General features: G+C 36.0%; 1 protein-coding gene and 1 pseudogene across 1 annotated transcript; both read left to right on the top strand.

The window, feature by feature from the left end:
* The first annotated feature begins 5,596 nt into the window (after positions 1 to 5,596).
* On the top strand, positions 5,597 to 30,263 carry LOC145586474 (histone-lysine N-methyltransferase ASHH2-like). Its single transcript, XM_081643316.1, has 19 exons — positions 5,597 to 5,902; positions 6,067 to 6,109; positions 6,336 to 8,549; positions 8,683 to 8,890; positions 11,455 to 11,612; positions 11,709 to 11,788; positions 12,179 to 12,310; positions 12,405 to 12,521; positions 12,722 to 12,814; positions 13,535 to 13,612; positions 14,156 to 14,212; positions 17,029 to 17,815; positions 17,913 to 17,968; positions 18,132 to 18,211; positions 19,024 to 19,106; positions 19,185 to 19,264; positions 21,745 to 21,824; positions 28,073 to 28,118; positions 28,810 to 30,263. The coding sequence occupies exons 3-19, from the start codon at positions 6,362 to 6,364 to the stop codon at positions 29,902 to 29,904; spliced, it is 5,418 nt and encodes a 1,805-aa protein (XP_081499442.1). The 5' UTR covers positions 5,597 to 5,902; positions 6,067 to 6,109; positions 6,336 to 6,361; the 3' UTR covers positions 29,905 to 30,263.
* A 1,544-nt stretch (positions 30,264 to 31,807) lies between these two features.
* On the top strand, positions 31,808 to 39,362 carry LOC145584234 (wax ester synthase/diacylglycerol acyltransferase 4-like; annotated as a pseudogene).
* The last annotated feature ends 26,575 nt before the right edge of the window (positions 39,363 to 65,937 follow it).

The raw sequence follows: 65,937 nt of genomic DNA, 5'->3' as shown, positions 1-65,937 counted from the left end.
CGCTCTAGCCTTTTGGCAGCAAAAACGCTAGCCTTGAGCGGAAGAGGGGCTTGTGAGCACAAAGCAACACAAGCGGACAATTAAATATCAGGAGCACTCACGTCTATTTGGGCGACAGAGTGCGGGTGGTCGGGACTTGTGACGGTCGATACTTCGAGGCGGGCACAAACGGGTCTGAACCACAAGCTCTTAGTGCATCAAGTTGGTTTGGAGGGGAACTATTATACAAGTAAGTCTAAGACACAATATCTATAAAGGTCTAACAACAAACAAGCATAAAAGCAAGATAACACTTGATAGAAGGCTTAAGATTTCATTAATCATTAGTATAGATACTAGATGAAGCCCGTGCGATGCACGGTTTGTTAGTATTTTTTAAAAAAATATTTTTCATATTTATGCGATTAAAATTGTTATTATATTAGTTTTAAAATATTAGATAAAATTCTTAATCTCAAAAGATAATATTTTGTATTTAATTAATTTAAACTTTAAAATCTCATTCGTCAATTTTGCTTACGTGTCATTTGAATTATTTAATTGTAAAAGAAATTAATAATCTCTTATTTAATTGGTTACAACTTAAATTTATAATCCTACATGGCGCACTATGAAAATTAAATCTTACGTGGCTCTCTAAAAACTCGGGGAAAAACTCCCCTTTATATATATATGCTAGATGAAAGCCCGTGCGATGCACGGTTTTTTCATACATTTTTTTTACCGGTGTTTTTTTCATATATAAATCTCAAGAAAAGTTATCTTTCTTAGTTAAACAATACGGAGTATAATTTAATTACTATTGTCTATCAAATAGGATAATTTTTATTATTTTTATGTAAAAATGTGGCTTTATCTGTTGATGTATCTCAAGAAAAGATAATTTTCTTACTTAAACCATATAATATTTTAATGATAGTAATTTATAATGTGACCTTATCGGTTTACGTTAGTTAAGTGGCAATATTAAATCTTATAATACTAAAATAAAATATAATGAATCACTGATTGTGTCCGTTAATGAGTTCTAAACCAAGAATTTTATGTTGTTTTAACTTCTGAAATACGCTTCTTTGCATATAAATATTGTTGGTACTTGGGATTCCCATAAAATTTTATGTTTTTTCTAAATTTAAAGTACTGATAAATTATTAGCATTGAATATGATAAATTTTGTTAATATAATATATTTTATTTGTTAATAGAATAAATGATAAATGATAAGCGCATACTTTTTCTTATTTGCAAGATAAAAAGAAAGGATTATTTTTTATTTTAATGATTTATTAGTTTTTTTAGCTAATCCAAAATTGAATTTTTATTTTATTTTTATTTTTTTACTATTTTTTTTATAGAACGTAGTTTATATTTTTTTATTAGATTATTTTTAATTTATATTTTTTATATCACTTTTTTTTAAAAAAAGAATATCACTTTTCTTATTACATTATTATTTTATCTAATCTAAAATTGAAAATTTTTTATAGTAATTGAACATGATTTTTATTACAATTTTACTTTTTTAACTTGAAATTATCTTTCTTATATAAATTTAATTCTATTACCATCATTATTGTATTTTATAACTTTTCAAATATGATAATTGAACATTTTATTTCTCACAATTTTTAACTTGAATGTAGTTTATGTTTATTATCTTTCAATCTTTCTTTTTTTTTTTTTTTTTGATAAAACTTAAATTTTTTTGTTATAAGTATATACGAAGTATTATTTAATTGATAATTTAAATTCTAATATCAAAATATAACTTATTCATGAGTTCTTTTTAAATTATTTAATCCTATGTTTTAAAAAAAAAATTTATTTAAATCCTTATATCTAAAGTTGATTTTTAGTTTTCTCCAAAAAAAAAAATAACAAAAGATGATTTTAATTTTTTTTTAAAAAAGATAGTTTTCAAAAATAAATCACTATTCATTTATTTATACCAACGTGGCAAAATTCTTAAATCTCATTCGTCAGTTTTACTTAGATGGCAAGTGAATTTTAAAATCTAAAATAAAATAGAAATCTAATTTTTAATTGGTCGAAATAAGACCTTTGCTTATGTGGCACGCCAAATGCTCCCAAAAAATGTCTGCTTTATTTATATATATTTGATATTAGATTAATCGAATACTTAGATAAAACCATTAATTTTATAAGATAATTTTTATATCCTATGATTTTATATATAAAAAATCACACAAAAAATAATTTTTGTAATTACACATTTAATTATTAAGTATTCCAAATAAACACAATGTAAACAATAATCACAAATATACATTTAAACATGAATTTTAAAAATTAAGCTAAAAAATAACCCATTCATTAATGACCTAATAAAACTGACACAAAATTCATTTGATGTTGTTTTGTATTGATATCAAATTTTGTTGATGGAGTATGATGCGTCAATTTATAGTGATAAATATCACAAATTTTTATTTAATTATAATTAAAGAATAATTTTTATTTACTATCACAAACACCATCAAAATTTATCTTATAATGGTAGATATAAATCCTATATCTAAAGATGATATTTTTTTTAAAGATAATAGTTAGTTTATTAAATAAATTAAATCCTAAAAAATCATTATTCGTTGTTTACCTACGTGACAAAATTCTTAAATCTCATTCGTCACTTTTGTTTAGGTGGCAAGTGAATTTTTTAATTCAAAAATAAAATAGAAATCTAATTTTTAATTGGTCAAAAAGATACCTTTGCTTATGTGGCGCTCCGAATGCTCTCCAAAAATGCCTACTTTATTTATATATATTAGATTCTAATGTAAAAGATAATATAATAGATGATTATTGTTTTTTTTTCATTATTTAAATCTTAAATTACTATTTTTTGTTTTCAATTCTCAAATTTCATTTGTTAATTTTTTCTTAAATGGCGACTGAAAATTTAAATTCTAAATTAATATATAAATCTAATTTTTCATTGGTCGAAATATTACTTTTGCTTATGTGGCGTGCGATGCACGAATTTTTATATACATTTTGTATATAAATATTTTTTTGGTGATATCTTAATTGTTTTCTTGCATTATAAGTTTTAAAAATTTTGTATGAAAATATCATATCATCAGACATTTACATAAAACCATTAACATCAAATGATAATTTATATTTTTTAAATATCAAAATATAATTTTTAGTTTTTAAAATAATATAAATCCTAATATCTAAAGATAATTTTTAGTTTTGTAACAAATATAAATGATAGAATTTAGTGTTCTTAAATAATTAAAATCCTAATAAATTACTATTCGTCATTTTTACCTACGTGGCAAAAATTTAAAATTTCATTCGTCACTTTTGTTTAGGTGGCGAGTGATTTTTTTAATTCTAAAATAAAATAGAAATCTAATTTTTAATTGGTCGAAAATATACCTTTTCTTATGTGGCGCTCCCAATGCTCTCCAAAAATGCCTACTTTATTTATATATATTAGATTAGATTGCATCAGATGAAAATTGGGCCTTCCATCTGATAAACTAGCCCTTACATGTACGTGCTAGTTTGAAACAATTATTTAGTTTAACCATTTTTTTTACAATTTTGTCATATATAATGGGAAATAGTGTTAAAAATAAAATGATATATATGAAAGATAAATATATTAATTTGTGAATATGAAATAATGAAGGTAGACAATCGGTGACACCAAAGCCTCTCTCCTTCACTATATGCTAAAGATCTAATTTTATTATTTTTGTAAGATAAATTAAAGTTGGTGTTCCGAGTGAGGTCCAGTAACTTGAGTCTTGGGATCCTTAAATGTTTATCTGCCAATTAAGTACCTGCATAGTCAATGCAAATTAGCTAATCTGGGGGATTATTCGGGGAAAACCGCTCCGATGAGAGGGTATTTAAGAGAGAGAGAGAGAGAGAGTTTTAGAGAGATAAAGATCCTACCTTAATAATGTTGAGAATTTATAGGAAAACAACCAAGCTAATGCCACCTATCAACATAGGTGGCAAGTAGACTTCGTGGGCAAAAGGTGCTTACGTGGTTGAAAGCAGCTCTCCACGTGGCCATGATGAAGGCCGTTATGAAGAGTAAGCCGATACGCGTAATAAGGGAAAAATAACAACGTAACGTATTTTAATGATCGAAACCTTAACAGTGTTGGCACTATCCCATACAGTTGGCAAGTGGAAGGTTCATAGTAAGATAAGTAATTCGTAGTTAAGGTGGATTGCGAGAGCTAATAAGAGACTAAGAGAGTCCCTGACCAATAAGGCAAGTACAACAATTGATGATTTAGATGACCAATTACAATATTTATATGTTCGAGTATAGTAAAAGTGAGTAAAACATGCATCATCATAATAATGCTATCAGGTGCCTGTAAAAAAAAAAAATGCTACCAGGTGAAACTCATATCAACTTACCAATTACAATATCTTCGGTAATTGGTGTATCCAACATGATTTTGCTATCCACACGTGTAAGTCAAATATGAAAATTCAATATACTATGTTTCAACAAGGTAATATAATCTAATGAATTTTAACATAACTAAATTAACGAATTTTAACACCTCTTATCCGTCAATTTCAGCAAATCCCTATATCATCCAATTTGTAACCCCCTTTTTTGTTGGGTAAATCAAAGTAGGCAAGTAGAAGTTTCATATGGAATGAAATATCTCAGCTTTTTAGTTAGACAAATATTTCGTAGTTAAAGAAGATTATGAGAGCCGATACGAGTGTCACCATCCAATAAGGTAAGAACAACAACTGATAATTTAATTACCAATTACAATATTTAAAAGTGAGTAAAACATACATTACCTTAAACCTAACAGGTGAAACTCATATCAACTTACCAATTGTAATATCTTCGGCAATTGTTTTATTCAACATGACATATTGACATTGCTGTTAACACTCGTGTGCAAGTATAAAATAAATATTCAATATATTACTGTATGTTTCAACAAGGTAATATCATTTTCACAAAAAAAAAAAGGGTAACATCATTCAACAAATTTAACGAACTTTAACATAACTAATTTAACGAATCTTAACACCTCTGATCCGCCAGCTTCAGTAAATCCCTAAATCATCAAATTTATGATTACAAATGTCTTTAAATTTGCACACGGGTGTTAATAGCAAAGTCATGTTGAATACAACAATAACTGAATGCATTATAATTGGTAAGTTGATATGAATTTAAAATAAATATTCAATATATTACTATATGTTTCAACAAGGTAATATCATTCAACGAATTTAATGAAATTTAACATAAATGATTTAACGAATTTTAACACCTCAAATCAGCCACCGTCAGTAAACCCTTAAAATCATCCAATTTACAGGAATTAACAATGTCAAAACCATCAAACTCAACCAATATCAAATCTAATCCAATTGACCCATCCATCTTAATATATTGAATCTCACCGATAAAGATAACTTACAAAAACAAACGGAGAAAGTAAAACAATCGTGAAACACTTGGAAGAATTCCCCTAAAGTACCCAATTATTCCACCTCCACACCCACATTCATCTTCATACAACAAAGAATACGAGTTAGATAAATAAAAAAAAGGTCGTCTTGTTCTTGTTACAAGCAAAGTCTCCCTCTTTCTCTCTCCTCTCCTTCAGTGCCCTTCTTCTTAAGGACACTTTTTTTCTTCTGTTTTTTTGGGGATTTTTTTGGATTTTTTTTTTTCATCATATAAACCGTTTTATTCACTTGACACACACCTTTGCTCGTATTCTCTCTCCTCCCTTCTTCTTAATTAAGGTCACCTCCAAAAAAAATAAAAAATTTAATTCAAGAAATAATGTCATAGCAAAAAAGAATTAGAAAAACCAACAAAATTTCTTCAACGACTTAATTCATCTTTCTCTTTCTTCAAAACCAGGTGCCCAGATTTTTATTTTTTGTTTTGTTTTTGTTATTTTTAATTTAATTTTTGTGGGGTTTTATTTTATTTATTTATTTTTTTAATTTAATTTATTTTTTATGTATGTGTAAATTTTTCTGGGAATTTTTGAACGTAGCCTTACTTGTTCTTCTCTCTTTCAGTTCTCCATTGACATTTCTATCCTCCATTGATGCAGCTTACGAGGTTAGTTGGTTGTTTCTTTTTGTAATAATCATGTTAATTTCACAATCTAGGGTTAATTGTTTATCTAATTTAATTTAATTTAATTTAATTGTCAGTATATAGTTAATTTAGGGTTAAAATACTTGAACCTATTGATTCTAATTTGATTATTGAATTTCCTAAAATTATGTGATTTTTCGAGCCTGTTTTAATAATGGAATCAAAATTTGTTGCTAATGTGTTGCAGAACCTTTTGAATGTTAGTATTGAACTATGAAATTGGACGTCTTGGCGGCCGCCCCTCCTGCCCTGGCTCAGGGACGGGCCTGTCAGCAGCATTGTATCTCGGACTCGGGTGTTGGGTTAGGTGAATTGGGAATGGAAGATAGACATACAATATTTGATAGTCGTGTGCCTGCTGATAAGAATTCTGAGGCTTTTATTGGGAATGCTGGTTTAGAATGTACTGATGGCTCTGAGGAGCTCGTGTGTGATGCTTTAGGTGAGAGGCTGGATGAGTTGATTCTTATGCCCCTTTCAGTTTCGGGGTTGGACATTAGTTTACAGGAACCTAGAGGTCAAAAGGACACTGCTTTGGTATCCTCTTCTGAGGAGGATTTGTCTGAGTTGGATCATAGAGACGAAAATGCAGGAGACTTTTTTCCCGATACAGATTTTGAACCGATTACTGAGAGGAAGTGTGAGCACGATGATAACGACTCTGAATTGGGAAATGCATCAGACATCAAATGCTGCTTGAACAACTTATGTCTTGATGGGGGACCATGTGAGCGTGAGATGAACTCATTTCTGAGTGGTTTTGCAGAGGAGCATATGTCAGATACTAAAGCAGATTGTGTCAATTCCACTGATGGAGGCTCTGTGGAGGCTGTTTCTTCTGGAACTATGGTTAATGGATCTTCAAAGAGCTTGGTGATGCCAATTACATTTAGATTGAAGGGTTGTGATGCTGCTCCTAATTTTACCTGTGCAGTTGATAGTTTTAACCAAGGCGGTTACACAGAAAAGGATAATGCTGGAACAGATGGTGATACGTGTGAGTTGAAATCTCTTGACACTTCCTCTTTGCCTTTGCGAAGGAGTTCTAGGAGTAGAAAATCAGTGCAGAAAGTTCAAAAGGCAAAAAATGCAACTAAATGCACAAAGAAGGCCTCTAAAGTGTCACTCTGTCGAAACATTGATTTTCTTGCAGAGGCTACAAGAAAAAAACGTAGTACCTTGAGTAGATCAAACTGTTCATCTGGTTGGGGGATGTCAGACACATTGTCAAAGTACTTTCAACAGAGCAATGAGATTTCTGTAAACTTAATGATAGATCAAAGATCAAGAAAAAAGAAGGCAGGCCAAAAGAACAGGAAGAAAAATAAGCTTAAGATGGTTGCAAGCTCAAATTTTTCAGAGGACAGACAAGAAGTTCCTATTCGTCCAATTCGCATTAAGGTTACTTTTGGGAAAAAGGAAGAGTCTCGTAAGGTGGATGGCATGCCTCCAGTAGTATTTGACGCTTTACCTGGCTTTCAGCCTTCTAATGAAGGCAAAGGACTGAATTTATGTCCCTATATTGATAGTGCTGGAGGAAATGTGATGGATAGTTCAGTTCCCAAAGAGATGCCTGGATTAATGCCATGCAGCAATTCTACATCAAATGTCCAGTTTTCAGGTTCAAACCTAGAGATTTGTTCTGAGCCAGGCAAGTGTAGTCTTGAAAATGCTTCTCAACTTGAATTTGAAAAGCGGGACAGCTCCGTGGCTGATAAGTTTTCAGACCCTGGTACATCACCTGATTCAGAGGTCATTGACCAGGCACTTGACTCTATTATTGGGCCCAGGGCCTCCTGTGGCAATGCCTGTCCCAAGAGTCACAGCTTCCCCGATTCTTCTGTAAAGAGTAAGAGCAGAAGATACAAGAAAGACAAGCTCTGTCTAGCAGGCAATCCTGTTTTAGAGTACCAACATAGTGCTGATAGAGATAAGTTGCCTACTAAGGGTGGACAATTGCAGAATTCAGTTAATGATGTTTGTTCTACTGATAATGTAAATGGGGATAGTGAAAATCCTCCAAGTAACAACTCTGGCAGTGAGCTAGCTATAACAGAGTTGTTGCCAGTTGTTGATGAAGGTTGTCACAGGGCTTCAAGTCTGGACAATGGTTCTGATATCAATACTTGTCCTAGTATGAACATTGGGATTGAATCTGCAAATTCTGGGAATTCATGTCAGTTGGTTCCTTCCAATAATAAAACTCAAAAAACGAAAAATTCCAAAGGTTCAAGAGCTAAAGGGAAACCCAAGAATAAGTCTAAGAACATGGATGTCATTGGTCATCAAAAGGAACCTTCTAGCCTACCGAAAGGTAAAAGTAAGCTGAAGAGTAAGCACAAAGTGAGGGATTCTGGCATTTTAAGTGAGGCATACACAATAAGGGCCGAACCAGGGACAGGTATCCAAAATTTATTGGTTATGTTTCTCTCTGGCTCTTTCTACTTGGTGCCTAATATATGTTTTCTCCTATTTTTGAATCTTTTGATTATAGCTTTGCTATTCGGGCTAAAAGATATTGCTAACTGTTTCAGGGAATCATGATGTGGTTGATGTGGGAAGAACAGATTCTAGCAATGAAGTGCAACTGGAGAATGCATGTTGCCCGGATCCTGTACCAACTGGAGCTGCGACCCAGACATTGGCTCCCCGTCTTGCATGGGTTTGTTGCGATGAGTGTCTAAAGTGGCGTTGCATACCTGCTAACCTAGCAGATAGCATTGAAGAAACAGACTGCAGATGGTATTGTCATATTGCTGAATATGCTGATACTTTATTTACAAACAAACCTAGGTTGCATTTAGTGATAATATGCTGTTGGGTTTATGCTAGCCGTACATAGCTGGATTTTTATGTGTAATGGACCATTTCTTGCTATCGGTCAGTCAAAGATTGTATGGTAATGCCTTAAATTCTTTTATGTTGCAAATGCACATTGTCCATTTGTAATTATTGATTTATCTATGGAAGTTATCACCACCTAGTAAGGAGGTGTGTGTGTGAGTGTGCGTGCGTGTGTGGGGCTGGCCGGGGGTGGGGGGATCTGTGAAGGGTAGGATATGGACTGCCTTGACCTTTCTGCTCTCTAAACCTTAAAAGAAAGAGAGAACTTACATAAGGTAATAAAAGGCATAAGAGGGGTAAGTGATAACAATTATAATGACAATAACTAATAAAAACAAAATAATAACATTGTTGATGGTAATAAAATTGGCATTATGAAGTGAGAGGAGTAGCCTGGAGTTGAGCTTGAAATAAGGCTGGAGGAAAGGATTTATCTGTGACTATGTGTGCTTGATTTTTTCCTTCTCTGTCATTCCTCTTTGAATGCTCTTTGCTTCTATGTTGGTGATGCGAAAAATTATGCAATTTTGTTTGTTATTCATCATTATGACGATTGAAAAACAATCAGTTTATACCATTTAGGAGGGAGATGGTGTTTGTATGCGGAATATGATATTAATTTGGTTGTGCTCTCTTTGGCCTCAATTGAATTGCTTATATGTGTACTTTTTAGGATTGTAAAGTATCTGTCTCAGCTAACCAAAAGAGTTGTAGGCTTTTGATACCATATCTTTCATTATTTAGAAGGCCCCATGAAGTGTAGAATATAGTCTACTTGACCTCTGTGTTCTTTAAACCTCAAAAGAAAGAGCAAACGTATATAAGGTAATACAAAGCATAATAGGAGTAATAATAATTGTAAAGATATTAACTAATAAAAAATGAAATACTAATACACTATTGCCGATGGCAACAAAATTGGCATTATGAAGTAGTTCTTGCCTTCTTGGAGGAGTAGCCTGGATTTGAGCTTGAAATTAGGCTGGAGAAAAGGATTCTTAGCTATTACTATGTGTGCTGGATGGTTGCCTTTTCTTTCATTCCTCTTCGAATGCTCTTTGCGTGTATGTTGGTGATGCTAAAATTTTTACAAATTTGTTCGTTATTCCTCAGTTTGACAAGGGATTGAAAAACAATCTGTTTATATTATTTAGGAGGGGGTAGTGTTGTATGCGGAGTATAAGAGAAGTTTTTTTTTTGTGTTCTCCATTTGGCCTAAATTGAATTGCTTAAATTTTCATGCTTTTTTGAATGGTAAAGTATTTGTTTGGGCGAATCAAAAAAGTTGTAAGCTCGTAGCACCATATCTTTTACTACCTCCGTTCTTTTTTAGTTGACATGTATTACTTTATGGGAAGTTTCTTCTTAGTGGGCATGTTTCTATTTTGGATAATATTGAGATGTTAAATTGTCATTTTACCCTCAAAATTTTAAGGGTCCTCTTTTTACTCCATTTTCTTTCTCCTCTCCCCTCCCTTCACCATACCTGAACTCTCACACCCCCGTCATCATCTTCCCTAACCCAGAGGCAAAGATCACCACCCATCTTCCATTATCACCACCACTACAACCACCACCACCAATCACCACCAATCACCACCACCACCACCACCACCACCACCTACCCCTCGTCACTTTTCCGCAAGAAACAGAGTTGTTTGGGGGTTGGAAGGAAGTGCCGCCTTTAGAAGTTGAAGGTGGCGTTGAGAGATCCTAGGATTTCAAGGGCTTTGCCGGTGGTTTGTAGTAAAGTAGTGACTAGGGCTTTGATGAGTTGGATTCGCCGAAGATCTGAGAAAGTGAGTCAAAATGGGTCACAAGATATGGGCTTTGACACATTATTAATTTTCCATTTTACACTCCTCTTGTCTCAATAGAAATCACACAATGTTTTCTTTGAAACAAATGTTTATTTATTTATTTTATTTTAAATATATATATATATATTTTTTTTTAAATTGTTGAATATTTGGGGGGTTGATTCAAAGGAAAGAGAAATTTAAAGTAGAGAAAAGTGCAAAGGATTCTAAGGAGAGAGAAATTCAAAGGGAGAAGAGTTACCTGATGGTGTTTGGTGGTTGTGAAGAATCTAAAGATGAACATATGGTGGTGGGGTTGAAGAGTTGAGGAAGGTAAGGATGTTGGTGGTTCTGTAAAATTTTTGCAGTCAAGAAGGGTGGGTGGGTTAATGGATATGGGCACCTATGTTTTTTGTCATTTTCACTCATCTCCCTCCTTTATTTGTGTGCCAAAACCAAATATGTCAACTAAAAAAAAAAGGGAGCAAGTATTATTTAGAAACTTATTTTTTGGTTATCCTTGGTAGGTTGTGAGTTTGGGTGAAGGCTAATGTCTGGTAATTGGTACTCATGCATTATATTTATAGCTTTTCAGTTGATAAAAGTTTAGTTTGTGGTTTTGCCTTATACTCTATATTTTATTGATTAAAATGTTGCTCATAGGACTTGCAAGGATAACCAAGATCAAGCTTTTGCTGATTGTTCCATTCCTCAAGAGAAGTCCAATGCTGAGATCAATGCTGAGTTGCAAATATCTGATGAAGAAGATGCTCGTGGTGGGCACTTAGGTTCTAAGGGTGGTGGTCTTGGGCAATCAGCAGGTTGTTGTTTGGCTTTGCTAGTGGAATATAATTGTTCCAAAAGTTATTGTAGTTTATATAGTTTTTAGGATTTACTCTTTTATTTTTGTCTTTCAGCTTTGCAGCCGTCAACTTGGATGCTAATAAAGTCTAACTTGTTTCTACACCGCAATCGCAAGGCCCAATCTATGGACGAGGTTTGATGATTCTCCTGAACTTATTAAATTTTAGTGATCTTGTAATGTCATACTAGGCTGCTACTCTTTAATGTGACAATTTCGATTTTAATAATTGGAAGCCGATGAATTTAGATGCTTCTTGACTTCTATATAAGCAAATAACAGTTTGATTGTGATTTCTGCTGGGGAAATATATATCCCATAAACTGCTCTTCTTCTTGATGCCTTTTCCGGTGTAATTTGATTTGAAATAAAATTTTGATGTGATGTCCTGGAAATTTTTAAATGAAGCTTACACCTACAGTCCTACACACGTGTATGCACTTTTTTATTCAGTAAAGCTACCTTACCCTTTTGTGCTATAAATTACCTCTCTTATTTGTTCTGACAGTTGTTCTTTTTAATCAGATAATGGTTTGCCATTGCAAACCTCCTGTAGATGGTCGGCTGGGCTGTGGTAGTCAGTGTTTGAATAGAATGTTGAACATCGAGTGTGTTCAAGGAACTTGCCCATGTGGAGATCTTTGTTCTAATCAGCTGGTAGGTGCTTGTTTGTGAACAGCGCTACATGCTAATATTTACGGTAAAATTCTATCTTTTGGGGACATGTTGTGAAGATTCTGTTTTCCTGCAGTTTCAAAAGCAGCAATATGCTATGCTGAGTTGGTTTCGTTGTGGGAAAAAGGGTTATGGATTGCAAGTCTTGGAAAATATCTCTGAAGGGAAGTTTCTCATTGAATATGTTGGCGAGGTACATATCTGAACTATTTGATTATTCTTTTGGTAACATTATATTTAGTGATATAAAGTATAATACTTCAAAAAAAAAAAAAAAAAAACAAAAAAAAAAAAAACCAAACAACAAAAAACGCTGTCATTAAGGGTCAGAGTATTTGCTCGGTTTTATGTATTGAGGTTGTTTGAAACAAGTCTCACATCATTTTTGTCTAGGTGCTGGATTTGCAATCTTATGAGGCACGGCAAAAAGATTATGCTGCAAAGGGCCACAAGCATTTCTACTTTATGACCCTGAATGGGAACGAGGTTTGTACTGCTCTTTTCGTGAATTTCTTTATGGGCCCCATGCTTTCGGTGTACAACAACTAATGCAGTTGCTGTAGGCACTTAAGTACCCTATGGTACTTTTATTATACAGTCATTCTCATCGTTTATATCTAATTATTAAAGTCTTAGCAACACTTGTTGGAAGCTTATAAAGTAGAGGAAAATATACGGGGATTCGAATTACTATCTAGCTTTCAAAACCCTCTCACCAAAGTCTTAAAAGTCATTCCTAGATCTGCTTAAAGGAGTTTGAAGTAAAAGATGGGAAAGCTCTTGATGACACCCCTAAACACTAAGATATCCTGTGATTATCATATGACTTGAAAGAAACTTAAATATGAAAAAGAGCATTTTTATTTTAATTAGGTTGTATGACAAGAAAATAGCAGTATTATCAGCAAACTTCGAGTAAATGTAATTTTTTGAAGAAGTTTGTGGGGCATTGCACGTTGCTTTGTTGAAATGATGGAGCATCTTTTCTTCTATGTTGTTGGACGGTATTCTTCTTGATTAATACCCTGCCCATGTAAGCTGGTGGAGGCAGGGGTTTGGAACCATGGGACTGGAAATAGTTTGATTATTTTTCTAGGTCTCTGTTAAGTGTTAAAACTTTTTGTAGTTTATGTGTTGCATGTTCTTGACGGATATGTAATATTTCTGTCACGTGTTTGATGTGCTTCATTTTGTCCTGAATCACAGGTTATAGATGCAAGTGCCAAAGGAAACTTAGGTCGCTTTGTCAACCATAGTTGTGATCCTAATTGTCGTACTGAGAAGGTGAATTTACTTTCGACTAACTTGTTCTTTTTACTTGTGGTGTGAACTGTCTAATTTCTTTCACTTTTTTTTTTATTTATTTTAACTTATGGGGGTAAGTACTCTTACTGGCTACCTAAGGTATTTTGTATAATATTAAATGTCTGGCGAAAATTCTAGCACCTTCTAAACTATTTGAAAATTGTAATTTGTCTGAAGTTATACGTGTTTTTTCTTGATGGACTCTCAAAATTTGGCAAGTCATTAATATATTAAAAAGATGACTTGCCCTTTTTATTTATTTATTCTTTTTGGTGTGTGTGTGTGAAATTTTGGTTGAATGGTACATATTATAGTTATTAGTTAAGCCATTGGAAGTGTTCCATTTTCCTTTTTTTTTTTTTGGCTTAGATTTATCCCCCATTGAATTCTTGTATTAAAGTTTGCAGTCTGCTTATACTTGGAAGTTTAAGTATAGCTTACCTTAATTTATTTCTATCAATGAAAATGTGTTTTTATATCCTTTTCCTTCTGTTGAGCTACATTTTTTTTTTTTTGAAACAGTGGGTAGTGAATGGAGAAATATGTGTTGGCCTCTTTGCGTTGAGGAATATCAAGAAGGTACTGATCTCCTTTTCTTCTGCTATTACATGAACCCATTAATGCTCTAATCCATTAGTATGAAGTGTTCATTAAGTAGAAACATAGTATACCACAGTTACCGTGTTTGTCTGTAGAATGTCACCTCTTTATGTTATCTTACTTTCTATTCTGTACTGGTGCTTTTAGTGAATTGCCAGAGGGGAAGTGCTTTGTTATATTCTTTGAATCTTTGTATGATGGAAGGAAGGAATTTTTTTTTTTTTTTTTCTTCTTCCAAATCTCTGTTGACACTCATTATAGTTATGTTATGCTATAATTGAGTCAACGGATTTGATGTTAGGTCATAGTTACCCACCCTACTTTTAACAATTAAGCCAGTTGGCATCAAGTGCTTCTATTGTCTAAGCAATGTGCTTTATGACCATCCCACTTTGTATGGAAAATGGAATATATTAATGACTTGCCACATTTTGAGAGTCCATCAAGAAATAAAGTTCTTAAATGTTACTTGTTTGTGCGAGGGAAAAGGGAAAAGGGGTAAAATAGGGATATAAAGGGAAAGGAAAATTCTCTAATGTTACTTATTTGTGTGGACATAGAGGGAGAAAGGGAATGAAATCCATACCATTGCCACCACTACCACCACCATGACGATAACACCACCACCACCACTGTCCCACCCTACACCCCTTCTCTCTGGGCAACGTGGCGGCAACAATAGAGGGTGGCCATCTTTCTCTCTCTCTCTCCCTCTTTCGTGGGGGTCTGGTAGTCCTGGCAAACAAGTCGTTTGGTTGGGTTAATTAGGGTTGGTCGTTTTCGGGTCGCTAGTATTCGGATCGGGTTCGGGTCGAGTTAGCTTTTAGGTCAAATTTGGGTTGACCTTCGGGTCGGGTTAGTTCGGGTCGAGTCAATTTTCAAGACTAATTTTTGAGTCAAGTTCGGGCCGGGTTAGTTCGGGTCGGGTTAGTTCGAGTCAGGTCGAGTCGCCAAAAATAAATTCACTTAAAAATTCTGTTGGAGAATTCCCTCTTATTTCAGTAATAATAGTAACTTTTTTTTTTTTTTTTAATAATAATTAGAATCTAAAATAAGTTTCTTTAAAAAAAAATGTGAGTACTTTTCGGGTCGCTTCGTGATGGGTCATTTCGAGTCTAGTCATTTCAAGTCGGGTCACATCGGGTGGTGTCGGTTTGGGTCAATCAATTCGGGTCACTTCGGGTCGGGTCAACTTTGGGTTTCGGGTCAATTTTAGGTCGGGTCATTTCAGGCATCAGGTCGCATTCGGGTCAACTCCATTTCGGGTTGTGTTCGGGTTAAATTCGGTTTGGGTCATTTTCAGGTCAATGATTTCGGGTCAATTTTTGGTTGCTGGTTGGATCATTTGAGTCGGGTCAGAATTACCAGGTCTTGGGTTTGGTGGATTTTGTGATAATTGGGTGAATGGTGGGTGGGGTAGGGTAGTTGTGGTGGTTGCCTGGTTGGGATTATTTTAGGGGTGGTTCCGGGGTGGTTGTGTGGGTTTTTGTGGTAGTAGGGGTTGTTTTGGGGAGGGTGGGGTGGAATTCACCTTTTCGAGGTGTTAGGGTGGGTATTCAGGTTGGTAGATTGGGTATTTGGTTGGGTGATTTGGGTTATGGTGTGGTGTGATGGGGTGGTGATGTTGTTCAAGGTGATTTGATGGTAAATGTTGGTCAAGGTGATTGGGTGTACAGGAGTTTGGGGATTGGTATAATTCCATTAGAGGGATTGAGGTAGGGGAGTCATGGGAGAGGAATGTGGGGGAAACATAGTGTTAAAGGGAAAGATTAAATGAGCTTTATAATAAAAAGGGAATCATCTGTGTTTTTTAACTTTCCCCCCTTTTTTTTCTTTCCTCCTAAACATGTGCCCCCAAAATGTTAATTCTCCGTCATCCGCAATTGGTATAGTAAATGCTCTGTTTATTTCTCATTCCAAGATAGAGAATGGGCTGGTAATTGTGGTGATGTAAACGTCATCTGCATTGGCTTGCCTGGGATATGATTTTAGCTGCCGTAGACTGTATATTTGGCGTTGCCAATGTTTAAAAGATCATTTTGTGGCCCCTTAGCTATCTCTTTTACCTCTATTTTACTTCTATTGTTTTGCCAGAAAGTGGTGCATACATATTGCAATTGCGATTGGAAAACATGTTACCCTGTGAGGGGAACTTTGTTTCCCATGTTTTTCGTCAGTCATTTTCTTTTCCAAATCGTTTATGCATTTGAAATGTTATTGAACCAACTATTCAGGGGCTGTGTAGTGTGTAATAATTCCATGCATCAGATATGCCCTATGACCAATAAGTTTCAAACCTTGTGGCAAACCATATGATTCAGAGTTTCAATCGCTGCTGTCTCTATACATCCTACTGCTCCTCAGCTTCAGTGAAAAACCTGTTTGCCTTCCCCTTTCACACTCCTGCTTGATATCTTCAACCGCCTGACCTAGATGGCTACATTGATCTTGATTGGTGTAACTGATGAATTTTGACAGACTATGGGAAACAGTTGGACAACAAATAGATTCCACTTTTGGTGGGTTTAGACCTCTTAGGAGGCTGTTTACAATCAATTTATTAGAGAGAGTAGATAAATATATATGTTTTAATAAAAGATGCCTAGCGTCTTCCCCTGTTTACAAGAGGAGGTGAGGGTTAAAAAGACACCCTGAACCTCAAAGAGGCACTGCATAGACTCTGTAGACTGAAGAGTATGATCTTGTTTACTTAATTATTTCCGGTTAACTATATCATTGATGTACTAGTTGATCTGCTATGATGAATATTCACAAGGTTGTAATTTGACATGCAGGGTGAAGAGTTGACTTTTGACTACAACTATGTACGGGTATTTGGTGCTGCTGCTAAGAAATGTCACTGTGGTTCTCGTAAGTGCCGGGGTTATATTGGAGGTGATCCACTCAATACACAAGTAATTGTTCAAGGAGACTCAGATGAGGAATTTCCAGAACCTGTCGTCGTTGATGAAAATGGTAAAATTGACCGTACCCTAGAGGATATGAAGGCTAAATCAAGTTATCAGGATGCTGAACAGGTTCTGAGTGAAGATAACTTGATTCTCAAGAATTCAGAAATTATAGTTGAAGGACAAATGGTGAATAAAGTAGACTCTCTGATTGATGATGTTGGGCAATCACAGATCGTGCTAGTAAAGGACTCCGTTCATGAAGTTCATGAATCTACAGATAGTTCATTAGACTTGCGACCTGAGAATTTGAGAAATGAACATATATCTGCTGTAGAAAATCATACTTCAAAAACAGCACATACGAGCAAACTAACATCTTCCCCAGAATCGGATTTACTTCATGTGGATAATGCAATAAAAAAGTCTCTATCCGGTTCAATTGATTCTAATGGTAGGGTGTCTGAAGTTGTCATTGAGTGTGAACCACCTATTGCCGGACCTCGTTCTCGCATGAAAATTTCTCGTCCGTCTAAATCTGTTAAGAACCGCAAGGTTAGTGGCAATTCAGCCAATGTTGGGAAGGCTCCTCTATTAGCCCAGAGATCAAAGATTTTGTCCTGCAAGCCAAAGAAATTACTGGAGGGTTCTGTCAATGGTCATCTTGAAGCAGGTAGGTTTATTTATTTTTTATTTATATATTTAGTTATTTATATTATGATTAACCATATGGATAATACCTTTTAACTAATAATTCATGTAACTCACAGTTGAAGAGAAGCTCAACGAATTACTTGATGCTGATGGTGGTATCTGCAAAAAGAAGGTATGGTTAACTGACTGTTGTTTTGAGATATGGTTTGAACACTTTCTGTCCTTGACAATGATAGTCCCCTCCCTTAAATGACCAAAGAAAAAAGACAAATAGATAAGAAAACTGTTGGGATTCAGGTGCTGAATGTTTGTTTTTTGCTTTTCTTTCCTTGTAGGATGCCTCTAAAGGCTACTTGAAACTTTTGCTTCTAACTGCAGCTTCTGGTGATAGTGGCAATGGGGGATCAATTCAGAGGTGAGTTATGGTTTAACTGTTGAATTGGTTTTCTTGTTTTAATTTCTCATCTGTCTCAGTGTAACACTGTTTTCTTTCAATTTCCATTATGTCATGTTTAATTGTATTGGTCACTTTAGTTATTCTTCCAATATCAGGCAATGAGGTCTAATCTCCTTTACTGAGAAATCAAAATAATTTTGATTGAGTTTGGTTCTTTGGAGAGGGAAACTTTATGTACTCTACTAATGGTTTATTAGAGTTGGCAAAATGGAATTTGATCTCATATCGATTCGAAGAAGGGGATTTTTGTAACTATCTCCCTATGTTCTTATATTATTGCAACACTTACCATTTTAAAAAGTTTCAAAATAAGTGCAACATTATATGATTTGGCTGATGGGCTCTCTATCTCTGTCCTGTTCACATTGATCCCTCTTTATATCCCTCTCTATCTCTCTTTATATCACATAAGCTCCTTCTAGATCATAGCAAGTAATATTGTTATTAGGGGGTTTAGCTAGTAACATTGTGGCTAATATTCTGGAGTTAAATGAAATGGACAGTCTTGGAATTTTTGGTGTCAATTGTATTGAATTGGCTGAAATTGATCTCAGCTTGAAACTTACTAGATGTTGATTTTTGCTTCTTTTGTACATGATTGTACGACTCTGTAGGCCGGTTGACACTGTATTAAGATTAGATTTTGGAGATCTCTCGGTTGAATATTGCTATTCTAACTGAATGTTTGAATTGAATTGTGCTTGTGATTCTGCTCTCTTTGTTTGTTCTGGGTTTGTGACCCACTGTATTTTTTCTTTCGTTTGCTGCAGCAATAGAGATCTTTCAATGATACTTGACGCGATATTGAAAACAACATCCCGCGGGGTGCTTTTGGACATAATCAACAAAAATGGTATCTTGTTTGTATTGATGTAGCATCTGCCCTGTATTTGTTGCATTCCTTGATGCGTGAAACTTCTTTGTTTTCCAGGTTTGCAGATGCTACATAATATGATGAAGCTTTACAGAAGCGATTTTCAGAAGATTCCTATCTTACGGAAGCTTCTTAAGGTATGCATGAACCTCTTGGTCTTTGATAAAGTAAGGTGAATCTGTTGTTTTTGACAAATTTGGATTCTATCAAAATTTTTTTGATAAAATATCTTGGTCTTACTTGTATTTGATTAATTTTGTAGTAAATCACATGACTGACATGGCTATTAATCTAGAATAGCTTTGATGTGGTTTATTGACGCTTTTGTGATCCTTATTAATAGGCTCTGATAGCCTGATAATTCAGCCATAGCTGGAGTAAACCTTTAGAAAAAAAAAAAATCTTATTGCATAATGATTAAATTTTTGTTATGATGTGTTGTCCAGACCTTCAAGTTTATAATATATATATATATATATATATATATATATATATATATATATATATATATATATATATATATATATATATATATATATATATTGTATCCTTTGATCTTTGCGAGCAAAAAGTGATGTATTTACTTCATGGATATTGAATATTTGGGTATTATCTACAAATGTTTATCCAGTAATAAATACTTGTTTGTTTTCATTTGGAATAGGAGGATTTTATAAGTTTCATCATGGAAATCAGCTAATGGATTCTTTAGCCTTTATTCTATCAGGCACAGCAGGATAACATGACAGTATTTTGTTTTTTGTTTTTTGAGATTAGAGGTGATTCAAGTAAAGAAGGCTATAGAAAATTAGAGTAGAGGGGATACACGCTGTCTTTTAAGTTGGAAGCAAAAATTTGAATTTCTTTCTAATTATTACTATTTTCTCTAAAGAATCAAAATACTTCTTTTGTTTATGTCTGATTTATGTTTATAAAATCCTCTTGAGTTAGGTGCGTAACAGAAAAGAAGCCATTACTAGTCAAATAAAACTTCCTTCTATCAACCTGTCCAAGGTTCTAACCTAATGACCATATAATAGAAAAGTAGCCTTTACTTAAGAGGATTTTTACTTATTTATTTTTTTCCCCCTTCCTCTCAGTGGACAATTTTTTTCAACATACATACCAATAATTCACCCATAATGCCAAGGAGTTTTCTTTACTATTTTCAGCAATCTTTCATGGATGATTAAGATATATTGTTTCATACATTTCCTTGCTTTTGAACATATATCTGATTATTTTAGATGCCTTGCTGCTTAGATATATTGTTGATATGGTCTTTTAATCGGAATGTGTTAAATCTATGTTACTCAATAAAAGAAAGTTTTTGCATGGTTGTGGTCTAAATGAAGTGCTATGTATCCATTCTCTTGTCCTAGTAACACATTACCAACAGATGTGGGAGTCCTACAGCTGAAGATTGTTGTCCCATTCTTTAATTTATCACATATGTTTAAATTTATCCTATATTAATTGCGAGGGATTCCGGTTCATTGTGTGTCGGTGACAGTAGATTGGAGTATAATTCAATTGTGTAATCCAAACAGTAGAATTCCGATATACCTGGTTTCTGTTTGCTGAAATTCTTGCTGTATACTTCATTGAACACTATCGCATTTTGAAGGTTGACTCTGACCTCTGCCAAAATTTTGAATCTTTGTCACCCCTTGATATATGTCTACTCTTGATTCGAAGTTTACAAATTTTGACTGCTGATGTTTAATTTATGCTGAATTTCGGCATTACAGTGTTATATGCTCTAGTACTGTCATGAGAGTATACTTCCATATTTGTGACAAATTCATTGGTTAATTTTTGGTTTCAAAGACCATGAAGAGTCCAAGTGGACCTGTATAGGGGACACTGGGTATTTTTAATTTTCCAAGCAGACAACAGTTTCTATTAGATCAAGCACTGTATCTGGTCTAAAAAAAAAAGCACAGTATCTATTCGCCTATACCGCTGCTGTATGTCACAGCTGGATCTAAGTGTAGATTTGTTAGAGACTAATGAGCATATTAGCATATATGTATGAGGAACGTAATATTGTGTTGACAGTGGGCTTATTTAGGTAAAAGTAGCAAATGAGAAGTCATCCAATCCTGCATATGCTATACCCGTTGTATCCTAAAATTATTGTTTTCCTTAACTAAAGGTAATTGCACATCTGAAACTTCTAGCCTTAAACTGCTCTCATTTTGTTAGTTTTTGTGATCTGCGGTAAATGAAGTTAAAATGATTTGTTCATATCCTTGAGCATTGTTGAATATTTAAGAGCTTAGCTGGTTATGGATAAGGCTGCTTCTGTGTACTCTTTGAGATTATCCCTCCTCCTGCTTCTACTTGCTTTTTTTTAAAAAGGTTTTAATTGAGATGCATGCTTCTTAGTTATGTCTAAAGCAAGTGGATGATGCATATCTTGAACTATGTTTGGAGTAGGACATTTACTGGTTAATTAAGGTTGCTTCCATGTACCTGCATCCCTTGCCAAGCAGCGAGTTCTATTCTGTTGTCTACTTGCTTATAGCTCCTTGTGATGCTGTATTGCTTCTTAGTTATGTCTAAATGTGTGCGGATAATGCATCTGTTGAACAATGTGGGATGTGTTTTGCAGGCTTTGGAATTTCTGGCTAAGAAGGAGATTTTGACTGTGGATCGCATTAATGAAGATTCTGTACATCCTGGAGTTGAGAGGTTAGAGAAAATAATTTAATTAGCTTGTTTTTCAATTTCTTTTCTGGCATTTGATGAATGGTTTAGAAACTTTGCAAGTGAAAGAAGTCTACTGGAAGCTCTCTGATCAATTGTACTGAATCACTGATAGCTTCAATGAGTTCGCATTTTTTTTTCTTCCTGGGATTGGTCTGTTCTTTTTGGCCTCTACTTTTAGGCTGTTGTGACTTATCTACGATAAATAAATATAATAAGAGGCTGTAAAGAGGAGGTATGAAGTCTGCTAGGAACTGGAATCAAAACAGAAGCTCACACAATCAACACAGAAGAAATAGATAGCAGCAATGATATGAAGTATTGATAATCAGTGTAATTAATCAATACAACTCTCCTTCTTTCGGGAGGAAGGAATCTCTCCCACAACTTCACACTAATCAATTTTCTGCATAAACTCTCCTATTACAAAATTGCCTATATATAATCAGTTATTGGCATCTTCACAGCTCAGAAGAAAAACAAACTTATTTCCCAAAATTACCACATTACCCTAAACCCACATAACAACCCATAACAGAATTTCCAACTCAGCATCAAGTTGCTGGAGGATTCTTTTTGGCCTTCCTTCGAGCATATGTGATTATGGGCCTAGGCTGACCCCTTGCAATACCCCCTTCCCAAACTTGCACCTTGTCCTCAAGGTGGGAAGAGGGAAATCTGCAATCTATCTCAGCAAATTGCTCCCAAGTAGACTCAAACTCTTGCAGCCCTTTCCACTTGATTAAAACCTGTGTAGCTTGCTGAGAGGTCCTCACTCTAAGCACTTCCTCTGGTTCAACATCAAGAACCAAGTCAGAAGTGAGCTGAGAAGGAAGCTGTGTGGGTAAGTGTCCTGTTCCTATGGCTTTCTTCAGCTGGGAGATGTGGAAAACAGGATGGATTCTGGCAGAATCAGGTAATTGCAGCTTGTAAGCCACTTTTCCAATCCTTTGCAGCACTGTGTAAGGCCCATAGAACCTTGGAGACAGCTTCTCATTCTTCCTTCTTGCCAGAGACTGCTGCCTGTATGGTTGTAGTTTCAAATACACCATATCCCCAACCTGAAACTCACCCTCTCTTCTACTCTTATCCTCATACTGCTGCATATAGCATTGAGCTTGAACCAAGTGTTATTTCATTCTATGGATGAGACAGTTGTGCTACCAGGGGTGAAGCGCACTAAATGAGGGGGATCCCTGCCATACAAGGCCTTGAAAGGTGTACAATTTGTGGCGGTGTGAAATGCCGTATTGTACCAATATTCAGCCCATGGCAGCCATGATGCCCAGCTCTTAGGCTTACCATTCACAAAGCAACGAAGGTAAGATTCCACTCCCTTGTTAAGAACCTCAGTTTGACCATCCGTCTCGGGGTGATAAGCCGTGCTTCTTCGCAAGTGTGTTCCCTGAAGTTTGAATAATTCAGACCGAGAAAAACTTTGTCTCGATCTGAGACAATGGATGAAGGTATACCATGGAGTCTCACTATCTCCTTCATGAAGCAATGAGCTACACCTTGAGCTGTGTAAGGGTGCTTTAAGGGTATGAAGTGTCCATACTTTGTGAGGTGGTCAACCACCACCAAGATTGAATCCCACCCCCCGGACTTAGGTAAACCTTCCACAAAATCCATGGAAATGTCCTCCCACACCTTATCCGGAATAGGCAACGGTTGAAGCAACCCCAAGGGAGAGAGAGTTGAAGCCTTATTTTGCTGACAAATGTGACATTGCTTGACATAACTTGCTACGTCTTTTCTCATGCCTAACAGTACCACTCTGCTGCTAAGCGTTGATAAGTTTTCAAGTTACCGGCATGACCCCCTACCGGAGAATCGTGGTATTCCTTAAGCAACCGAGCTGTGAGCTCAGATTTGTTAGGAATAACTATCCTGCGCTTGTACTTTAACACCCCATTTTCAAGAGAAAACCACTTAGGAGCTGAGTCCCCCTTGCTCAACCGAGAAATCAGATTTTGTAACCCCTTATCCTTATCAATATAAGACCTGACAAGGTCCCAACTTACTCCACAAGCTGTTACCAAGGTAGCACATTCCACTTCCGGGGCCTGTTGCCTCGACAAGGCATCGGCCACCTTGTTGGTAGGGCCCGGCTTATAGTGTATATCAAAAGTATAGCCAAGTAGCTTGCTCACCCATTTCTGGTATGCGTGTCCAATTTCTCGTTGTTCCAGCAAGAACCTCAAGCTTTTTTGGTCAGTGCGCACTACAAATTGCCTACCCAATAAATAATGCCTCCACTTTTCTATAGCGAATACGATTGCCATCAACTCCTTCTCATAGATTGGCTTTGCTGTGGCGCGGACCCCCAAGACCTTGCTGAAATAAGCTATAGGGTGAATCCCTTGTAACAAGACTACCCATAGCTCGTAACCTGAGTCGTCAGTCTCAATAACAAAGGGCAGTGAGAAATTAGGCATGGCCAAAATTGGTGCTCTGGTCATGGCTATTTTTAGAGCTTCAAAAGCTTGAGTAGCTTCGGCAGTCCACCCCGAGCACTCTGATGAGTCAGGGGCCTTGCTATTTCAGCATAGCCTTGGATAAATTTTTTGTAATAGCCCGTAAGGTCTAAGAACCCTTGAAGCTCCTTGAGCTTCATAGGGACAGGCCAATTGATCATAGTCTGAATTTTCGAGGCATCAACCTCCACTCCCAAGGCTGAAATGACATGGCTGAGATATGCCACTTTTTCCTTCCCGATTTCACACTTCTTCATATTAGCATATATTGGTGTGATGCTAATGTTTGCAAAACTTGCTGCAAATGGAGGTAATGCTCATCCATGGATCGGCTATAAACGAGTATATCGTCAAAGAAAACCAAAACGAACTTTCGGAGAAAAGGTCTGAACACCTCGTTCATTAAGGACTGAAATGTTGCGGGAGCATTTGTAAGGCCGAAGGGCATTACAAGGAACTCGTAATGACCCTCGTGAGTGCGGAACACAGTCTTGGGCACATCCTCCTTCTTGACCCGAATTTGATGGTAACCGGACTTGAGGTCCAATTTGGTGAATACCCTTGCTCCATGGAGTTCATCAAGCAATTCATCGATCACCGGAATAGGAAATTTGTTGGGAACCGTCTCCTTGTTAAGTGCCCTATAATTGACACAAAACCTCCATGAGCCGCCCTTCTTAACTAAGAGAACTAGGCTGGAATAGGCACTTGAAGAGGGTTGAATGATTCCTGCCTGTAACATGTCATGCATCAGCTTTTCAATTTCATCCTTCTGGTACTATGCCTGTATGGGCGCACACTAATAGGATTAGCCCCACTCCTCAAGGTTATGGCATGCTTTGTGGGGTGGCAGCCCATCTAGGCATATGAAACACTTGCTGTAACTTATCAGTGAGAGGCTTGAGTGGATCTGGAACTTGAGTCTCGTACTCTTGCCGACCCTGCTGATTGAACTCTAATAGAACACCGTGCCCTTCTCTTTGCAAGGTTTTAACCATTGCCTTGAGAGAGATGCAAGTTCTCTCCAGCTGCGGGTCCCCCTTTAGGGTCACCATCTCACCACCAACCTGAAATTTCAAGGTCTGGTTCTTCCAGTTTGAAGCAATAGTGCCTAATTTCTCAGGCCACTGTATGCCTAAAATCACATCAGAATTATCCAAGGGTAAGATAAGGAAGTCTTCAATAATGGAGACCCCTTGAAGCTCCAATAGCACACCTCTACTCATCCCCCTCTCCTTGAACAATCTCTCCGGTCCTTAAGGTAACCCCAAATTTCTTTGAATCGGTGATCTGCACCTGCAATTGGCGCGCCGCAATGGCCGAGCTAAAATTATGCGTCGCTCCTGGGTCCATCGTCACTACCACCTTGCCCCCATTGATGGTGCCCACTAACCGCATAGTTTTAGGGCCGGTAATACCCATTACCGAACACAGGGAGACACCCAGGTTTGGGTTAAGAGGAAGAGAAGATTGAGGTAAGGGTGGTGCGGAAATTTCAACGGCAGCGAACTTACCTGACTCGCCACCATCATCCTCGTCGTCGTCGACGGTGAGGAGCTCACTCAGTTCCCGACGGCAGCAACGGTGGTTAATGGTCCATTTCTCATCGCATCGGAAGCATAACCCTTGCTCACGCTTCTGCTGGACCTCCCTCTCCGACCATCGTCTTGTATTGCTGATGGTGTTGTGGTTGTTGTAGGTGAGTCGATTTGAGTGAGGTTGGGTAGAAGTGTTTAGGTTTGGGGTTGTATTTGGGTTCGGAAATGTGTTTAGGTTTGGGTTCGTGTTTTGGGTGGTGGAATGTGGGTTGGAACGGTAGGTTGGGTAATGGGTTTTCCAATTGGGTAGGCCTCCTCCTGATTTGGGCCTTGGCTGAGCCGCAACTTCTCCTCAACCCGCATGGATAATTCCATGGCCTGATCCAAGGTAACCGGATCCAGGATCTGCACCTCAACCCGGATCTTCTCCTCCAACCCATTTATATACTGTCCCTTCGCAATTTCTTCAGGCACCCCTTCAAGTGGAGCCAGCAACTTAATGAAACGACGCCGGTAATTAGCTACCGTTCCGGTCTGCTGGTGAGCTAGCCACTGCTCATGCGGCGTGCCAGTTGCGCTGGTTCGGAATCGCCGGAGAATCAATTTCTTCGGGGATTCCAGGTAAGCAATGGGTGGCGACGATGCTCCCATTGATACCAGAGCAAGGCGTCTCCATCAAGAGCCACCACCGCCGCCTCCAGTTGGTCCTTCGCCGAGCCGATAAAAATGGAAAAATCTCTCTGAGAATCCAACCATCTGGGTTATTACCATCAAAAATAGGTAAGTCGAGTTTCCTTACCTTCCAATTCGAGTGACAACCATGGAAGCCACCATCACCCAGTTCCAACTGCGGTTGCGAGCCGGCAAATGGGTTGTCCCATTGATATGATGACCCATTCACCCTTGACGCGCGATTCTCTGAGCGGTTTTTCTCTTGGCAGCAGCGAGCTGAGCCGTAAGGTCCGTCTTGAACGCCGCCAGAGCTGTAGCGATCTCTTGAGCAACACGACTAGGTACACCCGCAATCTCTTGCTCCAGCAGGTCCAAGCGTTGGCCATGGGTAAGTCGAGCCATCTTCAACTCCGGCGAAGATCGTGGTTGCTCTGATACCAATTGCTAGGAACTGGAATCAAAACAGAAGCTCACACAATCAACACAGAAGAAATAGATAGCAGCAATGATATGAAGTATTGATAATCAGTGTAATTAATCAATACAACTCTCCTTCTTTCGAGAGGAAGGAATCTCTCCCACAACTTCACACTAATCAATTTTCTGCATAAACTCTCCTATTACAAAATTGCCTATATATAATCAGTTACTAGCATCTTCTACAGCTCAGAAGAATAACAAACTTATTTCCCAAAATTACCACATTACCCTAAACCCACATAACAACCCATAACAGAATTTCCAACTCAGCATCAAGTTGCTAGAGGATTCTTTTTGGCTTCCTTCGAGCATATGTGATTATGGGCCTAGGCTGACCCCTTGCAAAGTCCAGAATTAGAATTTGCTGGTTTTGAATACTTTCTAGTTTTCCGAGTGATTTAATGCTGATATCTGTTTTCTCAAGGGAAAAGTATGAAGGCTCATATATCTGGTTTTGGTTTTTGTAAATTAAAATATCGAATAACTAGGTGATCTTTAAAGCGATACTGAGTATTTTCCAAAATTAACACTGTATAGTACTCCATTTATGAAATAGATATTGGGCATTTTGTATCAAAACAATTTCCAAGACTTCAGTAATAAATATTTTCATTGGAAATGACATTTGTGGTAGAAAATTATTGTTCTCTAATACTCATACATATAAATCAATGCAATAAAATATTTTATTTAGTCTAACTCACTAAAATAGGTCCAGCTTAATTAACTTTTAGGAGGGAAAACTTGATTTGCTGTAGTTTAGACATTTAATATGAATATATAGATATAGATGATGGAGTGCCTTGGCTATCTTTTGATTGATTATCCATTAGCTTCACGGAGCTTTACAATGTTGTTTTCATCAAGTTTTTTTATAAGTGAAATACAAACCCTACTTTTAGCAGTTTTCATGCATTTTGTCAAGTCAATCTTCTTCTCTCTTCCTTGCTCTGTGCTCAACATTTTCTGTGAAGTGAAATGTATACCATTGAATTTAAGTAACTTTTGTAAGTGTTCACTCGTGTCATATTTAATTTGCTGATTAAACTTTAACTATCTGCTGCAGTTTGAGGGAATCCATATTACATTTCACAAACCACAAGGATATCCAGGTAATGTTCCTGTTTTCTTATATGAATTATACATGTGATATACGCTTAATTTGATGAATTCCCCTTTTTTTGTTGTGCTACATTCATTTTGGTCTTGGTATCTTAAAATGAAAAAGAAGCCTAAAATTTTCATGTTGTGATAAAGGCTATTTCCTGTTTTCACCTGAAATAAGGTGTTCAAATTTGATCTGAATATTTCTGAAACTAGTAATATGTGGCTGGCTCAATCATTAACCATTGTGGGGCGCAATACAAATATGGGCTTTTGTATTCTAAATATTTTTGTTTTTTGGAACTCGACCAATTGTTTTGCGGTACCATATGCATTGACACTTTTATGACCTACCGTTATATGTCCATTCTATTACATGGATTGCTTACTGTCCTATGCATATTATGTCTTTCCTGTGGAACTAAATGTTAACCATCACAGTGGCAGTCTGGCAGAACCATATTTCCTAAAAGGTCCAATCTGTTTAGTGATAGTGTTCTTGTTTTGTTTTTCTACTGTTCTCATTTATTTGTACATGTCTCTGCACGTCTAATGTGGTATGCCAACTTAACCGAACACTTTCCAGCTTCTGCCAACCCAAAAAAGGAAGATTTCCATTGAGTGCAAAAATTGTTAGTCTGTGTCCAGGATTTGATTTATTTTGTGAAAATTGAATCCCTAGTTTTTCTTCTGCACCAGGTCCATCAAATTGCACGGAACTTTCGGGATAGGTGGATTCCTCGAAAATTTAATCGAGTGGATCGAAGGAGAGAGTTTCGTAGAGGTTCAAACTCTAATAGATATCATCATTGGAGAGAGCAAGGAGCAATAGAAACAGAACGCGTAAGTTGTTCTGATCAATCAGGAATAACGAACAATCCTGCTGATGCTAGAACGCAAGAGGCCTCTTGTTCTCAGTTAACTGATAACCAGACTGTTGTTAGCAGACCTCGGAAGCGTAAAAGCAGATGGGATCAGCCTGCAAGGTCACCCAAGAATATTAGAACAAGCCCTAAAGTTGAAGTTAGTGAAGGGGGGCAACCCCATGTTATTGAGGCAAAGGAGGATAGTGGTTGCTCTGGTGCTCAGAATTTACCCAAGCATAGTAACAAGGGAACAGATGACGTGATGCAGAACTCCGATGATGATGCACCTCCTGGGTTTTCTTATCCACGTGATCCTGTTGTTGGTAGTCCCCCTGGATTTTCTTCTTCTCTACAGTGTCCAGTTCCATTGGGCTTTCTCCAGGAGAGATTCAATCCACGTTTGCCTGTAGCATATGGCATTCCCTTGTCCATCGTACAACAATCTGGAACCCCTCATTGTGGAACTGTTGATAGTTGGGCAATTGCTCCTGCCATGCCTTTTCAACCCTTTCCACCACTTCCGCCTTATCCACGTGTTAGGAGTCTGATGGGTGTCCAGGAAGAAGCAAGGGAAGGCTACCATTCCCATGCTGGTGATCAAAGGGATCAAGGCATACCGAGTACATCTGGGGCAAGCTTGTTGAATGCACAAAATTCTGTTGCCACGAATCAGAATGCATTACATCATGAAAAGGGATTGCGAAATTTCCCAGGGAAGAGGCATAATCGACAGAAGAAGTGGAACAACCAGAAGCCAAGGCCGCCATGGCTTCGGAATTTAGATGGTTGGGGTTTCAAAGGGAACCATCCCTCGCATCCCAGAAATGGGTCATTTGACATAAATATGGAAACAGTAGCTAATGAACTTAATGATCAGCATTTAGCTGATGTAAATTATAGTATAGAATATGCAGGCAATTCTCGATAGGTTTTACAGTGTCTAATTTCATTGATTTTTTAGGAAAACATTCACAGGCTCCTTGATTTTGTATTATTTCATTCCTAGTTGCTTTTTACTGATGGAGATCGATTGATTCATTTGAGACAGCATCTTCAAGTTAGGTTCGTGTCATGACAGATTCGGAAGGGTGAAGGTCATTTGGTATTAGGGAGTTTTGTAATTGGATGTCAATCTTGTATCGAGTGGGATAATTATTCCTGTCATTGCCTTATTCTTTTAGGCATCTTCACAATGTTGGAATTGTAAAAAAGAACAATTTCATCTATACAAAATTGAATGTTCAAAGACTGAAATTTCAAAATTTAATAATTATGTATTTATGTTTATTGCCGTTTGATGTAAATGGAACCTCTTTTTTTTTTTTTTTTTTTTTTTTTTTTTTTTTTTTTTTTTTTTTGGCAATTCCTTCATTTATTTAATAAACTAAATAGAAAACAAAACTAAGTTTATGATTTTATACCAGAAATAGTGATTCATCTGCGTAACATTTATTTCCAAATTCAGCTATCACCTACCATACAACATCCTTTATCAATACAACTCAGAAAAAGAAACGTCCTTTGCCTGTAAAAATACAAGTCAATAACTGTTACAGAAATCACTACCCCTTCGTAGCTAGTCTCCCAAGTACTCGACCAATCATTTTCACCTTACTGATGAAATCCCACGAACAATCTATATTTGAGTTGTCCCACATTGTAGCTAGTCAATAATTGTTACAGAAATTACTACCCTTCGTAACTAGTCTCTCAAGTACTTGACCAATCATTTTCACCTTACTGATGAGATCCCACAAACAATTCACATTTGAGTCATCCCACATTGTAACTAGTCAATAACTGTTATAAAAATTACTACCCTTCGTAGCTAGACTCCCAAGTACTCGACAAATCATTCTCACCTTAATGATGAGATCCCACGAACAATTTACATTCGAGTCGTCTCATATGGAGAAGACTAGGGGAAAAATCACACTTTTTTCCCCCTTATCATAAAGCTGTTACACAACTGAGTAATTTATATTGATCTGTCCTTACCAACATAGACATGAAGTGACTCATCACCATTAGAACATAAGATGTGTGTGGTGCATCTTATTAGTAATTATAACAACATTAAATAACTTGTACAACTTTACCAGAACCAGGTGAAGAATACTATTGTACAGAATGTCTAGCATTCCAGGCAACAGAGAGAGTAGTAAAGAAATTGTTACTTTTTGAGTGTGTCATTTGATTAAGTAATTAACCTTTTAGAGGAAAATATTACGCACAATTGGTCAAAAATCATAGACTGTAATGTCAGTATTGTCTGACAAGTCGTTGGCTTCCCATCAAACCCATTTATAGCACTTGTACTAGAATCATGTGACATTTCTTAACACTTTACTGTCCTCGGGAATCCTGATAATGATATGGCTAGTTTTTTGCAAGGCGAGTTCTATGGAAATGTCCATAACAATGGTTTGGTGTCCTACTCTCGACGATATAATCACATTATGTGAAGGTCCGGGCCTTACCAGCCTACTCAAGCAGTAATGGAAATAAGTTTACAAAAAAAGTACGTACATGAAACACGTACATGATCAGGATACTCGGGGATATAGTTGTATAGTGATGGACAATGACTAAATGTTAAATTCGTTACATAATTACATTCAGGGTTATTTCAATTACCACAATTTATTACCATCTGCCAAACTTTATTAATTCCATTAACCAAGTTATTCCCGTTCTTGTTTGGCTGCTACAGTCACTGAGAGATAACAATATAATTTTAGTTGATTTTAGGCCTATCAGGCAACATATTACTACAACATCAAACAATATACGTATCCTTCAATATTGCATATAGAAAAAAAAAAAAAAAAATGAAATCAAAATTGAAAATTGAAACAAAATGCAAACAAGAAATGATGCAGCTGATGAACCTGTATCTCCTACAGGACAATACTTAAACAGCAAAGCCTTAAACTCTTGTATTCTAGCCATCCTAGAATCTGAAATTCCCATAGATGAATCTTGTGCATTGCCACAACTTCGAGACGTGTTTCTTCCCATTAATCCCAGGTTTTCATCTATTATGGTAATCAACTTCTTCTATTTCTATCAGTCACTAACACACAGCTTAATATAAAATGTCACTGACTAGTAATTTTCTTCTAGCAGATAAATGACAAGAAGGGTGTAAGACAGTGGAAAAGGGTGGAAGTGAACCTTCAAGATCACGTTTACGTTCCTAGATTCCTGGAAGGCTTATCAAGTGAATCTTACGACGATTATTTTGATGAATATCTGACAAAAATCAGTGTGGAACCACTGCCACAAGAAAATATCAAAGAACGAGTTCCAATCCACTCAAGGTCTCTACTCTTGCATTTTCCCTCGACCAAATCAAACTAATCAAGACAAAACTAGGCACGGTCTTTTTGTCTTGTATTATGTTGAATATGAAAACTGAAGCATTGTATACTTGTATGAACTGCTTTCTCCAATGCCATGTTTTAGCATTGTTATATACATTGCCAGGATGTAATATATATTCATGTCTTAATTGAAATTCTAATCAGGCAATTTGAGACTATATCTATATGATCACTTTGAACTTTTGAAGTAAATATATATTACATCAGAAGCTCTATGTTGAGAAAAAATCTATGATCTCATGCATCCCCCCTTCTCCTACAATAAAGAGCAATACAGTATCCCTCCAAAATTGGAGAGATTCTTTAGAAAAATGAACCCCACTTTCTCCCTCCCCTTTTTTCACTTCTGTTTTGATATCCAAAGAAAGTGTAAATGTCTTTCCAAAATCAATGCAAGTAACCAACCACTAGAACTTATTTTCTACATAATTTGACTACTTATTTCTACCACTAATGGTTCTATCATTCTATGGACTTGCAGAGCCTGGTAATAACAGTTGTGAGTTACACCCAAACTTTGAGGATTGGAGTTGGAGCTGAAAAGGGCTTCATAGACTCACAGAGGTTAAATTCATGCATCAAGAATGCTTTCGAGTTGATCTATGAGGCAGCAACAAAGAGCAATTAAGGACATCTAATACAATTCAATAAGCTAAGAGTTTATCCTATATTAGAGTTTATACTATGTTAATTGAGAATGTTTAATGTGAACTGCTGTTATAGTTAGGCCTATGTATAAGATCACAAGATGATTTGAATACGATTTTATGCTTGTTTCTTGGATTACGAAGCAATGGTATGGTATGTATGTGATTGCTTATACATATAAGTTACCTTAGGCGTTAAGCCTTCTAGGCATTGATGAGGTTCTTGTTTAACCTAAATACTAAAACAAAAGAAAATATTTTCTTTCTTTGTTACATTAACAAACGTTTATGAATATTTTTTAATACATATGTGGGCTTGCTACCAAGCATCTTCAACACAAGATAACTAGATAAACATTATAATGAAATAAAGCAAAAGAAAAGGCCATAATATAGGACAGAAGAAATAGTATAAAACGAATAAATTAAGACGAAAAATGAAATAATTACTCATTATAGGACAGAAGTAGTATAAAACAAATTAACGTACTGCAAAATTATGACAAAGATAGACATCTTAGTCATGTCATGAATGGTTCAAACTTCAAAGTCTTCAAACCTTAAATAGTTAAATAAGAATTTATGAGCTGTTTGGTTGCCAATATAAAATGAGGGAAATGAAAATTCATGGGATTTGAGAAATTGAGAACTTGTTTGGTTGACACAAAAAAGCAAAAATGGGGAAAGTGAAAATTCATGGGAATTTCAACTTCCCACAAAACAAGGGAACTAAATTATCTAGCCCTTCTAGGTCGATCAAAATTCATGAGATTTCTAAATTCCCACATTATCAACCAAACAAATTTAGAAAATTTCTAAAAATTTCATTAGGGAAATAACTTTTTCACAAAATACAATTTTCTATGAAAATTTAATTCCCATGTCAATCAAACAAGCCCTTAAATTTTGTACAATGTTTGAATTGTTGAGTTTGTGGGACAATAAATTTTGAGTTGGCTGTCATTTTCAGTGGAAACGGTAGAAAACCGATTATTTATAGTCACTCAAGTAGTCAAAAATTCATAATTACAAAATTTGGAAACAAGTGATGGTAACTAGAAAGTTCTTGAAAAGCCAAATTACTTCACCCATTCTTTTTTATATTTCAACGATAGGTATTGTAGTATTCCAAGAGAGGAGAGGAATAGTAAGAGAGAAAGGGAGACACATGATGAGGAGAGAAAAGATAGAAATGTTGCAATTAATTTACGTCTTTTTATCAAGAATTATCTTGCCATTGAAAAGTAAACTGAGACATTAGAATAGCCAAAATTCTTTAATAAACCAAAAACAATCAAATAGTAAGGCACTAATTACCCTAGTCTCAATGACCCATCTAGTTTATCTCCGAAATATAGATTCATATTGTTCTCCAATGTCTAAATTCATATCTCTTTCTAATACTCCCTTCGTCTCCAAATGATAGTCCCTTATGAACAAATTTTAATCTCAAAATATTCACCTCATTTGCTTTTTCCAACAACCATTAATATTAATTTTTTTTACCAAAATTCCCTCCAATTTGCAACAATATTTGTGCAAATTTAAATTTCCCATGTAAATTTTATTTCCCATGTATTTTTATTACTTTCTCTCTCTATTTTTTTGTATACCCAATGTCAATTTACTTTTACTATTCTTATTTACGTTTATTAATTCCCGTGAAAAATGCCCATAAAGGACTATCAATAGGGGACGGAGGGAGTATATAGGGACATATATTCTTGTTAAAAAAAGGCATGTTAGTGTTTATCACAATGTGCATATCTCATAAATAAATTGGTAAAAAAACAAAAAAAATATTTGCCGCGATTCATCTGTTGTAACTTGTAACTTATCCAATATATGCAGCAAATTACGCCTCAAATATATGATTTTTACACATCAGAAAAATAGTCACAACTCACGAGTCAAGACTCACGATCGATACTAGTACAATTTTGAACGGTATGGCTGTAATTGTTTGGCAACTGGTTCAGCAATCACAAGCTTAATAAAGCTGCTCACCTAGCAAGTTGTTGATCAACAGACTTTTATCGGTAGAGTTGGGCACACACAAGCAGCTTAAACCGGAACAACCCCAGTAAAATGGATAAATATATAGTATAGTACTTTCAATTATCTCAGCAGAAATGTCTGTGATCAATCTGATCATCATCAACACAGCATGAGATATTTTGGTCCCAGGCAACAACTAGTCGTAGCAGTAGAGTAAAAGTAGTCGATGACAAATGGTGAAAAATTAACTAATAAGGAGAAGCATTAGGACTTATCATTCTCTGGTTAACATAAAATCCGAAATACTAATACTAGATTAGCAATCAAGTGTCTAACAAGAAGCCAGTTTTAATATACATCTGACAAATGACGAAACATTAACTGATGAAGGGAAGCATTAGGACAAATATTATTCTTTAGTTAACATTAAAAACCAATATACTATATTAGCAATCAAAGTTTGACAAGAAGCTAGTTATAATTTATATTTGAGGTTATTAGTCTTCGGTCCTTCACGTATGTAATTTGATCAGCTAATATGAAACTCACAAACATGTTAAAAGCTTAAAACACCTTTTATACAATTTTAGATGCACAATAGTACTATAATGATCATGAAGGCAGCAAGGCAGTATCAAGCACGACTAAGAAAACGATAGTAGGTAAAAAATGTAACTAATATGGGTATAGTAAGCCATCAAAAAAAATGTAATGCACAAAAAGGAATTCAACTGTCAGGTTTAATTACCTCCCACAAAGTTTGCACTTATGATTGGTTTAGAGTTTCAAGATTTTAACATAGGCAGTAGAGTCAGCATCTGACATGTCGCGGTCCTGCAGCAAGACCATACTCAGCTCCTTTATATTTTTCAAATTTGTTGCTATTGTTTGTGCATTCTGCTACGTCTCATACTTAACTTTTCTCTCAAATCTTCATACTATAATATCAGCTAAGTTGTTTCCGTTCAATTGATTTTGTATCCTCTCAGCTGCTCAGCAATAAACTGCAGTCTGCAGCATAACCCATTTTCCTACATAAAAAATTCTTATTGATAAAAGAGAAAATGAAGCCACAACTGAAGATAGCAACAAAAGGAGGCAAACAGGAAAATGATGAAGCAGAACCAGTATCTCCTACTGGACAATACTTCAACAGCAACGTGTTGTCTATTTGTATCATTGCCGTTCTGGAAACTGAAGTTCCCATAAATGAATCTTGTGTAATGCCACAACTTCGAGATGTCTTCCTACCCCTGAACCATAGATTTTCATCTATCATGGTAGTATCTTCTTCTAATCTTTTGTTATTCGACTTTAAACAAACACTAACATAAACCTAAACCTAAACAAAGTGTCCCTAACTAGTTAAAATATGGCTTCTAGCAGGTATCTGACAAGAAAGATGTAAAACAATGGAAGCGAGTGGAAGTGAACCTGCAAGATCATGTTGTTGTCCCTAGCTTCCCTGATGGCTTATCGGTTGAATCATACACCGATTACTTCGATGAATATCTGACAAAAATCACTGCGGATCAATTACCACAAGATAGGCCTTTATGGGAACTTCACATATTCAAGTACCCAACAAGCAAAGCAGCTAATCATATAATCTTCAAGCTTCACCATTCACTTGGTGACGGCTATTCTCTGATGGGCGCACTTCTGTCCTGCCTGCAAAGAGCAGAAAATCCTTCCCTTCCAATAACATTTCCTTCAACACAAGCAACCACAAAAATCAAGAACAATAATACAATGGAGTTCATCAACTGGATGCCAAGAATTATGTCGTCAATCTACAAAGGAGCCTGTGATTTTGGATGGAGTTTTCTGAAAAGTACCTGCAAGGCAGATGATAAGACACCCATCAGATCTGAGAATAAGGGTCTGGGATTCAACCAAATCAAGATCTCTACTATAGAATTACCCCTAGACCAAATTAAACTGATCAAGACAAAACTAGGCTCAGTAAGTTCTCCTTTTCTCTTCTTAGTATGTGTATTTTTTTTTTTAAGCAGCCCATTCAATGCATAGAGTGCAAGAACACATATCTATATTCCCACCATATCAAACTAATTTAAACCAACTATCTATAATAGCATGCCATTGTAAAATGAAGAGAGCTTAGGAAGCTTAGAGCACATATCTATATTCCCACCATATAAAAATATATAATGAATCATCATAATAACAAATTAACAACTGCCCAATATTAAACCCATAACGAGGTCTAGATGACTAGATGTATGCAGAACTCATCCTTAATCGATCAGAATGACTAGAAGCAATCATAGAAAACAAAAATTCTAAGGGATGTTGTGAAAGTCTGTCACTTTTGACCAATCACTTTAATCCTTAAGTATGTAGCAAATTTAATAGTGATAATACACCAGCTGTTTTACCCTAACGAGTTGGCCACCAACCTAAAACCTTTTTTGAAGCACAAGCAACTCTAAAACATTTCTGAAAGGCTTCAACAAGGTGAACAAACAACAGCATAATTAAATCGGAAATTATAAATATGTTTAAACTTCAAAAGGCAAACTTTCCTTCTCCCAAACTCCAGAAATGTTGTTCTGCATAAAAGATCATGTATGAAGGGGATATCAATGCAGGTTCAGATTTACAGAGGCTTTGCTAAAAGACTAGAAGAAATTAACAATCTAACAAAGTTACTATTACATATGTCAGTGAAAGATTGTGTCATTAAAAGGTCATTAGTTCTGATTTTATTGTGTTTACTTCTTGTAGACAGTGAATGACACTGTTGCAGGCATAATATTCCTTGGGGTTCGAAGATACATGCAAGAAACTGACATAGAATCCAGCCATTCGCAATCAACAGCATTGGTGCTTCTCAACACAAGGAACATTGGAGGTTATAAGTCAGTAGAGGAAATGGAAAAAACACATTCATGGGGGAACCAATTTGCATTTTTGCATATAATGATGCCTGAATTAATCAACGAGAAAAACTCCAACATCCTGGATTTCATCTATAAAGCACGTAACCAAATCACGAGGCTCAGGAATTCACCAGCAGTCTACGTCACCGCTCAGTGCCTAGAGCTTATAAGGAAATGCAGAGGACCTGAGGTACATAAATGATCAAATTTCTTTATGCAGATATATATCCTTTTACAGTAGTCTTGATCTTGCTTAGTCTTTGATCTCGATTTAAGTTAAAACTGTCAAAGTGAGGTAATGACACACTAACGCTTATTATACATGCTGAACCATGTGTTTGACCAATAATATCTTAAAATATCTATCAGTACAATGTCAGAAAATTGATATTATGAAAATACATTACTAATCCAACAACATACTATACAATAACATTTTTATATCAGGAACTAAGTCAAAGCTAATATGTGGAAAGTGCAACAAATCATAGTGTGTCACTTAAAAAACAGAGGGTGTAATTGACAATAAATACCTACATAGTGCCAGTGTTCCCTAATTTCCCAAAGCAGTTAAAGGAATCTGTTTGTCGATTATAAATTTAAGGAAGCTATGGTTGATGATAAGGAAGTTGAGAGTTATAATAAAATATTTATTTATTTCTTAAGCTTGGCCTTGGAGGGTGGTTGTTCACTAACAAAACAAGTATTTTGTTGAAAAAGATAATTGTTTTGACTTAGAGAACACCAGGAAAATTTGAAGCATGGTTATATTGTCTTTCAGGCGGTAGCAGAACTCATCCATAGTACACTGAATAAATCAAGCATGGCAATAACAAACATGATAGGTCCAGTTGAGCAAGTGACGTTGGCTGATCATCAAATAAAAGGCATGTACTTCATGGTTGTGGGCAGTCCTCAGGTAAGCAAAGCAAAATGTAGTCATTCAGACAATGTTATACTTCCAATTTTTTCTCCGTAACTTCAAGTATTTAAACCAAGTGAGAGACCCTTCTTCCATGTCATTTTGTAAAACAAACCTTCCAAAAAAAAAAAAACAATGTAACTTTTATTTTTGTAACATGTTGACATTATATAATCTCTCTAATTATTTCATATGAAAACAGCTCAGTTCTCTTACTTACGCATGCATTATTTATCTTGATTCTTCATATTTATTACCTGGTTAAAAATCTATGCACATAACTAACTATAAATTCTCTATTTGTGTCAGCAATCTATTTCCTGTAATTGACTCTTAAGCTTGTTTTTCCTACCAATTAACGGTTCTATGGTTGGGACTTGCAGAGCCTGGTAATAACAATTATGAGTTATGCGCAAACTTTGAGGATTGGAATAGGAGCTGAAAAGGGCTTCATAGATTCAAAGAGGTTGAACTCGTGCATCAAGAATGCGTTCAATTTAGTATCAGAGGCAGCTACAAAGACTGGATAAGATCATCAAACAACAAAAAATGGTCAACAATTATCTCTAGTCTTTTAAGTCAATAATTAGTTCAAATACTACTTAAAATGTGGGTGTTGGTATGGGATGGGTGTAACTCTGCTTAAACATTTTAACTAGCTCTAATCTTTTGGTCATTTATAAGTGTTGTGTTTATCATTATCTTATTTGTGCAGACAGAATCCTTTTCCGTAATTGATTAATTTTTGGTATAATTCTGTAATTGTGTTGCAATTAAAACTGGGTTTGAATCCTTGGTTTTTATGCAAGTAGGTTGGTGCATTTGTATGATACTGGTGAATATCCTGAGAAATCTTGTGACTTCGTTAACATCTCACATCACAAGACTCCGTCAACAGAACAACTTAACGTCCATCAAGCCGGTTACCAGGTGAAATAGACAGATTTTAGGATTTTTTGACAATTACCACCTACAATTGTTGCCATTTTAGCAATTACCACCTACAATTTTTTTTTTTTTTTTTTACCAAAACTGTTTTTTAAAATATCAAAACTTCCCACCTACTTGGTTCTCAACTCAAATGTGATGTCATGTGGGGCCCACTAACTACCTTTTTCCTTTCTTTCTCACTCGGTTTCTCATTCCCCTATATTATACTCCTCTCAAAATCGAGGAAAAATTTCAAATTAAATCATATATTCATGTTAATTATTTCACGAATTGAAGTGTGTCCTCAATTTTGAGAGGAATACAATACATGAGAATGAGAAACCGAGTGAGAAAGAAAGAAATAGAGGAAAAAGGTAATTAGTGGGCCCTACATGACATCACATTTGAGTTGAGAGCTAAGTAGGTGGGAAGTTTTGATATTTTAAAAAATAGTTGGTGGTAAAATTTAAAAAAAAAAAAAAAACTGTAGTTGGTATTGCTAAAATGACAACAATTGTAGGTGGTAATTGTCAAATTTTCCGGATTTTACAAAAAAAAAAAAAAAACCGCTATTACCCCAAATAGTCTACCTGAAAGTACAAAATTACCCCCATGCGATGCGTTCCATGTTTATCAAGAAGAAAAACATGAAATTACCCGATTTTCTACTTCTATAACTTATAGACTATAAGCTTCCTACCAGTTCTGCACCAATCTAATAGACGATTTTGTTTTTTTGGAAAGCAGTAGCAGATGTAGAATGCTGAGCAAAATAATTCCAAACAATTCCAAAGTACCATCTTGATAATAAAAAAGGATACACAAAATAAGACGAGCAGAATGCAATTAAACTGCAAAAAAAAAAAAAAAAAAAAAAAAAAAAAAAAAAAAAAAAAAAAAGCAATCTAATGGAGGAAACAGATTTAAAAGAAGCTTATAGGAAGAGATAGAGGATGACTACCTGGCGGTAAAATTAACTGATTGAAGATGATCGGGAAACCACTCTAATATGAGTCGGTTGGTTTTATGTTAATATTTATATATTTGTCATGTATATCTTTTAGGAGTTTTAGGCAAGTCGGGTCTCATTTGTATTGTACTATATATATTGTCGTGAATATTAATACAAGGCTTAAGCCGTTTTCACCAATCTTTCTCTACTTTAACATGGTATTAGAGTCTCTCTAAATTCTAGAGAATTTTTTTTCGATCTTTGTTCTTCACCAAAATTTCTTGTTTTCGCAATTTGAGTGAGATTAGGGCTTCAATTTTCTATTTTCTTTGTGCAATCAATTTCCACAAATTGATTTTATTTTTGGTCGAAATTAGGGTTTCCAACTCCTAATTTCTGTTCGATTTTTGGTGCGCATCCTACTTGTGCGTGTTGTGTTGTGGTGCTTCTCTTGGTGTGCTGCTATGGTTGTGTTGTGCGGTACTGTGTCGTGCAGTGCTGATGTATTGTGTGTGTGCAGTCGTGTTATGTGCGTGCAGGTGTTGTGTGGTGTGTGCGCGCAAAGTGTAGGCAGTGCGTGTGCTCGTTGCGGGCTGCTAGTTTTTGTTGTGTGGTGTTGAGTGTGCTGATTGTTTGATTGTTGTGCTCGTGATTTGGTGTGATGGCTGGCGACAATAAAACTACTCCTCCTCCTCCTCCTCCTCCAAAGTACGAGTCATTCATCGATTATTACCTTTATCCTAGTGAGGGTTCTCAATTGGTGATTTGTCTTGTGTTGCTTACCATCGACAACTACGAAGCGTGGTCAAGATTGATTTGCAACAATCTTCAATTCGTTCCAAGAGCAAGCTCGATTTTGTTGATGGCTCTATTGTTAAGCCTGATTTTCCCGGGATATTCTTAATTCTACTGATGTTGCTTGGATTCATAATACTCTTGATGCTAGTATTCGTTCTACTGTTATTATTCCTCATGATGCTAAAACTTTATGGGATGACCTATGAGATCGTTATTCTCTTGGTAACTATAGGCGTTATTCGAAGCGCGCCTACGTTAAGCATGTTGTGAATATGCTTGGCACCCATAGGAAGTGGGAATCGACATATAAGATTAGGGACAAGGAAAGTAGGGAGCCGCCAACAAGTTTTTAAAGAACTTGTAAACCGTTCACGGATCATTTAAGGCCAACCACGATAAGGGACATCGAAAGGTAAGAACGATTGACCCGTGAAGGTTACACCCCATTAATAATCCATGAGATTACTAACTCCATATGGTTTGGAACCACGAAAGGAGGATTGGGGATGATGGTACGAAGTGAGTCATGGAGTCACATTCGCCCATATTGGCCTCTACTCGATTCTTATTGTGAAAAGTATTTATGCGATCTCAAAGGCACACAAATAAAGATTTAATTTGCTCCAAACTAATATTAGGCTAAATTGGTTGAATGTTAATGCAACATATAATTCTAAAATATTGTGCTCACTTCAATTAACAACAAGATTAAAAAGGAACCTAAACCGATTGTCCATATTATATTATTAGGCGTTATATTATATTACATATTCCCTTTAACATGAAATGTGGTGATCATAAATAACAATAGAATTAACATTAATATTGGAAGCAATTTAACCATAATATCTTTAGTCAAGTCAAATCATAATAAACCTAATCATGATACTAGCAACAAGAATAATAAAAAGAGTAATTAAGTGAATAAATTACTCATGTTCCGCGTTTCTTTGAATTGCTACATCATGAAAAAAATGTTAGTAACTTCAATAAAAATATAAATCAAATTGAAATTAAATTAAATAAAAGTAGAGTTGATTTGGTCCAATCCCTCAGTCGGTTCTACCTTTCACGTCTAGGTTTAAGTATAGAATTTCGAGTGTTGTATGGACTCCTTGGAGTGTTTAGGGAATGAATGGTGTAATTAGGAGAATAGTTTTAAAGCTTAGAATAAGAGAGAGAGATAGATTAGAATGTGTGTTGGTGTATAAGAAAGGAAGAGAGAATTATTTGGTGCCCCTAGCCTCTTATTTATAAAGAAAATATGTGGTGTGAAGCACGGAACCCTAGAAGCGAAGGTGCCGTGGAGAAAATCCCATAAAAAATGTCGTGTCACGGAAAATATGCCACGCCATGCTGGCATTTTCCGTGACGTCACAGTTTGCTGCGGCGCGGTATTTTTGACGTGGCCCAGTAAATTCCTGTTTTACGTGTTTTTAAAACTTTGATAACTTTTGATCCGCAACCCGGAATAAGGCATATAATATATCGTTGGAAAGCTTATTAAGTCTACTTTTCAACCCAATTGAAATCAGGTCATATATATATATACATATATATATATATATATATACATTATATATATATATATATATATATATATATATATATATATATATATATATATATATATATATATATATATATATATATATATATATATATATATATATATATATATATATATATATATATATATATATACATATATATATATACATAGCCGTTTTAGTGCAAGGGTGTTCGGTTTTGGGTCGAGTTTAGTGTTTTTATTATATCTTCTTCGTTTTAAATCGAAATTGGGCTTATGATATACCGTTGGAAAGCTTATTTGAAGGCCTATCCAACCAACTAATATTTGGATCAAAATTATAGGGACATAAAATTATTTTAGCTCGGTTTTGTGATGTGGACACGAAAAGAGAAAAATAAGTTATGGTTTGAGGAAATGGGCTAAGAATTGGGTTTGTTTATGAAATTGGTAGAGGGATAATCTTTCGTTGGATAATCACCCTAAAACCAAACAATATTTCTACCTGAACCAACCTAAGACAAGTCTAGGGTAAGTAGAGGATCGTATCCACAGGGAATGGGTCAAGAACACCAAGAGTATGAAACGATTGTAAGCTAGTTCGGTCACAATTTGGGGGTTTTGATTAAATAACTACTATGGAGACAAACACTAGGGGGAAATAGGAAACGACACCAACCAAACCAACGGATCAAAACAGTAGGCAAGCATGAACACAAATCGGGTGATAGAAAGGGCACTCAACATTGCCTTCTTTCGAAGCCACAACACTATGCATTCCTAAACCAAACTCAACTAACAAGATAGGCCAACCAAGTATTAACGATGGGAAGTAGGCTACTAACTCGGATTTGTCTTTCGATCGGTCCAAGAAAGCATTAAGGCACAAGTAATCGGGATTTCTCACCTAATTATTGCAACTAAGACTACTACATCATCCAAACAAGGAACCATAATCAAGAGGAATTTGGCATAATCATATGAGAAAAGGCTCATAACTAGACTCCATCTCTCAATGCAAGCATAGAAGTGAATACATGAGCAATAAGTGGCCATCCAATTACACATGCAATTAACCAATTCTTTAACAATCAATCATCAAACCCAAAATGAACATGCAAGCACAAACATCAATCAACCCATGGCTTGGTTGGGTCTTCACCCAATCCCTAGCTAATCAACTACTCATTAATCATGGTGAAGAACATCATAACAACAAATTCTAATTCTAGCATTAAATTAAGAAGTTGAGAAAAGTAGTAAGAACAAGATAGATTGAACATGTAATAACAATTAAACAAGATTAAGGAAGAAATTAGCAATTCAAAGTAAATAAAAATAGAAAATAAAGAACAAGAGATAGAGGAAAGAGATTACTAATGAAGCTTCAAAGTTGGGGAGAATGTTGAATTCAAGAGAACAAACTTCAATTAATTCATACAATGATTGAGTTTTGAGGAAAACTAAACTAATTAAAGAGGGTTTAGAGAAACTAAGGGCCTAAGAAAACTGAAGGGAAGAAGGTCCCAAAAACTAAAGTCGAGGGTCGTATTTATACGCCCAAAAGTTACATTGTAAAATTCGTAAAAAATCAGGCTTCTAGAACAGTAGAATTACCCGCTCCAGCTTATAGGAGCGCTCGCTCCTGGGCTCTCTGCATGTCCGCTCTTAACTGCTGCAAAGTGGGCAGAATGTGAGAACTTGTGAGGAGCGCCCGCTCTTCCAGGGGTGCACGCCCGCTCTTTACAATGCTGTGAAAGTCAGTTTTGGTAACTCGGGAAGGAGCGCCCGCTCCTCAGAGGGTGCACGCTCGCTCCTACTTTGCTTTGCTTCCAAAAAGGGTTCTTCATGCTTATGCTATATAACCAATTTCTCATTGCATCTACAATCATGAACACACACATAAAAAAGATCGGGGAAGCCAAAAGCTATAATCGTGTACAAAAAGAGTAGGAAAAAGGGATTGAAGTAGGGGAAAGAGTTCAAAATTGCGTTTAAAATGCCATGATAAGTGGACAAATAAAACACTTATCAGAAATGTATTGGATTGAATATGGATTTAAGCACCCCAAAGATTAAATACTAACCCGACCAATAATGGCGGTGAAAGGTTGTTCATCATCGGGTTTGATTTCGGGGAGACATTTTTAGGTATCTACAGTAACAATCCCCTTTTTTTAGAACTTAAGCATGATATAGCTGACTGTAAGCAGAGGAATCATTCTGTTGCAGTTTATTATGGTGAATTGAATAAATTGCAAAGTTTGTTGTCTAGTTATGTGAAATTATCTGCTTATACTTGTTCCGCTGTGAAAGAATGTGCTAAGTTGCATGAGAATGAGTTGTTGCATCAGTTTTGTCTTGGTTTGGATCCTAAGAAATTTGGGTCTATTGTTTCCACTTTGCTGACGAGTGATGCTTTGCCTAATATGAATGCTGCTTATGCTAAGGTTGTTGCTGATGAGCGTCAGCAGTTTATGTTTGAGGCATATGTATCCTCTTCTTCTTCTACGACTGTTGGTTTTAATGCAACATGTACAGCTTTCGGTCGAACATTAGAACGGAAGGAGTTTCTCAGTTTGGTCGGAAAGGTATGGCTATGACTCAATTTGGTCGGAAAGTGAAAGTTGTTCATAATGATAATGGCCAAGAGTTTCTCAGTTTGGGATCTTTCTTTGCTAAGAAAGGTATTTTACATCAAACGTCGTGTGTTGACATGGCTCAGCAGAATGGCAGGGTTGAACGTAAACATCTTCACATTTTAAATGTGGCTCGGGCTCTTCACTTTCAAGCTAAGTTGCCGAAGTATTTTTGGGTGAGTGTGTTATGACTGCAATTCATCTGATTAATAGGACTCCAACTGTTGTGCTCAATGGTAAAACTCCACATAAGTTTATGTTTGTTCAAGTGTCGTCTTATAATGGTTTACGGGTTTTCGGTTGTCTTACTTATGCTGCGAATCTTCCTCGGATTAAAGATAAGTTTGATTCTCGTTCCCGGAAGTGTATTTTTGTTAGGTATCCACAAAGTAAGAGTTGGCGTCTTTATGATTTGGAAACTAATGAGTTTTTTATGAGTTGAGATGTGCAATTTTTCTAAGATAAATTCCCGTATCTTTAGTGTATTCCGGATGAGCGGAGTGTGTTATGGGAAAAATATTTTACACAACCTCCAATATGGGAGGATGATGATGGGGATGATCCAGCCCAGCTGCAGCCCCACCCGCGGCCTGATCCCGTGGCTACCTTGCAGGATTCTCAGCTAATGTCAGCCCGCAGGGAAAGCTTGTGCCTGCGGGACTTGGCGAGCAGCCTACCTGCTACTACTCTTAACTCTGAGCTTTGATCATCTAACTTAACTTTTATTACCATCCATCATATCCGTCATTAATCTCTCGTTATTTAGTTGACCTTTTTTTTTTTTACTTTTTCAATATTCACAAATTATATGAGGATATACTGAAGGATTTATGTCTTCGTCATGTGCAATTACTAGATATATAAATGGATCAAATTATGGAGATAATTAAGTTCGTACATTTGGGTCGTCGTTATATCATAGCTAGAGATACTAATGATCTTTGGGCTAGTAAAATAGGCCAAATCCCACTTGGACGGATCCTATAAGGTCACACAAAAGGTCTAGATCGAGCACGAGAGGACGAGGCCCATGATGGGCCTCATCCCCTAGCATGGTCGGCCATATGGAGTGATATGGAGGGTTTTAGGCTTCGTGACTTGGTCTAATTATATTGGGATTATAAATAGACTAAGTTCCTAGGGTTTTCAGGATTGCAATTCAGTGATTAGTTTGATCAAACCCTAATTAGCAAACACGAAACCCAACCCCTCTCATACTCCTTTCTCTCACGGCTCTCTCCTCCTCCCTCGGCGCCGGTTGTGGTGGTTTATGGTGGTCGGTTAGTCCATTAAAGGTGGTGATCGCGGTTTTCCTCTTTCACTCGACCAATCTAGTATTGGTGGACGGCTCGTTTGAATCCCGTGGACTAAGTAGAGGAGCAACACTTAGGGCTCTATTCTCTCTCTGATTTTCCCGTCGAATAGCTATGTGGAATTCACGCTTCAAAGGTATGTTTATATGTCTTGTGTGTTATGCATGCGATCTTGGGATTAGGTGTTTTATGAATATGATTCATGTTTTTCCGCTTTATATTACCTATAAACTCCTACAGTGGTATCAGTTAGCCTCTTGCATGAACACGCTTGTTGATAATAATACGATTATTTAAAGTCCATGTTCTTAATTTTATAATCAATTAAGAGGGAGAAATTAATTTAATAATGGTTCAATTATTATTTTAATGTGATTAAACTTTTGGAATTGATTGAATATGATTTAATTACGTTCAAAATAGCCATGAAAAGGACTGAATTTAGCCTTAGATTTCGGAAAATTCGAACACCCTAACCCTAATTTCAGATTTTCGAAAATTCATAGCCCTAAAATATGATTTTTGTGCTTGTTTTTTATTTAATTCGATTGGTTTTATGTTTCATAATTTTAATTGGATTAATTTATGCATAAAAATGTTTTGTGTATGATCATTGATTTAATTTTAAAAGTTAGAATTAAATTGGGATTAATTTTATGATGAACCCTAATTTTAAAGTTGAATGGGATTTAATTTTAATTTTTGGACTGATTTAATTTAATTTTGATAAATGTTATTTTAATTAAATTAAAAACCTAAAAAAAAAAATATTATTTGAGGCCGGCTGCCTCGGATGGGTGGCACAGCCATGGTGGCTGTCGACCTAGTGGTTTGTTCAGGAGGGGAGGGGAGGGCGACGGTCTAGGGTGGCTGGGCAACAGTTTTGCAAGCAATGCACGCTACTGCCGTGGCTGCCACTATTATTGCTCGCTGCTGTCCTTTGCGACAGTGGCTGCTGTTGGCAGCTAGCCACCGTGGCTAGCTTCGGCTAGCCAACCACAGTGGCCTTCGAGGGTGGCGCACAGTTATAAAAAAAATTATTTTTATTTAAAAATATTTCAAGATAAATATGATTTATTTTGGGATAAAATAAAATTGTTTTGAAATAAAATCTTTTATTTGGGATAAAATCAAATCTTTCAAAAGTTGTTATATTTGATATTATCCATATTTAATTTGTTAATTTTGGTGATTATCCGTAATTAAAGTGGTTTATATTGGATAATATTTGTTAGGATATTCTGAGTATATTCCAAAAGGATAATAATTGATTTGAATAATATGATTATCCCATAATTAGATTAGGATATAATTGATTCTAAAATTATTTAATTGGCTAGTAATTGGTATAGAATCTCCTAAAGTTGTTAGGATAATCGTGGAAGATTAAATATGATTTATCTTTCTAGATTAAAATAAGATTTGATTCTATCTCATGCCTAAATTAAAATATATGATATTTTATAAATGGTCATGAATAATATATGATATTATCTAATTATGATTTAAAATATAAGATATTTTAGGAAATGTGTTGCCTTAATTATGAACATTCGATTTTGTAGTTTAGACAAGCATGTTAAGTGATTTATTACATGGAATTTTATAAAATATATGATATTATGTTGCTATATATAGACTAGTATGGCCCATAGATTTTAAATACGATCTGCGCATCGTGATGTATTTTTGTAATCTAAATACGGTCTGCGAATCGTTAAGTATTTTTGTAACTTTTATTTAAAGTAAATAGATTAGTTATTTGAATAGTTTAGTCCAAAGAAGTCCATGAAGTGAAGGTCTAAAGGAGCAAGGTGGATGGAGATCCATGATGGTTCAAGTGGGAGCATTTCCATTTCTAGTTTTCTTAGGACTAAGGGGCCATACTATGTCATGTTTTATAGCATTAGTAGATTATGCATGTTAGATTTTATTTATGTTGATTGATGATGCGCTAGAGTTCACTAAATAATCACAACATAATAAATCTAGGTCTCAGTAATATTGAGATTGATTTTCCAATTAGATACCCAACAATCCTTCGATCGTGAGTGACGGGTCGGCCTCATCAAAGTGTCACTTGTAATCTTGGGTAATTTGGGGTAGATCACGTTCAACATATTTAATTGGTTATACTCAACAAGGTTACCTAAAGCGTTTAGGACCTTGAAGCAAAGGGTAATAATTAAACATGTGATGGTTAATTATTTAACCAAGAGTTATAAGAGTTGTAATCAGTAAAGAGTTTACTCACCTTGAAAATGTAATGCTTGATGGTAGGGCCTCAGTCCGGTCAACTATTACACAAATAAAGGGTCTTGGAATCACTTAAAACAATTGGGATCACTTAATATTGAATAAAGTGTGTTAAAGTTACCAATTTAATTTGTTTATGGTACTTTAATTATTAAATTAAACATAATTATTAAACTTTGCCTTATTTTGACATAGATGGGTAGCCATAACAATGACAACAATATTTACAATCTACGACCATTCCTTATGAAGGATAGGTTAACAGGAGAAAACTTTTCCACATGGGAAAGGATGCTAAGGCTTGTTCTGAAATCTGAAGGTAGAGAGGATGTCATTGACATCCCATTACCAGGACCTTTGAGTGAGGATGCTACTGCAGCAGAGTTCCGTAAGCGCAAGGAAGCACTAGATAGGGTCGTGCCTATCACTTACTTAATGATTGCTACTATGGAGCCTAGTCTTCAAAAGCGTTTTGAGGTCTAGGATGCATATACTATCATGCAAGAACTCAAAGCTTTGTTTAAGAAACAAGCTAGAGTTGAGAGGTACGAGCTCCATCTAGAGATTCTGGATTGTAAGATGGAGAAGGGAACCACTGTTCATGATCATGTTTTCAAAATGATCGGCCTTATTCAAAATATGGAAAACTGGGGCACCCATACAGTGATGATATGGCAGCAGACATCATTCTCCACTCACTTCCAGAAACTTTCAACCAATTTATCATGAACTTTAACATGTCTGATGCTACAAAGACTATGAATGAGTTGCATGCTATGTTGGTTAGTGCTGAAAAGCAAATCCCTAAGGAACCTAAGAAAGAGGTTCTTATGGTTCAAAAGGGAAAGGAATTCAAGAAGAAAGGGCAAAAGGCTAAGGGCAAGGGCAAGAAAGTTGCCAAGGCTCCTGAAAAGCTTAAAGCAACTCCAAAGGCCAAGGCTGCAGATGAAAGTGAATGCTTTTACTGCAAGAAGAAGGGGCATTGGAAGCGCAATTGCAACAAGTATCTTCAGTTCCTCAAGAAAAATGGAGCATCCACCTCAGGTATTATGTTGTAAACATTTTAACTTTCACTTAGGTATGTGGTACCAATGTAATGCCCGAATATTTTATGATTTTATATAATATATTTTATAAAAAAAAATAGTTTATTTTTATTTATTAAAAAAAAAAAAAAACTTTCCTAATCTCATATTTTTATTTTAGAGTTCAGAAAGATTTAAACCCTATTAATATTCCAAAACCTTAAAAGATAATTTATAAAAAAAAAAGAGAGAGAGGGATAGCAGCCGGCCGTTTTCCAATTTTGTGTGTTTAATTCACATATCAAAATCAAAATATGTTCTTGTTTAATTTTTCTTTTTCGTTCAACAATTTCCATCATCATATCAATTGTTTTGTTTGATGATCACATCATGATGAGATTAATATAGAAGCCACATGATATTTTATTTTTTTTGTAAAATCAAAGTCTACGGACACCATGGTCGCCGGCCTATTTCTTATTGTAGTCCGAAGCTAATTCATCCGTATGGTAATCACACGAACCTTATATTATAGTTGTTTGTATTATATTTTGTATGATTATATGTGAATTGTATGATTTATTACTAGAAATCTTGTGTGTGTGTGTGTGTGTATATATATATATGATTAATTATTATGATATTATATGATATGATTGGATTTGAATATTGTATTTTTTTTATGTTTATAATTGATTATTTTAGGGTTTTTAATGTTGTTGTTATAGGTAGTATTGTTTTATCGAGGTTTTAGGGTTGTTAATGCAGAGTATTGTTTTGGGTTGTGGTTAATTATTTTTGGGTGCTAGTATTATTGCCCTAAGAGTTGAGATATTTATGAATTGAATTATTATGTTATTTGGGAACCTGTGCCATTGTTGAGATATAAATTATTAGTCGTGAATGATTATTTGATCGACATATGAGATCAAAAGGTTGAGCATTATTATCTCATTCTTGGTTTGAGGCTCGGCGTTATAGACCTTAGTCCTTGGCATGTTAGTAAAGAGATAATGACCATGAGTTAAGAATGAGGTACAATCTCTATTATTTATTTTTCTATGGTCCCCTACAGTGGGAATTGACCCGTATGTGTTATGGTTCAAGGTGTTTTCTGGTTATTGAGAGTATTCAAGTTTTTATACTTGTTGGTTTATTTATTCGAATTACCCATATCCAAGGCTAGGTATAAAACAAAGAGCATGGCACACTTATTGGTTATGAGTTAATTGAGTGAAGGATTGTATTATTATTTGAGGTTGGGTTTGATAAAGATTACTTCCAGAGTACAATGTGTAATGTAGTTTTAAACTACATTATTTAATTGAGCTAGTAATGTTAATTATTATATTATTCTTTGTATTCTGATATGTGGTGATTACTCAGCTTTTTGTTGACGTGTGTGTGTTGTTCTGTTGTGCTATTTGTGTTTGCGGCCATGTCTTTTTCTTATGGTGGCCCTGCGACGATCTATTTTGAAATTTGTCCTTAATGGTGAGCAGTCAAGATTGTAACAGGTTGATCAAGTGATGATCGTAGCTAAAGGAGCTCAAGTGTTTCGATTAGTTTGTTATAACAAGTTTAATTTATAAAGTTGTATAAATAGTTCACTTAGTTTTATTGGGTTGTATTATTGGGATTTTGTAAGCCTTAACACTTGACAGGTTGTCGAGTGTGGCAGTAATACCTCCGATTTAGGTGTATGCTTTCGTAATTTTATTTAAAGGTTGTTTATTTTTCTTTTAATTCTTGTTTATCATTAATTAGTAAATCGGGGGTGTTACAACTAAGTTGCAGTGCTTAACATTATTAATGTTGTGCAGAAGTTGCAAAGAAGTGAGGCTAGCAAGGAAGTGAAGCTTGAAGGTGAACTAGAAGTGTTCGAGTGGCTAGGAAAAGCTTCATAGTTTTATTTTAGAATTTTTATGATGATTTAAACATATTTCCAGTTTTGATGAGACAATATTTCGGTTTTCTTGTTTGAATACTGATTTGGTTTTACTTGGCTTGGACAAGTGTTGATCCATGGTCAAGGTAATAAATTGTTTTTATTTTTGCTAGATATGAGTTAATTTTGTTTTATGACATTGATATAAGTAGATCACAAAAGCAAAATTAGATGATTTAAAAGAAACTTACATAAAACAAAGTAAGGTTAGGTCACATAAACCATATGCACATCCAAAGATTTCAATTGGATGGACTCTTTTTCTTATTTGATTATGAATCACTTGAGAATTAAAAGTCATGCTTGATAAGGTAAGATGACCAAGTTGCCTTTTAGTTGAAAGGGTGAAGGAGCTAATGACCTTTTGGAACTCATGCATACGATGTGTGTGGACCAATAAGGTCAAGAATTAGCAAGAGATTTTATTATTTCATTGCTTTTACTAACAATTTAAGTAACTATATCGATAATTACTTAATGAAGTAAATAGAATCATTGAAAAGTTCAAAATTCCAGAATGAAATGTAAAATCAGTTTGAGATAAACAATTAACACCACAATATGATTGTAGTGAAAATTATTTACCTCAAAATCAAAGATCATCTAAAGGGAATTGTTGAATTAATTCACAATCCAGAAACACTACTATTAAAATACGTGTTTAAAGCAGGAATCAAACTTTGCTTGCCATGGTTCAATCCTAGATTAATTTTAATGATTTACAAATATCGTTTTGAGGATATACCTTAGAACAACAATTGTGAATATACTAAACAAAAACTCAACCAAAGCAATTGAGAAGACGTCATAAGAGTTATGAATTGGAAATGTTCCAAAAGTTGTCTTTTCTAAACAGGATTAAGGGTTATGAAATCAATGTAAAATGTTTACAAAGATGACATGATGAACCCTAAATCAAGTAAATAGTTCTTCATGGGTTTTCCCCATGGAAACTAAGAGGTATTATTCCTACAATCGCGTAGATAAAAAAGTGTTTGTTGCTCGCAATAGTGTCTTTATAGAAAGAAATCTCTTCCTACAAAGCCAAGTGGGAGCAAAGTTAGATCTCTATGAGATTCGAGACGAGCAACAAATGGATGTGGATAACACTACATTAGAGACGAGGGAGTATGAAATCAGCTAATTGATAAATCATATGTCAAAGCAAGCTAATTCAACTAGCGAGGCTTCTATCATCCCACTTGAATGAAAAGCTTCAAAGAGTTGAAGATAATAATTCTATTGTTGCTTATACCTATTGTAGGTCGCTTAGGATCAAAACAAACGGTTTGTCGAAATTCTGAGAAAAGGTGGATTCTAAAAATTTACTATTGGAATAGTTAGAAGCCATACCCTACAAGCAAGTTTTGGGTAAGTGCCAACTTAGGAAGTGGCTTAAGGCCATGAAATCCAGAATGGACTCCGTGTCTACAAAGATGTATTAGTCCATGATAGTCTTACAAATGGGGTCAAAATGTTCTTCTAGTGATTGCTGATTTTCAATTACGAAGTTAAGCGTTGGATAACAAAATCACCTTCTTGAAATGTTTTTGATGGAGGATATGTATATGATACAACCTAAAGGTTTTGAAATCCAGAAATCATAAAGAGTTTTGCGAACTTCAGAAATTCATTTATGGATTGAAGTAAAACATAAAGGAGTTGGAACATTCGATTCGATTAGGCAATCAAACAGTTTGATTTCCTCAAAGAACGAAAAGGAATCTTGTAGAGACAAGAAGTTTAGTGGGAGCAATTGGTCTTCTTTGTCTTGTATGTAGATGACATACAGTTCATATGAAATGACATATCAATGCTTGAATAAGTCAAGCATTGGTTAAGGAGTTGTTTCTATATGAAAGACTTAGGAGATGTTGAGTACATATTGGGAATCAACACTAGTAGAAAAATGTAGAATGGCACCGGTTCAATTATGGCACCGGTTTTGAACCGTTGAACATTTAAGGGATGCCAAAAAGTGGGATTTTTGGCACCAGTTCAGAACCGGTGGCAAAAAAAGGATTTTTGCCACCGGTTTCAGTTCAAAACCGGTGCCAAAAATGGCCCAAAAAAATAATTTTTTATTTTTTTTGCATTTTTTTCACTTAAATTGATATATAAACACTAACATATATATAAACTTACATGTTTTCATTAAAAAAAGTTGTAATATTACAATTTTGGTCCAAAAAAATAAAATAAAATACAAGTTACACACAAAGAGCAACATATGCAACAACATGCATATTAAACACGCACTAAACATTCTGCTGGCAGGTACGAGGCAAGCAGCAGTAAGGCTATGCACATAAAGGTTATCAGAAGATCCAACATACAATGAAAGATTCATTGTCTGGTGGTACCAACAAAAATTAACCTCTGTAAGATCATCAGGTAAATAATATATCTCACGCATCTCCTCCGGAGTCTTTCCTTCAATTATTCGAGCAAGTGTGCGGCTTGTAAGATCAACCAAAGGTTTTAATTGAAGGCTATCATCAGCAGATGTTAACTCGCATAATTTTTTGGTATCTAATCTGATAAACCTATCGTCAAATGCCTTCCGCTCCTAAAGCAAACAAAGAAGGGAAGTAAATGAGTCGTATAGCCTCTAGTACAAGACATACGATGTTTTCAATCCCTGATCATTAAAATTTAATGAAACAAACAAAATGAAATCTACTTAGCAACTTAAAACAATATTCTTCCACAATAAAGCACCTTAATAGAGTAGCCAGGCACTTGATGAAATCGACAATAATCAAGAATTAAACCCAGGGTTGCTGGATTAACCTGTTCTGGAAGTACAATAGCATTTAATTTGGAGGACCCCATGCCTTTTTAAAGTATTTCTCGGCATATAGCGGGGCAAAACATAGCAACTTCTTCCTCAACTTGCTGAATTGACCCATCAGCAGTCTGTAACCAAACATAAGACTTCATCTGCATGAATGGAATCACAAATCAGATCCTAGGGATGACTAAAGTGTGTCACAATATATGTTTTCTTCCATCAATTTCTAAAGCCACAGTAGAGATATAAATAATCAAGGTTGGTCTTCCATTAATTTAGAAATGGGACAAATAAAAGTTGTTTTAAAATCATCAATTATATTCATAAAATCACAAACCAATTGTAATTTAGAAAAAGACCTTAAGAGTAAAGGACCTACAAGTTATACTATAAAATAAGCCATCTTTTGGAAAATAAATGATAATATTGACAAGGCTGGCCCTTAGCCAGTGCAGCACAAAGGGCCCAAATTTAATTGGGGCCTTGATCAGTAGAAAAATATAAATAATATATATACTGCAATTAATAGATATATTGTAGGGAATATTTCAAGCACCCCACAATTGATCCCTACTGTGATCATACACTTAAGTATGGTGGCGTCCAAAGGGAAGGAAGCTAGAGCAAAAGAGTCGCTAGAAAGTTTTAGGAACTTGTAAATCGTTCACAGGGTGAAGGTTATACCCCTTTATGATCCATGATATCGCAAACTCCATAGTGGTCTGAAACCATGATTGGATATTCGGGGATGAAAGTACAAATCCACCCTAAAAGAGATTGAACCTGCCCTAAATATAGGCCTCTACTTTATTCTTCTCATATTCATGTGCGCTTTCTGACTAACATACAATTATTATATTAATCCTAAACATGTTTAATTTGTGTTGGTTGAATATTAATGCACAAACAAATCTATTATTGGCGATCACTTGAATTGAAATCACATTAGCCTAAATAAAATTATTAATTATCTTATTAAGTGTGATTACAAGTACAAATTCCTTTTAAACCTGCAAGAGAGGGCATGATCAAGCAATAACGATAATGTATCAAGCAACATAATAATAATAATTATAGACGCAACAATCATCATAATAATAATATTCAATCTCAAAGCATAATAATAATAGCAAGATCCTAGGCATGATACTAACAAGATTAATAACAAATCCTAGCATGTCACTAAACATTAAAGATCAAAGCTTTAGCCCTAACATGATACTAACATGATAGAAGAAATAAGAAGCAACCTAAGCATGACACTAGAAATTAATATAATCTAAGCATGATTTCTATATCAAAGAATAATTAAGTAATTAAATTACTTACTTTGTTGCCTCGTATCTCTTTCTATCAAAAAAATACACACGTTAGTAACTTCAAGGAAAATATTAAATCAAACAATTAATTTAAATAATTAAAATAGGGATTTGGGACCAAACCCTTATAAATTATCAACCTTTCACGTCTAAGGCGAAGGCAACTTCGAGCTTGGCTAGGTGTGACTAGAACTCATGAATGCGGTATTTTTATTTGAAAAGGGGAGGCTTAGAAAGAGGGAGAAAGAATAAGCTATTAGCTTAAGAGAGAAGAGAATAGAAAATTATTGATGATTGTGAATGATTAAAAACGGGAAATACGACCCTATTTATAGAGAAAATAGCTCGGAAACGATCAGAAAAAGACCGAATCCTATCAGGAATACAACTACCCCTATCGTAGAACGACAGGGTCCAGCGCGACGCGACAGCCCTGTCGCGGTGCGACAGGCTTGTTGTGGCGCGCCAGCTTTGTCGTTCCGCGCTGATTCACGCATTTTCTAAAAACCTATACGAAATCCTTAATCTAAATAAATTCAATTAACAACGTCCGTACTTATCTTTGAAAATCAGATTTAATCTCTTTAAAAACACTTGTTTTAATCCAAATAGAATTCCTTATTTTCATAAAAGATATAATTATTATTCCTAATCCCATTAAAACTCAAAACAACCTTCTAGATTATTCTACAAGATTAAAATAAACCCTAATAACTCTAGGAATATTAATTAATGGGCCCTTCACTGGATCATTGGGCCATAAAACCATTTCAGGCCTAATTTAGTATTTTAGCCATAACTTCCTTATTATTCATCAGAATTGGGCTTATAATATATAGTTGGAAAGCTCTTTTCGAGCCCAATCCAATTACACTATTATTGGACCCTTATTATAGACCAAAATAAATTGGACTGGACGTTTTCAAAAAATAGAGTACATTTTGAAAGCAAAAAAAAGAGATATTTCATTAAAACAACCGCATCACAAGACTTTTCACACTTTTACTTCGTTCGATAATCAAATGACGTGAAAGGTACTCATCACTGGGTTTGGTTTTTTGGGAGACACAATCAGGTGTCTACAGAAGCCCCCACTTTGACTGAGTTTGGAGAAACGCATGTTTCGAAAATAAAAGTCAAAGTAGCGATAGGGACGGAGAATGATTCAGAACATTCTGCGATCCTAAATCATTCTTTGCAACGTCGATACCTGCAAACTAGCATTAGTTAAACAGATAAAAGAGTTAAGAAACGCGTATCTTGCACCGTCGAGCAAACGTCTCTGGGGTATCCGAATTTGTTGTTGTATTTGTGTAGTGATGACCTCCACAAGCTAGGGCATATCGCCTAAAGACTGCTCCGCTTGTAGCTGCCTTCAATTTCCGCTGTGACAGTCTTCCTCATCTCAGGGAACACCATCGAAGATCGCTCTGCTTGTAACAATCTTCTGCTTTTTTGTGACCATCTTCCGTAGGCCAGGGAACATAGTCGAAGATAACTCTGCTTGTAGCCATCTTCTGCTTTTATGAAAACTTCCTTCGTCGAAGGTGACTCTGCTTGTAGTCATCTTCAGCCTTTATGACGATCTTCCACATCTTAGGGACCATCGTCGAAGATCACTCTGCTTGTAGTAATCTCCTATTTGTCGTGATAACTTTCTTTGGAAAGTTATCGAAGATCACTGCTTGTTGATCCTCAGTTTTCTAGTGCTTTGCTGGAATGCTTGCTGTGCTGTTGCTTGTAATTTATTGTGCGTTTGCTTTATGAACCAATATCTTGGTGCTTGAGATGAGCCAATGCTTAGGCGCTTAAGCTAAGTGAGACGATCATCATCAGGTCGATCACTTACCGTGATTGTAATCGAGCCGACTACTAATCATGTCAATTTTCTTATAGGAGCTAATTGGCGTACCAAGGAACCCAAAATTGCTGCATGAGGTCCGCATAAATCAATATGGGGGCCACAAATTGTGTCCCTGAGGAAAGGGAGCCAACGCGTGCTTTACGCACTGTCGTGGAGCGCCAGGCCTGTCGTGTTGCAACATTCCCGTCGTTTTGCGTTGGAGTCGGGTTTTCCGGATTTAAACCCATTCTCCTTCATTTTGATGTTCGTGCTTCATTTTCTTGCTCATTCACTCGAAAACTCGCCTTTGCTCATTCTCCTTCGTTTCTCAACGAAATCCTTCCAAATTTTTTGCAAATCAAAGCTCTTGATCTCTAGTTTGCCGATCTATGTAAGTTTTGCTCAAACTCACTTTATTTATTGTGAATTTTGTGCGTGTTTACTCACGGTTTTCTGAAAAATTTAGGACTTATATCGCTTAATTTGCTTTGTTTGTCAAATTTTATGCCATAAATTTGCTTGTTTATGTTTGTATATCACCTTAGGAGTGTTTTGAGACTTGTTTGACTCAATTTGGTGAAGAAATGAGCGATTTGCCATTGTTGAACTCCTTGAGTTCGTGAGAACAATGTGACTTGTTCTTCATGTTTTTACTAGCTATTCATGCTCAATTTATCACAATATTTATCCTAGTATTGCAAGAAATTGTTTGATTGCTTGAAAATGCCATTTGTTCGAATCAAAATCATGCTCTGTTTTAGTACCACGTACTCTTTTTTTTTGACGAACATAGTATCATGCGGCTAAGCGAACCTTAGATACTATAAAACCTTTGATTTACTGTTTGCTTGCATAATTAGTATGTCTCGACGACGCGGTTTTGGCTCACGCTCTCGTGGGGCTCACCGAGAGGACGAGCTTGTCGACGCCGACGAGGGTACTTCCATCAGTCTAGGGGAGTTCCCTGAGTGGGATGGGCATACCTTGTACTTTGCGCCCCTGTTTCACATCTCGGAGGAAGTCCATCTCGGGATGATCGACGAGCGATTTCGTTGCCATGGCTCGGGCAACGACACCGTCGGGCAGCTGTACGAGTCTTACTTTTGCAACAACGAGGAGTTGCGTGGGCTGTGGGAGTCTTGTGGTCTGACTCCACTGTTACAGGCTACTTAGGCTCTATATTCTTTGTCCTCGAGTCGTTTTCTAATTCTAGCCTTCGTGGAGTTCTTTTGGGACACCACTAACACCTTTCACTTTCCTTGGGGTGAGATGACCATCCCTCCTGCCGACTTCTCTCTCATCACTATACTCGAGTTCCGGATTGCTGCGGTTTCATTTGGCAACGATATCACCGTTTTCTCTCACGAGGTAGAGGAGCTACTCGGTCCTATCGCTATTCGAGTTCGCGGAGAGGCTCGGCCGTTGCAGATTTGTAGCCGATGTATTCGTCAGACCATGCTCGTAGAGCCTTTCTAAGATGATGCGACCTCCCCGGAGCAGCGGGTGCACATCTTTGTTTTGATTCTTTTGTTAGGGACTTTATCTCCTGACAAGGGTAGCCGAGTGCTACTCTACTACCTGCCTGCTCTTCGCGACCTTCGTATGGCCGGGACATACAATTGGGCCAGCTTGGCCTATGCTACTTCTTGCTTGGATTGCGAATCACTTGTCGCCATCGCAAGTTTGAGGAAGAGGTCACTCTTTCTAATTTTTAGAGGATCGTAGAGGTATACCTTGTTTCTCTTTACTAAGGTTTACTTTAGATATGTGTTAGCACTTGCTGATGCTTCTTTGTCATTTATAGGTCTGGTTCTATGAGTACTTCCCGTCTCTTTCACTGGCGAGGCCCTCGCCTCGTGGGCTCCCTATTGCTGCTAGTTGGGGAGGTCGTATGACCAGACTGCTACTGCCCATGTTCGAGATTTGATTTTCTTGGTATGCTTTACTTAACATTTTCGTTGTTTAGTAGGATCCTGTCTCATGGGTGTTCATTTTGTAGAGGCCTGAGGTCCAAATTCGGCCATGGGCCAATTTTGACCTTCCTGCACGGGTTGTCCAGTATACAGCTCAACGTCGCTATTTCCAGGGGACGTATGACGTTGTGGTGTATCTGGGCGAGAGAGTGCGATTCAACACTCTTCCAAGTCTTCTGTGGTTCCTGCTCGTCCTCTATGGCTTATGTTGGACCAGACGGACATGAGAGTCCATTTCGGTGGATCACCAGTTGGTACGGATTGGCAGCATCATATCCATTCGAGCCGGAGTTATGGCGAGAGTCACATGCCGCGTTTAGCCCCACCTCCTTGTATCTCGGAGGAGGCACACGTACATTTCGTGCCTTTTGATTTATTCTCTTGATAGCCCCCTAGCAAATTTTAATCGCTTAGATTTTATTTTAATAGGCTACGACAGCGGCTAGGGAGTTTGTGCCTCCACCGGTGTCTATCACCTATCAGGGGACTTTTCGTCCGGTCGGGGAAATGATTCCTCTGGCCCCTGAGCCCTGGCGCTTGATAGAGGAGCCGATACCTCGCCACCAGACCTGAGCAAGTCTTTCATCATATTTTGTTTGCATAGATGTTCTTTGATTATTTATAACTTTATTGCTTGATAGTTCTCCCGCGAGGTGGTGACGAGGATGGCGAGAGGCATGGACGCCTTTCGTTATCAGCTCGTGATATTGAGTCACTGAGCTAAGTGTCGTCGTGGAGATGATGGCATGAAGGTATTTCTTTTGTCCTTATTGCTTACTTTATTTACTTATTTTTTCCATGCTTGACTTGATTTGTTTCTTCTACTTCAGCTTGTTCCTCCAACACGCACTCGTACGAGACCCGAGGATCGAAGGGAGAGATCCGAATCCGGCTCGAGGCGCCGACGTACTTTGGCATGGAGCCAAGGTGGTCGAGCGGAGTCGGACCATACTGTAGTAGTGGAGGATTCCGGCTCTTCGTCTGAGGGTGCTTCGAAGAGGTCAACTGGCCAAGGAGGCGCGACGTCGGCTCCTTTAGCGGGTGGTGGGACGTATGAGGTTGGCTCATCGTTGCATCAGCCATAGAAGCCTCAGCAGTTAGGAGTGCAGCCGCAGGGTGAGGCAGGATGGACTGGCCCTACTGTTTCTTTCCCGGCCACCAGCGATCAGGCTGCTGGTGAGGGATTGACTCCTCGGACTGCACAGTTTTTTGACATTTTTGACGTTCCTCCTCATTTGCGTACTTTGCTTATTTTTATTTTGACTTTGTAGGACTTTGCTTATTTTTCCTTGACACTTATGTTAGACATATTGTATATATATCCTATGATTACTATGTCTGTTTTATCTTTGCTTTTTTATTTTTCATTTTATGAGCATATGAGTGTGTGAAAAAATGTGACTAATTTTTGCGCAAAAATTTTCATCATTTTTATTATTAATGGAGGGTATCCGACTTTCTCCCCAAAAAAGAAAAAATGAAAAATAAAGTCAAATTTGACTAAAAATAAGCTTGAATTTAATTAAACTCAAAATAATCAAATATGGAATAAGTGTTTGGAATAGATTTGCCAAAGATAATGCTTGGATAAGGCTTTGAAAAGAATCAAAACCGTATAGTCAAAGTACGAATCCAAGTCAAAGTCGGATACTAAATGGTCAGCAAGACGCGTAATTCTGACGTGGAAAAAATTAAATTGTCGTGGCGCGCTGGATTTATTTTTTCGAATCCTTTTGGGATTCGGTTTGCTTCAGCTCGGTTTATAAATAGCCCCCAAATCCGTCAATTTTGGTATAATTCGAACTGAAAAAATAATCTCCTCTTTAATTTTTCATCATGTCTAAGAGATTTAGCGATTTTACTCGTGAGTGGTGTCGGTCTTTGACTGCTAAAGAGAGGAAAGAGCTTGACTTTTTCCACTTGGGGGTTTTGCTTGGTATTAAGGGGGTAGATCTTGACATAGACTTTATTCATACCGCCTTAGAGTATTGGGATCCAGACACTCATTGTTTTAGATTAGGTTATGACGAAATTTGCCCTTTACCGGAAGAATTTGGTGCCATCCTTGGCTTCTCTTCTTTAAATCTTGCGGTAATTCCTAAGGTGAGCGAGTATTATTATAAAGATTTTGAGCATTTCCTTAACCTTAGGGATAGGGACTTAAAAGATATTGTACATGGGAATGTAGTTAATTTGAAAGAATTTGCACGCTTTTATTTTGATAAACCACGCTCGGAGTCTTTTCATGTTTATAAGAGAAGGGCTTTCCTCTTTTGCATGTTTAGCCAATATCTCCACACTAGTGGTAATATTCGTGAGGGTCAAGCAATATTAGTGTCTGTCATGGAGCAAATTGAATCAGGAAGAAAGCCAATGCCCTTAATTGTTGGAGAAACAATGCTTAGTTTAGATGAGTTAAAAAGAGATCCAAAAGCACCTATTAGAGGTTCTCCAATTTTACTACAGGTAGAAAATTAATACTTTTAATTGTAGAAATAAAAAAATATTTAAGTTTGTATAGTAATATTAATTATTTGCATTGAATTTTTGCAGGTATGGCTAATGGAGAGACTTGAATTAATCAGTCCTCCTAACAATATTGAAAAATATACACTAAATTGCTTTTAAGAAGGAAGAAACGCTTCTCCATAAAGATGGGCTGCCGGGAGTGGAGTAGAATCTTTGAAACTTGTGACTTTGCTATCAAGTGGGTTGTTCCTTGGTGGAAGATTGAAAAGATGGTTGGTGTCAATAGCCAACCTTTTTGCCGTCTTCCTAGCTTGTACAAGTTGACCTTTTATTACTGTAGACACCTAAAAATGTCTCCCCAAAACCAAACCCGATGATGAACAACCTTTCACCGCCATTATTGGTCGGGTTAAGTATTTAATCTTTGGAGTGCTTAAATCCATGTTTCCATTCAATACATTTCATAAACCAATCCATTTTCTAGCTCATTTCCCTAAACCATAACTTGTTTTTCACTTTTCATGTCCACATCACAAAATCGAGAGAAACTGATTTTTTCGCCCTATAATTTTGATCCAATTATTATTTGTTGGATAGGCCTTGAAATAATATTTCCAACAATATATCATAAGCCCAATTCCGATTTAAAACGAAGAAAATATGAGCCAAACACTAAACTCGGCCCAAAATCGACACCCTTCTACTAAAACGGTATTATCCTAAAATATAAAAATTATTTGGACCTGATTCTAATTGGGTTGTAAAGTAAACTTGATAATCTTTACAATGATATATTATATGCCTTATTCCGAGTTACGGGTCAAAAGTTATCATAGTTTTAAAAACGTGTTAAAAACTGGAATTACCGCGCATTAAGCAAAATTGGCATGTCATGGCGCCTGATGACATGGCGCGGCGCCTGGTACCGTGACACGATATTCTTCATCTGTTATGGTGCTTTCCCGTGTTTTTTCCGCGTTCCCTTTCTCACGCGCTTATGAACTTGGACGCAAAAAATGTCCCGCGCCACTCCATATTTTGCCGCGTCACTCCATATTTTTCCGTGTCATAGTGCACATGGGGTGACATGGGAATTTCCCAGGCTTTCTCCGCATAAAACCTAAAACGCGTTTTTATCATTTTAAGGCTGCTAATTCCTCGCGTCACACTATTTTCCCCGTGTCACGGCATATTTTGCCGTGTCGCGGCAGTGTTTTTTAGGGTTTTTATCTTTTTAGGGTTCCGTGTGTTCTTCCTGCTCATTTTCCCTATAAATACCCCTCCTTTCTGCAGTTCGGGGCACCAAATCATTCACTCTTCCCTCTCTTCTACACCAAAAATCATTCTCCTCTCTCTCTCATACTCTAAGCCTTAAACCTATATTCCTAATTACACCATTCTTCCCTTAAGCACTCCAAGGAGTCCATACTCGACCCGAGGTTTCGTCCTTAAACCAAGGTGTGAAAGGTACAAATAACTGAGGGTTTGGACCAAATTAACTCTACATTTATTTAATTTCAATTTGATTTATATTTTTATTGAAGTTACTAACAATTTATTCATGATGTAGCAATTTTAAAGGAACGCGCGTAATGTGAGTAATTAATTATTTTAATTACTTATTTTATTTTTATATTGCTAGTATCATGATTAGGTTAATTTATATTTGATTTGACTAATAATTTATTGTTAAATTGCTTCCAATATTAATGTTTATTCTATTATATATTTATTAATCACCATATTGCATGTTTAAAGGGAATATTTAATTGAAAATCACGCCTAATAAGATAATTTGGACAACCGGTTTAGGATCCTTTTTAATCTTGTTGTTAATTGAAGTGATCACAATATTTTAGAATACTGTGTTACATTAATATTCAACCAATGTAGCCTAATAATAGTTTGGAGCAAATTGAATATTTTGTTTGCATGCCTTTGAGATTGCAGGAATCACTTTTCCCTATAAGAATCGAGTAGAGGCTAATATGGGCGAATGTAACTCCATGACTCACTTCGTACCATCATCCCCGATCCTCCTTTCGTGGTTCTGAACCATATGGAGTTAGTAATCTCATGGATTATGAATGGGGTGTAACCTTCACGGGTCAATCGTTGTTGCCTTTCGTTGTCCCTTATTCGTGGTTGCCTTTTATGATCCGTGAACGGTTTACAAGTTCCTTAAAATTGGGGTTTAATTTAGGAAAGTTTTATTTTAGTAAAGTTTTATTAGGAAAGGGATTAGAAAAGAGTAAAAAGGGAAAGTTTAGGTAAGAAGGGTTTCTAGAGAAAGAGGTATAAATATTCAACACTTGGGCAAATTAAACTTTTCCCAGAGTGGAGAAAACCCAAGGTAAAATTTCTCTCCCTTCTCCTTTATTTTTTCTTTTCTTTTTCCCCTTCCCCTTTTCGGCTTGCACCACCGCCGGCCACCACCACCACCAGTGGGCTGCCGGCCACCAGCAGCACCTGTCTGGCTACTTTTTCTCCCCTTCGAAAAAAAAAATTAAATCTTTGTTTTTAAATCTTGTTTGAACCTTAGATCTAATTATAAATTAAGGGTTTTGTGTTAATATTATGATGTTTGATTATAAGTAGCATGTAATTTAATTTTTAGATTTTAATTTTAATTAAAAAGCCCTAATTTTGAAACCCTAGATTCACAAATTATTAATTATTGAAGGATTATGATTTAAGGTGGTTTAAACCTTTGATTTAAGTGTTTTAAAGCTTAATTACAACAAGTTTTTATATAAATATATTGCTGGAATTTTTGGTAGTACATTAAAAATCAAGTTTCTTTAAGGAATTTTAATTACCCATTAATTGGGATTAAAGTATGATGTTTTAAATATAATTTCATCTTATTTTAATTAAATTATGAGGGGTTTAATAAGAGTATATATTGCTGGAAATTTGTGTAGAGTGGATTTTAATGCTCCATTATTATTTTAAATTGTAGGAGACTTTGAAGTGAGTGATTTCTATTAGTCGTGGCAATATTAAGATCGTATTCAAGGTACGTTAGCGTACTTAGCATAATTTTGATGATGTAGTAGCATGCTAGATGTGATTAATTGATTACAAGTAGTATCATGCTAGATTTGGAATGAAAATTGTGATTTGGTTGCTATTGGTGATTGAATTATGAAGCATGAGTTATTTGTGATGGATTAATGGTTGGAAAATAATAGCTTGGAATATTGAATATGAACCACACTTTTATTTATGGCATGATAGAAAACATGTGTAATTAAACTAAATGTTTAATTCGGATTGGAATATATAAAGAGAATTTTATTATGGTTCATATAA

The sequence above is a fragment of the Chenopodium album genome, chromosome 16, assembly GCF_948465745.1.
Source record: "Chenopodium album chromosome 16, dcCheAlbu1.1, whole genome shotgun sequence".
Lineage (NCBI taxonomy): Eukaryota > Viridiplantae > Streptophyta > Magnoliopsida > Caryophyllales > Amaranthaceae > Chenopodium > Chenopodium album.
Note: the sequence above shows the minus strand (reverse complement) of the source record. Positions and strands in the feature narration are given on the sequence as shown.

Bases quoted from the DNA above. Each gene is read 5' to 3' on its own strand.
- LOC145586474 (XM_081643316.1), top strand. From the start codon at position 6,362: ATGAAATTGGACGTCTTGGCGGCCGCCCCTCCTGCCCTGGCTCAGGGA. The intron at 11,613-11,708 runs GTTGTTGTTTGG...TTTGTCTTTCAG, and splicing joins TGGTCTTGGGCAATCAGCAG to CTTTGCAGCCGTCAACTTGG. The intron at 12,522-12,721 runs GTACATATCTGA...ATTTTTGTCTAG, and splicing joins TCATTGAATATGTTGGCGAG to GTGCTGGATTTGCAATCTTA.